The 63820-nt window shown below is 38.7% G+C and overlaps 1 protein-coding gene across 1 annotated transcript; it reads left to right on the forward strand.

Annotated features, from left to right (window-relative positions):
* The first annotated feature begins 12110 nt into the window (after nucleotides 1-12110).
* Nucleotides 12111-49280, forward strand: TIPRL (TOR signaling pathway regulator). The gene is made up of 7 exons (XM_059073548.2): nucleotides 12111-12341; nucleotides 18201-18380; nucleotides 19054-19153; nucleotides 26781-26912; nucleotides 43505-43600; nucleotides 45977-46039; nucleotides 46918-49280. Exons 1-7 carry the CDS (start codon nucleotides 12238-12240, stop codon nucleotides 47059-47061), a joined length of 819 nt encoding a protein of 272 aa, XP_058929531.1. The 5' UTR covers nucleotides 12111-12237; the 3' UTR covers nucleotides 47062-49280.
* The last annotated feature ends 14540 nt before the right edge of the window (nucleotides 49281-63820 follow it).

Raw genomic sequence — 63820 nt, forward strand, 5'->3', positions numbered from 1 at the left:
AAGCTGAGAGAGTTCAGCACCACCAAACCAGCTTTACAACAAATGCTAGAGGAACTTCTCTAGGCAAGAAACACAAGAGAAGGAAAAGACCTACAAGAACAACCCGAAACAATTAAGTAAATGGTAATAGGAACATACATATCGATAATTACCTTAAATGTAAATGGATTAAATGGTCCCACCAAAAGACACAGACTGGCTGAATGGATACAAAAACAAGACCCATATATATGCTGTCTACAAGAGACCCACTTCAGACCTAGGGACACTTACAGACTGAAAGTGAGGGGATGGAAAAAGATATTCCATGCAAATGGAAATCAGAAGAAAGCTGGAGTAGCAATTCTCATATCAGACAAAATAGACTTTAAAATAAAGACTATTACAAGAGAGAAAGAACGACACTACATAATGATCAAGGGATTGATCCATGAAGAAGATATAACCATTGTAAATATTTATGCACCCAACATAGGAGCACCTCAATACATAAGGCAAATACTAACAGCCTTAAAAGGGGAAATCGACAGTAACACAATCATAGTAGGGGACTTTAACACCCCACTTTCACCAATGGACAGATCATCCAAACTGAAAATAAATAAGGAAACACAAGCTTTAAATGATACATTACACAAGATGGACTCACTAGATATTTATAGGACATTCCATTCAAAAACAACAGAATACACATTTTTCTCAAGTGCTCATGGAACATTCTCCAGGATAGATCATATCTTGGGTCACAAATCTAGCCTTGGCAAATTTAAGAAAATTGAAATCGTATCAAGTATCTTTTCCGACCATAACGCTATGAGACTAGGTATCAATTACAGGAAAAGATCTGTAAAAAATACAAACACATGGAGGCTAAACAATACACTACTTAATAACGAAGTGATCACTGAAGAAATCAAACAGGAAATCAAAAAATACTTAGAAACAAATGACAATGGAGACACAACGACCCAAAACCTATGGGATACAGCAAAAGCAGTTCTAAGAGGGAAGTTTATAGCAATACAATCATACCTTAAGAAACAGGAAACATCTCGAATAAACAACCTAACTTTGCACTTAAAGCAATTAGAGAAAGAAGAACAAAAAACCCCAAATTTAGCAGAAGGAAAGAAATCATAAAGATCAGATCAGAAATAAATGAAAAAGAAATGAAGGAAACGATAGCAAAGATCAATAAAACTAAAAGCTGGTTCTTTGAGAAGATAAATAAAATTGATAAACCATTAGCTAGACTCATCAAGAAAAAAAGGGAGAAGACTCAAATCAATAGAATTAGAAATGAAAAAGGAGAAGTAACAACTGACACTGCAGAAATACAAAAGATTATTAGAGATTACTACAAGCAACTGTATGCCAATCAAATGGACAACCTGGAAGAAATGGACAAATTCTTAGAAATGCACAACCTGCCAAGACTGAACCAGGAAGAAATAGAAAATATGAACAGACCAATCACAAGCACTGAAATTGAAACTGTGATTAAAAATCTTCCAACAAACAAAAGCCCAGGACCAGATGGCTTCACAGGCGAATTCTGTCAAACATTTAGAGAAGAGCTAACACCTATCCTTCTCAAACTCTTCCAAAAGATAGCAGAGGGAGGAACACTCCCAAACTCATTCTATGAGGCCACCATTACCCTGATAGCAAAACCAGACAAAGACGTCACAAAGAAAGAAAACTACAGGCCAATATCACTGATGAACATAGATGCAAAAAATCCTCAACAAAATAGTAGCAAACAGAATCCAACAGCACATTAAAAGGATCATACACCATGATCAAGTGGGGTTTATTCCAGGAATGCAAGGATTCTTCAATATACGCAAATCAATCAACGTGATACACCATATCAACAAACTGAAGGAGAAAAACCATATGATCATCTCAATAGATGCAGAGAAAGCTTTTGACAAAATTCAACACTTATTTATGATAAAAATCCTGCAGAAAGTAGGCATACAGGGAACTTTCCTCAACATAATAAAGGCCATATATGACAAACCCATAGCTAGCATCGTTCTCAATGGTGAAAAACTGAAACCATTTCCACTAAGATCAGGAACAAGACAAGGTTGCCCACTCTCACCACTCTTATTCAACCTAGTTTTGGAAGTTCTAGCCACAGCAATCAGAGAAGAAAAAGAAATAAAAGGAATCCAAATCGGAAAAGAAGTAAAGCTGTCACTGTTTGCAGATGACATGATACTATACATAGAGAATCCTAAGGACGCTACCAGAAAACTACTAGAGCTAATCAATGAATTTGGTAAAGTTGCAGGATACAAAATTAATGCACAGAAATCTCTGGCATTCTTATACACTAATGATGAAAAATCTGAGAGTGAAATGAAGAAAACACTCCCATTTACCATTGCAACAAAAAGAATAAAATATCTAGGAATAAACCTACCTAAGGAGACAAAAGACTTGTATGCAGAAAACTATAAGACACTGATGAAAGAAATTAAAGATGATACAAATAGGTGGAGAAATATACCATGTTCTTGGATTGGAAGAATCAACATTGTGAAAATGACTCTACCACCCAAAGCAATCTACAGAGTCAATGCTATCCCTATCAAATGACCACTGGCATTTTTTACAGAACTAGAACAAAAAATTTCACAATTTGTATGGAAACACAAAAGACCCCGAATAGCCAAAGCAATCTTGAGAATGAAAAATGGAGCTGGGGGAATCAGGCTCCCTGACTTCAGACTATACTACAAGGCTACAGTAATCAAGACAGTATGTTCCTGGCACAAAAACAGAAATATAGATCAATGGAATAGGATAGAAAGCCCAGAGATAAACCCACACACATATGGTCACCTTATCTTTGATAAAGGAGGGAAGGAAACACAGTGGAGAAAAGACAGCCTCTTCAATCAGTGGTCCTGGGAAAACTGGACAGCTACCTGTAAAAGTATGAAATTAGAACACTCTCTAACACCACACACAAAAATAAACTCAAAATGGGTTAAAGACCTACATGTAAGGCCAGACACTATCAAACTCTTAGAGGAAAACATAGGCAGAACACTCTATGATATAAATCACAGCAAGATCCTTTTTGACCCATCTCCTAGAGAAATGGAAATAAAAACAAAAATAAACAAATGGGACCTATTGAAACTTAAAAGCTTTTGCACAGCAAAGGATACCATAAACAAGACCAAAAGACAACCCTCAGAATGGGAGAAAATATTTGCAAATGAAACAACTGACAAAGGATTAATATCCAAAATTTATAAGCAACTCATGCTGCTCAATAACAAAAAAACAAACAACCCAATCCAAAAATGGGCAGAAGAACTAAATAGACATTTCTCCAAAGAAGACATACAGATTGCCAACAAACACATGAAAGAATGCTCAACATTATTAATCATTAGAGAAATGCAAATCAAAACTACAATGAGATATCATCTCACACCAGTCAGATTGGCCATCATCGAAAACTCTAGAAACAATAAATGCTGGAGAGGGTGTGGAGAAAAGGGAACCCTCTTGCACTGCTGGTGGGAATGTAAATTGATACAGCCACTATGGAGGTTCCTTAACAGACTACAAATAGAACTACCACATGACCCAGCAATCTCACTACTGGGCATATACCCTGAGAAAACCATAATTCAAAACCAGTCATGTACCAAAATGTTCATTGCAGCGCTATTTACGATAGCCAGGACATGGAAGCAACCTAAGTGTCCATCAACAGATGAATGGATAAAGAAGATGTGGCACATATATACAATGGAATATTACTCAGCCATAAAAAGAAATGAAACTGTGTTATTTATAATGAGGTGGATGGACCTGGAGTCTGTCATACAGAGTGAAGTAAGTCAGAAGGAGAAAAACAAATATCGTATGCTAACACATATATATGGACTCTAAGGGAAAAAAAATGTCATGAAGAGATTAGTGGTAGGATGGGAAGAAAACACAGACTTACTAGAGCATGGACTTGAGGATATGGGGAGGGGGAAGGGTAAGCGGTGACGAAGTGAGAGAGTGGCAGGGACATATATACACTATCAAATGTAAATTAGATAGCTAGTGGGAAGCTGCTGCATAGCACAGGGAGATCACCTCTGTGCTTTGTGAGCACCTAGAGGGGTGGGATAGGGAGGGTGGGAGAGAGGGTGATGCAAGAAGGAAGAGATATGGGAACATATGTGTATGTATAACTGATTCACTTTGTTGTAAAGGAAAAACTAACACACTATTGTAAAACAGTTATACTCCAATAAAGATGTTTAAAAAAAATACATTTGGATGCAATCACCTCTGCTCTTCTCTCATCTCCTCAGATCCCATGGGTCTTCTACATCCTCTCTTGCTACCCCCTTACCCTGCTGAAATATTTATATTCTCATCCCTAGCATGCCCCTTCCCTCCTTTTTGAGCTCCCCAAGTCTGGATGCTCTCATTCTACTCCTTCCTCTCTGCAGAACCTGGCCTCCCTTATATATTTTATGTGAATATTTTGGGATGAAGAGCTGTGGATAGCGGAACTCAAGGGGATGTTAAAAGTAACTTCTTGTTTCCATTGAGCTCTTTAGTTGTAAGGAACAGAGACTCCCCCGACTTTTTTCAGTCTCCAGGGAATATGATGTAATGATACACATGAGACTAAGGAAAGAGCACTCTCAGCTTGGGGGCTAAGTGCTTTCCTTGTTTCTCCATGACTGAGCCTCTGCCTTAAGTGGTGGAGCCCTCTTTTCTTCCTCTATGCCTGATGCTTTGATGCAATTCCCTGTTTGGCACAATACCTTTCTGTGGATGGGGTCCTGCCTTCCTATCTTATTGCTGGGGAACTAGCGTCCTGCTCTTAATCCTTAGATCTGTGGCTGAATCTTCAGCCTGACTTGTCTCTTCCTTCTCTTCAAGGCGTGTGTCCCCGCTGAACAGGAGTATCTCTGCTTGCCTACTGTTGGACTTCTCCTGGGAGGGTCTATCTGTCTTCCTGGGCTTCTTCCCACCAACTCTCTCTGGAACCCATCCCAATTCCTGTCTTGACTCTGTTGGTCCATCCAATCCCGTCTGGCCCTTCTTACCATTGACCAAGGCCTGGATCATCTGTCTATTTCCTGGAGTGGTTTGTTGAATGACAATCCTAGTCAGGCTCTGAGGACATAAACATGAGTAAGACAGAGGTTCCTGCCCTCAAACAGCTCAAAATTGAGGACTTTTAACAATAACTTCAACTTAATGGATAAATAAATGGGGAATTGGGAGTTATTTGGAACTGGGAAAAAGAGGACTAGGAGGGCAACAAATGGACTTAAGGAAGTAGAGAGTTTGTGACATCAAGTTGACAAAAGTTGTATAAAGACAGCCCTATACAGCTATGGTTTGTTTCAGTGTGGTTCATTTGGAAGGTAGAATTATACCACTAAGATATAAAAGCAATTATTTTATTTCTCATCCTTCTGATTGTGAGGAAATCAGACAGAGTAGAGTATTTTCAGCTCTGGGTTATATTATCTGTATTTATGTAGACCCAGCCCAGTTCTCCCATACGTGAGTTACAGGTTCTCTTTATCTGCACATAGGTGATTTACCATGGAGATTCTGGAAGAAAGGTTGAGTTCTGAGTTGGCTTTTTGTGACACTTTGAAGTTTCCTGGGTCCCATTCCTCTTATCAGAGTTTGCTCAGGGAAAATAAAACTAATTTTAAAAGGCCTTCCAAATTATTTTATTTTATTAGAAATATGGTTTCACTGTTGAGATCTTAGAATAATTGGATTGTCAGAAATCTCTCTTTTAACATATGTTATAAAATTATTTATCCTAACGAGATTAAACTTACACTAACTGCTTATCTATAGCATGGCCAAAACAAACAAAAAAAAACCCTAATGGTTTTTGAATAAGAATAAGCTATGTTGATCACTAATTATTAGAGAAATGCAAATCAAAACTACAATGAGGTACCACCTCACACCGGTCAGAATGGCCATCATTAATAAGTCTATAAATAACAGATGCTGGAGAGAGTGTGGAGGAAAGGGAACCCTCCTACACTGTTGGTGGGAATGTAAATTGGCGCAGCCACCATGGAGAACAACATGGAGGTTCCTTGAAAAACTAAAAATAGAGTTGCCACCAAAAAAGATGTTAAAAACAAAATAGAGTTGCCATATGATCCAGCAATTCCACTTCTGGGCATATATCTGGAGAAAACTCTAATTCAAAAAGATATATGTTCCCCAATGTTCATTGCAGCACTGTTTATAATAGCCAGGACATGGAAGCAACCTAAATGTCCATTGACAGATGAATGGTAAAGAAGATGTGGTCCTTATACACAATGGAATATTACTCAGCCATAAAAAGAATGAAATAATGCCATTTGCAGCAACAGGGATGGACCTAGAGATTACCATGCTAAGTGAAGTAAATGAAAAAGAGAAAGACAAATACCATATAATATCACTTCTATGTGAAATCTAAAGTATGACACAAATGAACTTATTTATGAAACAGAAACAGACTCACAGACATAGAAAACAAACTTATGGTTACCAAGGTGGAAAGAGGGGTGGGGGGAGGGATAAATTAGCTTCAGTGATGGTCCTGCAGGTGGTGGCTGACTATAAACACAGATTCAATTTGCCCGTGTGCAGGTTGCCTATGTGACTTTAGGACATTTATTAGACCAGAAGTGGGAAATTTAGAGTTGGACTATTCAGATTATGGACAACTTCAAGTACTCTGACCCTTCAATCCCCAGCCCCTCTTCCTCTCTCAGATGAGATAGTCCTGCCTTGCTTGAAAACTCTAGGATGACCTCATCTGAGGCAGGTAATTTGCAAAAGCGTTCCAGTTCTCTCTGTGCCCCACACCTACCACTTCTCATTCCCTCTAGATCCTTCACTATACTCATTCTCAGCATATCCAGAGAACAAGTTGCAGAGTCAAATCCAGAATTCATAAAGAGCAAGAAAATTGCAATATTTTGCTAATTTATATTGGCAAAATCCCAGGAAACAAGTGTAGGAATAAAATCTGAGGATGCTGATCCAGTGAGGGAGGAATGTAATTTTAGAGTGAGCTGAATGCATTGATATGTCCATTCAGGGCTGGTGTGAACAGCTGGGACTCATTTGCTCAGTAGACTGACTGAAACCTGAACTCAGGCATGACTGATGATGACAGAACTAGAAATACAGATTTTCCTTGGCTTAAAATAGAAGTAAAGCAAAAACATAGGGTGATAAGAATGTTGGAGTGAATTTCTCACATGTTACCTGCTCATCTGCCTCCTAATTATGTTCCCTGGGAGGATTAGAGGACCTTCACCAAGAAATGCAATGGTGAAAGGGGGACCACCGTCCTTGGAAAGTGATTTGATGGCTGACTGACCTCTGTAGTACAGGGATAGAGGTGGGAGATGTTCCACTGGAATAGACTTCTTGATTTCCATAGAGATGTTGGGACGTCCAAGATGGCAAAAGCCTAATAGGAGCATTTAATTGACTAGAGCCAATGTGAATATGGTAAGTACAATAGGCAGCAAGGACAAAGTGATCATCAGAATGAATTGACCCACAGAGATCTTGGGCAGCGGCAATTGTTGATGGCTCCCTAGGTCAGAAATAGATGGGCAGATCATTAAGGTTCTACTTGATCGATATTACAAACACAACCCTGAGTACAGTTAAAAAACAAAACCAAAAAAACCCCCAACTTGGATTGTGTCACCATGGGAGCCAGAGCCCTCCCCTAATTCTCAGATCTGAGTCAGTTCACAGATCCTGAACTCCTTGAAGGAAGGAGAAGCTGGGTAGCCTTAAGGATGGGCAATTTGGCCAAATTATTAGCAATTTCAAGATCAGTCTTTCTGCATGCCATTCTATAGTGCAGAAAGAAATCATTCTGAGATAGAAGAGACAGTTAAATCAATTTATAACTGATGCAGTATACAAATTTGAACAATACTGATTCTCTTTAATAATCATGATCATTCATTCAGAAGTGACCGCACATGCAGGTATTAGCATTCACTGCCAATGTGCATCATATGAACTGTCACCTGCAGGGGAACAAAGGGAGTTCAGACAGATCTGAAACTTCCTTTCCACAGGCTCTTCTTCAGAAAATCCTGTTTTCTTCTCCCTTTTCATATGGCCATGTGTTTTCTCTTGGTGATCCCTGTTCCTCCTTGTCATTACAGAATACACAGACCAGTTGAACAATACTCTGATTATGGCTTTGTGATCTCCAGACCACAAATTGGATATTTCTCCCCTTACATTCAGTCAGTCCCCTACTCCTCTCCCATATATGTCCTCTCTAACCCCTCTACTACTCCCTTCAATTAGACCAATGGTCCACAGTCTTTTGATCACTTGCCATTAATATCTGTACAACACCGAGCATGTATCTCAATATTTGTTTATAAATAAAAGCCATGTGAATATATGATTTATTATGTACATTATGAAGCATACACAGAAATAGAATTTTAAAAAGATGAGATAAATATAAATATTTTCTTCCTCCATTCCAGTGCATTTGGTACATACCCTGGTGTATGTGTGTGTATCTGGCTTTGAAGATACAAGTTTAGGCCATCAAGATTGCTCATCTAGGCAATGACCCCTAATCATCCATTGGAAGAAATCCCAAGTTCTTTAGCACAGCATTAAGTTCCCTCCTGATTTGGCCCACACCTACCTCATCCCCTACATCCTCCTACATACATAAAGGTTTATGTTCCAGTTGTCCTCAACGACTTCTTACTCCTTACTTATTCCGTGCTACTCTATGCTTCCGTGCCTATGAACCTGCTGTTCCTTGTCCATGAAGTGGACTGTCTCCTCCTGGTGAAACCGTTTATCTTCTCTTTAAAATCTTGCTCTGGCATCATCTTCTTTGTGAATCATTCCTAACTTACACAGAGAGAGTTAATTACTCTTTCCTCCTGTAGCATGTCCATGTACACACACCATTTTATTGCCCAGATGTCATATGGTATTGTTTGTATTTACTTTGTTTCTTATACTTGAGTGCAATTGATCTCATACTTGAAATTATAGACAATGTCTTATGTATCCTTAGCATGTGGCACAGATGAACAAAGTTGCTTGAGGCTGGGGAATGTCATGGCTTATTCATAGTTTTCATTGTAATGCTTTTCTCCAAGTACTGTGCTTCAGACCTTAGAAATGTAAATATTCATTGACTAAATAAGCAGACAGGTGAATGGATGGATAGGTAGATATATAAGTACATGAATGAATTAAAAGACAAGGGAGGGCTTCCCTGGTGGTGCAGTGGTTGAGAGTCTGCCTGCCGATGCAGGGGACACGGGCTCGTGCCCCGGTCCGGGAAGATCCCACATGCCGCGGAGCGGCTGGGCCCGTCAGCCATGGCCGCTGAGCCTGCGCGTCCGGAGCCTGTGTTCCGCAACGGGAGAGACCGCAGCAGTGACAGGCCCGTGTAACGAAAAAAAAAACAACAACAACAAAAAGACAAGGGAAAGGTGTAAAAGTCGTTTTAAAATAAGAACAAGAACAGTCATGAAGAAGAGGGAATATGCCTGTTCCATGATGCCCCAGAGGGCAAGACCAAGTTCAAATAATGTAAGTAACAAGGAAGCAGGTTTTACCTCAACCTAAGCACTAATCATTAGAGCTTCATAAAGGGCACAGGCTATTTAGAGATAGTAAGCTTCTATCTTTTTTTTTTAAGAATTATACATTCATTTGATAAGGTTGCCCAGAAAGGATATGGTATGGCTTACAATATACCTACATGATAACGCCTCTTCAGCCTCTCTGAACTCTTCTCAGTTCCTTCCACTGCAGCCACACTGACTTTCTTGCTCTTCCTAAAAAGTGACAAGCTCACTGCCTCCTCTGGGCCTGAATACCTGATGCCTGGAACGTTCTTCCAGATTTTCTTATGGATCTTCCTTTTCATTAGCAGGTCTCTGCTAATTAGCAGGTCTATCCACAGATAGGCTCTTCTGATCACTCCAACTATCTAGTCTGTTCCCCAGCCCCCAAACACACATAAACACACACACACACACACACACACCCCTCCTTCCCCTTAATTTGCTTAATGTTCTGCACAGAATTTATCCATGTCTGAAATTACAAATTTTGTGTTTACTTTCTTATTAACTGTCTTCTCCATTACAGTATAAGCTCCAAGATGAAAGGGATCTTGCCTTTTTTATTCACTGCTGTGTCCTTATACCTAAAAGTTTCTGGCACTATAATAGGTGCCCCCCCCCCCAAAAGTTTGTGGAATGAGTTGTTTCTATAATAACCAGTTGGTTATTCTCAGAACTGAATCTTGACAAACCTAGAGAATAGATGGTTTGATTTGGTGGCTCTAACATCCAATTTGATTGAAAATGAATTCCCCTCATCAAGTCCCAAGTATTACTCTGTCCTAAGAACCAGCTTTATAAAGCAGAGAATTGTTGCATGATGCTTCTTGAATGGGCACTGAAAATACTCTGTCAATGCTTAAATATCTCTCTTCCTAAAGTGTGAGTGCTTGAAATTGTACTTTAAAAGATTCATTTTCTTGTATTGTCAAAGAATTTTAGTCCCCTAATAAACTGTTGAATTGGAGGCCATAGAGATAACTGGTTTAACTGTTAGATTTTAAATTTAAATAAAAGTACCCTTCTAATAGGAAGTTTTCATCATATCTTGTCTTGGAAAAGTTTGGAAGGGGACAAATGTTTTGGGAAGGTAGGTGGGAAAGTACTGACTCAGCTCTGGATAGGGTGGCCTGGCACTTCTTTATCAAGGCCAGCTCATAGAAAATGATATAAAAAATCATTTACACTAAGATGTAAATGACCAACTAAGCCAAACAGTGGCCTACTGCCCTGTATAGAAGCAATTAAAATTTTAGATGCAATTGGACACATGGATAATATATATTTTGAGGGGCAGGGAGTCCTGCTTTGAACGACTGAAATCATATCTTGGAATTCCATTGTCAATCTCTCTTATAAGATAGAGTGTGAGTGCTGTTTTGTAATAAAATGAATGCTTGGCAAATAGCAGGTGTTCAAATTTTGACATTCATTTGGTTTAATGAATAAACAATGAAAACTGGAATGAGTGAAGTTGACTTAAATCAACACGTTGGTTCAGAGGAAGAAGTGATTAAATACAGCTCCAGGGTTCAGGAAAAGCCTTTTGAAGGAGGTGTATCATTCCAAGGAAGATCATTCCAGTCTAGGGAAAGGCATGGGGACTGGAGTATCTATATTTTTAAAAGGTGCCAGGTTGAGTTTGAAATGGGACAGGTTTGAATATGACAGTTTCAAGCACATACAACAGCAAGAGTAAGGGCGTAGAGGTAGGGCTGAGTGCAGGTGGATAGGGCTGAGAGCGAGTTGCTGGAAATGAGGCCAGAAAGAAAGGTCTGGGAGATGCCCTAACATCAAAGTACATCATTTTGAGGCAGCCGAAGCCGAATCATTAGTTAAGTGGTTTGCCAAGGATGCACAAAACAGCGCTGCAAAAGAGTATGTAGCACCAGGTCTCCAGTGTTGTTTCCACTGTAACAGGTGCTTAGGTCATAGCTAGACCAGGAAAGTCTGGAAATGTCTGAAGGATGAAATTTTTTTAAGAGTCTTAGTCCATAGTGGCTAGATGTCCACTTGTCATGCAGCACTTCATGCTGAACCTCCTAAACTCTGATTTTAAAATTTTGTCCTCTACGGAAAAATGTAGGGCATTTCCTCTCTACACCAATTCGCCAACACGAGAGGTAATTCCCTGTTTTGCAAAGTCGTCTAGCATCACGTTGTATTCGCCTTTTCCAACACTGACCTTCCTTGAAATGCCCCAAGACGACGTCATCCAGCGAGTTCAGGGGGCAGTGCGCTCCTGACCACACCCCCTGATGCCGGAGCTTCGCCCCTCAGCAGTTTCTCCCCTCCTTTTTTCAGGTGCGTCGTGACGTAAGACGTAGGTCACACAACCTTGGCAACTGGTCCCGGAAGCAAAAAGCCGAGGGGCGGAGAAGAAGGAGGAAAGGAGGGCCTGCGTCCGGGTAGGCCGGCAGGGGGCGGGGCGAGGCGAGGCGGGGCCGGGCAAGGTAACAGCTCGGAAGCCGAGGGGGCTGGGTCGGGGGGAGGCGGAGGGACCGGTGTCGGCCGCGGCTGCCGCTGCCACCGCTGCTCTAGCCTGTTCCGTGTGGCCCACGCGGGCCCCGCTGCGGCCATGATGATCCACGGCTTCCAGAGCAGCCACCAGGACTTCTCCTTCGGGCCCTGGAAGCTGACGGCGTCCAAGACCCACATCATGAAGTCAGCGGATGTGGAGAAGTGAGGCTCCGGGGCTGGGATTCGGGCGCGAGCCGGGAAGCTGGGCCTGGGCGGGAGGCAGGGCGAGCTCGGCGGAGCCCCAGCCCTTCTCTGGGGGGGGCGGAGGCTCGGGTCCCTCTGGACGGGACCTTTGAATTGACAACACCAGGAAATACTCCTGTCGGCACCTCCTGTCCTTCGGTTCGGGCCGTCAGGCGCTGCCTTCGTGAAATTGTCACTCCGCCTGGGTTTGAGCAGAGCATGATTGATACGGTGGACTTTCCCCTCCCGTAGTTCTCTACCTGCCGCAGCCTGCGCCACCTTTAGACTATTTCTTTCTTGATGGCTATGACCTGTTTTCTTAGGGGTTGATAAGCGGGGGTGATATATATGCTTGGCTTTTAGCATGTCAGGTGTCGTGCCAGGCACGTGAGATACAGAAGATGAAAGACAGCTTCTGCCTCGAGGAATTCACAGTCTTGTGAGAGAGACAGACAATCATAATACAGTGTGAATTGATATAGGTGTATATGCAGGGTTATTTGAGATTGTTTAAGGGAACAAGGCATCCGGGAAATTGGGATGCCTGATCCTGATAAAGCCGGTGGGATGGGGTGAGGCTGGGGGCATGTGTAAAGCCGGAAGGCCAGCGAGAGTGACAGCTGTGATGCGTTTGTGATGCCTGAACTGAATCTTGACAAAGTCGGGGCAGGGGGCGGGGTCCGGGGGCACGTGGCTTGCCGGTGGGTCAGAGAGAGTGGGAGCCATGAAGAACTGTTTCTGTGTGATTGGCGTGTGAGGTATCTGAGGGGGAGTACTGTAGTGAGAAGCCAGAGGCAGGTAGGCCCCTGGGCAGTGGAGATACCACTGAGAGAACTTTTATGCCAAGCTCAGGAGTTTTGAATTTTATCTGAATACCACCGGGTGCCATTTTATACAAAGGATCGACATTATCAGATATACACTCTGAAAGATTTCTCTGGAGGTGATGAGGAGGATGGATTGGTGGGCTGCAGGACTGCGTAAGGAAACCAGTTAGAAGGGGAGAGAGGAGAGATTTTAGAAGATTAAGTGCCTGAATTTGATGGCCACTTGATAGGAGGAGGAAGGAAAAAGGAGGAATCTATACGCTTGGCAAGATTTCATTGCCATTGGACAAGGTGAGAAACTCAGGAGGAGGAGCAGATTGGGGGCAGGTGTTGGATAGAGGATGAGTTTAGTTTTGTTGAAATATAAGTTGTGTGTGGGTTATGAAGTGGAGGTGTCTTAGGCGTTTATTTTGGAGCTTAAAAAAAATGACTTGTCCATGGATTTAGGTTTGGGAATCATCAGCTTATAGATGATACCTGGAGCCTTGGGAGTGAATTAAGATCATCTAGAAGTTATCCAGAAGAAAAGGAAAAGGTCATGAGATGGAACCCTAGGGAGCGCTGACATTTTAAGATACAGGCAGAGGGAAGTGACCAGGGAAGAGAGGAGAGTCATGAAAGGATGTTTAGCTTCCTAATTGAAAAAAAAAAAAAAAAAGTGACACTCTTGCAGAGTCACTAAGAAAAATTGAGAAAATACAGAAAAGAAAGCGAAAAAATTCCCTTCATCCCACCACAGACTGAGTTACTCTCTGAGTTTTCCTCTCCATATAACTTTCTCTGTTAAATATCGCACCATATATATAATTGTGGTATATAAAGCAGTCAGCTTCAAATTGTGGTTACCCATATAATTTTCTTACAGACTCCCTAAGAAGTGCTGGATGCATGGAGAGTTCTAAGGGAATCAAATTCCAGATCTTTAATCTCCTTGTTTATTATTTCTAAAACAGCTCTGCCTGAGTATACTTAGTCCTTTTTCCTTATGACAAAAGAAAGGCTTATCTGCTCCCATCCTAAATTTTTCTGTGATGCCTTGCCCTAGGGTATAGAAACCTCTTGGGTGCTATATAAGTGAATTAGGGGAAATTTTGGATTAACGAAACTTCCTTTAATGAATTAAGGCATCTTAATTCCATAGAGGCTTCCTGTCTTCCTTGTCTGATAAATGGTCCTACCTATTTGTTAATGGTGAAGCTTGCCATTAGAAATGGGATTAAGATACTCTGTTTGGCCTGTGTTTAAGATACTCAGAATTTAGGACATTTGAAGAAGTGTAAGTTAGTGGCAGTGATTCTTTTACATATATGACTGGAATATTTCATAGGACTACTAGATTTTTCCAGATATGTTGGGAAAAATCCAAAGAATCACATCTTATGTTAGTTCATATTTGGTATGCATTATCCAGTAAAGTAGTTAAAACTTTACTACTTGACTGATTTATTTTACTTAGCATAATGTCCTCAGGTTTCATCCATGTTGTCACAAATTGCAGAATTGCCTTCTTTTTAAAGGCTGCATAATATTTCATTGTATGTATAAAACACATTTTCTTTTTTTCTTTTTTTGTTTTTTGTTTCTTTTTTTTAAATCACATTTTCTTTATCCATTCATATGTCTATGGACATTTGCATGGGAGTGTTGATCTCTCTAGTATTTAATATTTTCTACTTCCTAATAACAAAAGAATAAATTTCATTTAAATTTATGATGAAAAATTAATGTTATTAGATATCATACTAAAGATGTGCAACTTAAAAGGTTAGATCACTGATATGTGCACATATACATAAACACAGAGATAAAATAAACATACAGTATGCCTGTTTTTTTAATTTACTATTGTATCATAAGCATTTTTCTCCATTATATTTCCCTTTAAGTATTTTTAATGATTCCATAATGTTTCATCACATGGAATACTATAGTTTATATAACCATTTATTTCTTTATAATTAGAGTAGTTACTATTATAGTAGTAGTACTACTATTATATAGTAGTACTATTTCTTTTTCTATTAAAAATAAGATGATTATGAGTATTAATGGTATAATTATTTTTTCCTGCATTGGGGATTGTTTCTATATTACAGATTTCCCAAAGCTGATATTTTGGGTCAAAGAATATAAATTTGATTAAGTTCTTGGTACTTTTTTCTTAATTTTGCTCCAGGGTGGAATGAAATTGATACAGTTCTTCTGAAAATCAAGTGAGCAAGTGCTTCTTTCCCTCAGTGGGTGCTTTTGCTTTTTTTTAAAGCTTGCACCAAGTTGAGAGTTTTACTGGCGAAGTTGTTTTCCTACAAGAAACAGGATCTTCAATTAATGTCTTTTCTTCATAGCCAAAATTAATATAATTGTTGTGTAAGAACAAAAAGTTCACCAGAGATAGGAAGCTTATGGAAACGTGGGACTGTGGTGCATTAAGTCCTCTCCTGGGCAGTCATGGTGGAATTACAACCCATCTTCATTCTTGAAAATGTTGGGGCTTTGATGATCAAGGAATGAAGTAGATGTTTATAATAAGAATCAATATTTTTTCCATTTAAGGCTTTTAATTTGTTTATGCAGGATTTTTTGCTTGTTTGTTTTTAATATATATGCAAGACTTGATTGGTGTGTCTGATTGGAAATAGATTTAAAGCAATTGGAAAGAGAGTAATTGTGGTCTTGGGATATGCATAGATCCTTTGTTAGTTTTATGTAAGAATATATGAATATATTCTTTTTTTTTTTTTTTTTTTTGCGGTATGCGGGCCTCTCACTGTTGTGGCCTCTCCTGTTGTGGAGCACAGGCTCCGGACGCGCAGGCTCAGCGGCCATGGCTCACGGGCCCAGCCACTCCGGGGCATGTGGGATCCTCCCGGACCGGGGCACAAACCCGCGTCCCCTGCATCGGCAGGCAGACTCCCAAACACTGCGCCACCGAGGAAGCCCAAGAATATATTCTTTAATGTAGCATTATTTTACTTTACCTAACAAGTATAACTATGTAGCTGTTCAAAAATCCAGAAGTCTTAAAAAAGAAAAAAGAAAAGAAAGACTTCTGTTCTGCTAAAGTAGCTATCATAGAACATTTGCACTAAAATTCTGTGCTTTGTTCAGGATCCCTTAGAACTTCATTCAAAGCATGTTTACACTTTTGACTCTATTGCATACTTTATAATTGTAACCATATTGGAAATGTAAGGAAGGAAAAGAGTTCCATATAGTCTCGTTGCCCTAATAAATGGTTAGCATTTTTATGTTCTCTTTTTATTCATTATGCAATTTTAAGGAGTGTGATTGTTTGCTTTTCCATCCTTTGATAGATAAGAAACCAAATAAAAAGGGATGAGGGTGCTTCAGGGGCAGATACCTACATTCTAGAGCAGCTAGAGCTATACACACTCAATTGAACTTGAGGACATTGTCTTACAAGATTGTTAAATATGATGATCTCTGGTCAGCAAGAAAAGGTAAAATAACATTTTATATGCTTCGTTTAAAAACAAAGAGAAGTGTACAATACATTTTGAAAAGTTTCCAAAATCAATAAACAGAAAAAAATTGGTACATAAGATAACCGGAAAATCACTTCCATGGAACCTCTGTGTTAGTGGTGCTTTCAGGTTGCAAGGAATGGAGACTCCCGCCCACCCCCCACCCCCGTGTTGCCTCAAATGATGAGAATTTAATAGTACATGAGGAAATAATTAAACACAGGAATTAGCTCAGAAAATGAACAGCAGTTCTTGTGGCTCCAACTATAGATGTCTCTAATCTTCTTGTCACCCTTATTTCTCAGTCTCTACTTTGCTCTATCTGCTTATCTTGCTATTACTTAAAAATTTCACTCTCCCCTCTTCTCTACCTCATGTTTCTGTGTCATGCTATGTCTCTTGGTCTGTGCTTCATTTAACTGTCATTCAGACTTATAAAAAGAGGGATCAGAGTAAGTTTAATTGGCCGTTATTCAATTCAGCATGAGTGTATCGGGCAGAGTTCTCAGGCTAAAATTCAGGGGTTCCTGCCAGCTCATAGATAATTGCCTTTGTTTAAGAAGCCAAACTTTCATCCCTAAGTTGAAAGTCCTGGTTGTAACTCAGGTGTTGGGGTCATAAGGCATGGTAACCTATACGTTTACCTACTTTTTTCAGAAGTAACAAGTAGCCACTTAAAAGTCTTTATAACAGGGGTCACAGACTCAGCTTTTAAAGGGCCAAGGAGACTGGTGAACCAGAGAGCCTATGCCCCACTTAAAGGGGGCAACCTCCACTCAGCTCCAGCCAGTTGTTGTCATGTGGAAATACAGGTTCAATGTTGCCAAGTCTTTTTTTTTTTTTTAAGAGAAACTAGAAGTCCAGATTTCTCAAAAATCTCTCAATTTTTATTGGCACCTGAGTAATTTTGCCAGTTATTTCAAATATTAAAAAATATATTGTGTAGGCTAATCAAAACACATCTGTGGGTTAATAATTTGTGATCCTGGTCTTATAGTATGTCTAATATAACTTTCTTATGTATTGAGGCTAGCTAGATGAGGTCCAGGTCTTTATAAAGCAGTCTAATATAATGGACATAGGCCTGGTGTTACCACTTAACTGGCTCTGTGATTTGAGTTAGCTACTTAAACTGTCTGAGCCTTTCTTAGCTCACAGGGTAGTTTTGAGGCTCAAATTCAACTGTATCAGATGTGATCTGTGATCATCCTGCCTAAAACAGTGCCTCCCCCATCACCTTGCTTTAATTTTTATATATCACTTGTTACTAGCTGACATTATATTGTGTATTTATTTGTATATTTGTTTATTATCTGTCTAATTTAGCCCACTACCTAATACAGTGCCAAAAAGATATACACAGAATAGATGATGAAACCATTTATAGACTTTACAAATATATCATTTTATTAAATCATGTATTATTTAACTCATTTAGGAGTAGAAGGTATTCTCTGGGGATCAAAAGGAAGCAAAAATGCCAACAGTGATATAAAATAATCCTGCTGACTTTTGGTTATACATAGGTTAGCTGATGAATTGCATATGCCATCTCTCCCTGAAATGATGTTTGGAGACAACGTTTTAAGAATCCAGCATGGCTCTGGCTTTGGGATTGAGTTCAATGCTACAGATGCATTAAGATGTGTGAACAACTACCAAGGAATGCTTAAAGTAGCCTGCGCTGAAGAGTGGCAGGAAAGCAGGTGAGAATCTGGGTAGTTATGGGTTAAACAAAAAAGAGTTGAAAAAATATTCAGTTGTGATATGTGTATTTTATTAGAATGGCTAGTACTATTATTAAATCTGATAGTTGAATCATTCTAGAGTTCATTTTTCTCATCCATAAAATGGAGATTAATTATCCCACTCTTGAATACTTCTTGAATTAAATTGAATTACAATTGAGCTGAGCTATGTAGGGTTTACTTTTTTGAGCTTTCCGTATACTTTAGTGAAGAGGCATTACACTGTGTACTTTAATGTTCCTATTTTTGAAGAACAATGTTTACTTATGATTTGCGTTGAAAATTTGAGGAGCATTGAAATTAAGAAAAATGTATTTTCTTTCATAATCAAATCCGCAGTTATTTACTTTGTGCCTGTTATGTACTAGGTTCTTTGAAAAAAGTATAAGCCTTTAAGCCATGTCCTCAGGCAGTGTACAGATTAATTGGAGAGACTACATTATCAGTACATGACAAGTTAAATAACAATAAATGTGCAGAAAAACTAAGACAGATCTTGTATTAGTGAATTATGACAAGTATATGTATTTAGTAGGATATTTTATATTATCTGTAGAATGTAATTCGGTGTGATAAATGAATACAGATGATCTATGTTCTACATCACTGACTGATCCTTTTGGTATTTGAGGACGGAGGGTGAGCACTCTAAGGAGGTTATTAAACCGTATGATTGGACCTATACAACAGATTATAAGGGAACATTACTTGGAGAATCACTTAAGCTAAAGGTAAATCTTATTTTTTGCTTTTATGAGTCATTGATTGCCTTGGACAGTTTCAGTGTTAGAACTTTCTAGTAATGCGTTATTTTATGCTGCTACTGTACTTTCTATTGCGAGACTTCAGAACCTAATATAAAGGGATTTTGCTTGTTGATTATCAGCACAAAATGAAAGAATGCCATAGTGGAACAATTTTTGCTAAAAATGTGGTTGGTAGCAATGGCAGACTGCCTTAATGTTACCATTATCGCTATCAAGAAGCATTAAAATGTATCTGTTCTTGGTGTAATGTATTAGGTGATTTAGACAGAACCTGCTAGCTAGTAGCTTACAGTTTTACAGATGAACAGATATGTGGGCAGATAGAAATTTTGGTCAGACAGCTTGGATTATTGTTTTGCCTACACTATGTGTGAACCTGGTGTGACTTCAGACAAGTTATTTAATCTGACTGGTTCTATCAGTAAATTGGATAAACAGAAATATCTACCTCACAGCAGATATAAGATAATCCACGGGAAAGTTCTCAATGAATTCTAAATCTCTATATTAATGTTAAGTTGCATCTGTGTAAGCCCTGTTTAAGAAGAGATTCACTTCGTGGTAAATGACACCAGGAAGGTGGAATTGGTAGGCCTCATATTGGGAGCTTAGCTACACAGAGCCGTGGATACTGCAGGGAACAGACAAAAAGATCCTTCCATTATAGTCTAATGGGGGAGGAAGGTTTTTCTAGTCCATTAATACTTCATAGATTAATATTCTGTCTTTTCACTCCTGATTGAAAAACTTTGCAAAATGTGTAGGCCTTTTGATATTTCATTGCAAGGAGTGAGGAAATGAGAGCTTGTTTTAAGCCAATGCAATAATGATGATGACTTACTTTGTGGGCTGACTTACAAAAGCCTCCTGGAGGCTGTGAAGTAGCCTTAGCTGTGATTGAGGAGCAAGATCCATGGCAGTAGAGACAGGGAGTGAGAGAGTAGTAGGAGGTGAAAGACATGTGCTCAGTACCCTTTATCGGCACTTCAGCCTGTCATGTAATTTGTTCTAAGGTGTTGCTGACAATGTGATCCACCACTCACTAGTGGTAAGGAGCTCAGGCTTTGGCAAACCTGAGTTCAAATCCCAGCACCATCACTTAACAGCTTGGAAAAGCAATTTAATCTTTGCTACGCCTTAGTTCTCACTTTTGTAAACTAGGGATAATATCAGTTGTGAGGTAGTAAATAAGATAACATGTATTAAATGTTTATGGCACAGTGTCTGTTAACACAGTAAGATCTTAATAAATGGCAGCTGCTATTATTATGATACTATCATACCTCAAATGTCAAGGCAACTAAGTTAATATTATTGAAAACCCAAGAGTAAAAGTAACTATATTGTCTAAATAGTATTTACCCTTGCTTTATGGTCTAAACAGAGTTGATGAGTGTGTTCCTTTATTGCCTTAAAAAATAGAGTGACTATTTTCCAGGTAAAATTGTTAGGACTTTGTTGCTTAATTCTCAAAATAGTCTTGTAGGATAGGCATTTTTATCCTTATTTTGTAGACGAAGAAATGGGTTCAAGATCTTAAATATGTGTCTCTTAGTAACATAACACCGATGTTAGAGCTTCTTGTTAAGCCCATTTGTTATATGTGGAAGATCACTTTCATAGGAACATTTTTTACTTTAAACTTTGTTTTAATACCTAAGGATTTTTTGACCTGTAATATTATTTGAGATTTTAAATTATTTAATCCTTCAGCTCTTCCTTAAAACACTATTCAGAAGCCCTGGTGTGTATAGGAAATGTTTGCCGGTGTGGGAGAAGGTATTTTATGTGTACAGTAAGAATATCAGAGAATGAGGCGTTAGAATGAAGCCTTTCCTTTGCCCTTAAGTTCTTGGTTTTTAGTTGCTGGGGCCTGTAGCTGTGTATGTGTGTGTGTGTGTGTGTGTGTGTGTGTGTGTGTGTGTGTGTGTGTGTGTGTGTGTGTGTGTGTGTTTAATGTTTTCTCACTCTTTAGGTTGTTAAACCTATTACTCTGAGTTGTAGCCTGGTGTAAGAGGAGAGAGCCAGTCACAGAGTTGTACTGACCTGGCTGGATTCATATCCAGCCTTGTCATTTGTTGTCTGGGCTGCCATAGGCACTTCTCTCAGATTGTGGTGTGAGAATGTTATGAGAAAACAGGTCAAATGCCTAATATGTACCTGGCCTATAATAACCTATCAACGTTTGGCTGTTTTCTTCTTTCTTATTAAATAAATAAATTGAATATGCAGGAAAATATAAGTAGAAGACTGCCTCTTCTATTGATACTGCTTTTTAGGAATAAAACATGCTTAGTGTTCATGCATTTAAAAAAGCTTTTTTTTTTTAAAGCACATTGGAACATTTGCCCAACTTAGTGTGATTCAGTATCTTGAGCTTTCTTTTTTCCATTGTGGTAAAAAAATATGTAACATAAAATATATCTTAGTTATTTCTAAGTGTATTAAATACTGTTAAGTATATTCATGTTGTTGTGCAACTAATTTCCAGAACTTCTTCCTCTTGAAAAACTGAAACTCTATCTATTGAACAGCAACTCCCCATTTCTTCCTTCTCCCAGCACCTGGCAGTCACCTTTCTACTTGCTGTTTCTGTGAATTTGACTATTCTAGATGCCTCATATAAGTGGAATCATACATTATTTGTCTTTTTATGACTGGCTTATATCACTTAGCATAATGTCCTCAGGGTTTATCCATGTTGTGGCATGTGTCAGACTTCCCATCCTTTTTAGGGCTGAGTAATATTCCATTGTATGTATATACCACATTTTGTTTTTCCATTCATTTGTCAGTGAGCATTTGGGTTGCTTCTACCTCTTGGCTATTGTGAATAGTGCTGCTGTGAACATAGGTGTGCAAATATCTCTTCAAAATTCTGCTTTCATTTTTTGGGGGGGGTATATACCCAGAAGTGGAATTGCTGGATCCTATGGTAATTCTATTTTTAATATTTGGAGGATCCCCTGTACTGTTTTCCATAGCGGCTGTACCATTTTACTTTCCCACCAGCAGTGTATGAGAGGTTTTGATTTGCATTTCCCTAATGACTAGTGATGTTGAACATCACTATGCTTGTTGGCCATTTGTATATCATCTTTAATATCTTGAGCTTTTAAAAGTAACTTTAGGGCAGGAATGTGCTGACATAAACATTGGAAATGAATGGAGTTTATAAGACAAAAGGCAAAAAGAACTGCATATGAGTACTGTATGCTTGTTGATAGTTGTTTTCCTCAGAGGTATGGGTTAGCAATTCTGATACTGTTTTAGTTCTGCAAGATGAAAAAGTTTTATGGATCCATCTTACAACAATGTGAATATAATTTACACTACTGAACTGTACACTTAAATATGGTTAAGATGGTAGATTTCTTATTATGCCTTTTTTTTTTTTTTTGCCAGCAATTAGAAAAAAAGTTAAACATGATTGCCATGTAACCCAGCAATTCTACTCCTAGGTATACACTCAAGAGAATTGAAAACTACATACCCACATAAAAACCTGTACATGAATATGCATAGCTGCATTACTCATAATAGCTAAAATGTGAAAACCATCCAAATGTTCATCAGTGGATAAACAGAACTGGTATATCTAGACAGTGGAATATTATTTAGTCCTGAAAAAGGAATGAAACACTGATACATGCTACAACCTTGGAAACATTATGCTAAGTGAAAGAAGCCAGACACAAGGGTACATGTATATGATTCCAGAATGATTTGCTGAACAAACAAATCTATAGAAACAGAAAGTAGAGTATTGGCTTCCAGAGGCTGGGGGACATGGGGAATGGAGAGTGACTGCTAATGGGTATGGCGGTTTCTTTTTGGGGTGATGATATGTTCTGGATTAGATAATAGAGGTGACTGCACAGTCTTGTGAATATACTAAAAACCACTGAATTGTACACTTTAAAAGGGTAAATTGTATAGTATGGGAGTTATATCTTCATTTTTTTAAAAAAGAAAAATCATTGTAAAACATAGCAATGTCACTGTATGTTCCTAATGGGATGTGTACACACACACACACACACACACACACAGACTACTTTCAGCAGTTTTTAAAAAGGGAATTTAACATAGGGTTCTTAGCATTTGCTGTTAATTAACTTTATATAATAAATTTAAAAATATTTATGTCAAGTAATTTCCTTATTATAAGCCTCCATCTGATGTGAGGGAGGTTCCACTTGAAAGATGTGACCAGGACTTATTTTTCTTGTAATGTAGCAAGAATATTTGTAGTGCTCCATATGTTTTTTAAGCTTTTTAAAAACTGTGGAATAACTTAGAAAAGTCCATAAAACATGAAGGTTGAGTTTAATGAATTGTAAAATGTAACCACTCAGGAAAAGAAATAGAACATTGTGAGCACCCCGAAGCAGGACCCTTCCCGATCATAGTTCTTTTAAAAAAATATTTCCTAGTATCTTTTGAAATTTTCAACCTTAGCTTTTACTTCCTTGAAACTAGTGTGCATTGTTGTTTTACAGCTTGGGCCTCATATTTTCAACATCTAGAGTCCCCAGTATCTTTAATTGTCTTGTTATTTCTGTTCCGATTTATGGTGTCTAGACTCCTAATATGCCTTCTTATTTTTCTTTGAATCCCATTTTTTCTCCACAGAGGATTTTTGTTTATTTCTGGTGGGCAGCTGAGGTCATTCATAGTCAAGGGCATAAGTTTGCAAACTGTTTCTGTAAAGGACCAGATAGTAAGTATTGCAGGCTTTGAGGACCATAGAGGTTTTTTTTTTTTTTTGTGGTACGCGGGCCTCTCACTGCTGTGGCCTCTCCCATTGCGGAGCGCAGGCTCAGCGGCCATGGCTCCCAGGCCCAGCCGGTCCGCGGCATGTGGGATCTTCCCGGACCGGGGCACGAACGCGTGTCCCCTGCATCGGCAGCCGGACTCTCAACCACTGCGCCACCAGGGAAGCCCAAAGGACCATAGAGTTTATGTTGCAGTTACTCAGCTGTGCTGCTGTAGTCGAAAGCAGACATAGACAATATGCAAATGAATGGGTATAGCTGTTTCTCAGTAAAATTTTATTTATGGACATGGAAATTTGAATTTCATATAATTTTTATGTGACATGAAATATTCTTAAGAAAAAATTTCCCCCAGTCATTTGAAAAATGTAAAAAGGATTCTCAGCTTGCAGTTCATACAAAAATAGGTGGCAGGCCACATTGGCCTAGAAGTCTTAGTTTGTCAACCTCTGATGTGGGGCCAGAGTTTGAGGTTTACTGGGCTTGTAATGTAAGAAGCTGTGCAACCAGTGTAGCACTTTGAGATGTCATCCCAAAATTGGGAGCAGTGCAAGGAATTCTCCAAGGCCACTTCCCTTAGTGAATACTGAGCAATTATGGTGACAGCAGAGCTAAGCCTCTCCTCTGTCCAGTGATTGCTGATGCCTCAAGGCCAGAGCTGGAAAACTGTAGGCTCACTTTCACTTTTCTGGGCTCCAGTCCTCTTCCAGATATCAGTCCAGTCATTCTTTAGTGCCTTAGCCGTATAATGCTTTTAAGAAGTTTTTCTTTTTTTTTTTTTTTTTTTTTTGTTGGTTTGTTTGTGTTTTTGTTTTGCGGTACGCGGGCCTCTCACTGCTGTGGCCTCTCCCGTTGCGGAGCACAGGCTCCGGACGCGCGGGCTCAGCATCCATGGCTCACGGGCCCAGCCGCTCCGCAGCATGTGGGATCTTCCCAGACCGGGGCACGAACCCGTATCCGCTGCATCAGCAGGTGGACTCTCAACCACTGCGCCACCAGGGAAGCCCTTCATCCAGCTTTTAAAATTGTCTTCAGCAAGAGGGATTGTCCAGGTTACTTATTTTGACAATACCAGAAGCCAAAAATGTTCCATATGTCTTAAGTGTAGCTGTTTTACCTTTTCTTTTCAGATGCTTGAGTTCAGGGAGGAGATAAGTGGAGCTGAGGAAGAGAAAAGGCAGAGAAATACAAAGTTTTAAACATATTTGTCCTTATGAATGAAGAAGATAGTATATAGATAAGTTAAATATATTGAATTTCCCTAATCCATGTGTTATCTAATTATTTTTTGTCTTTCTCTTTCAAACATTTTATAAGAACAAGTAAATGGCAAAAATGATGGATTCATGTTCACCAGTCACTTACTAAAGGCATATATGAAATATATAGTGAAGTAGCCATTTACTAATGAGAAAATTCATGTAATGATTAATTTTTTGGAAGTCAGATGTATCTATAAGGAAGATTTTCAAATGTGTTCCTTTGAACTAAAACTAATTAAAAAGTAAGGAATTTAGAAGTGTTTATTTAATAATAACTAAAGTTTTATGCTCTTAGGGAATCCTAGAGGCACCTACGTTGGTCTTAAATAGATCACAAACATGCAAGTGATGCAAGGGACTGATTAATATGCTGCCCTATCCCTATCCCTCACGTTCCTTACCCACTCCGAATTTCACCTTCACGTGTGGTCTCATGTCTGCTGTAGACACATATTGGAATAAAATTGCAGAGGGCTAAAATGTTATCTGTGGGTAAACATGGAAGAACTATGGACATTTATTTCACCTCTTGGGAATCACATACAAACTGCTAGTTTCTTTCATAGCAACCTTTTCCCCCTCTGCATCACTTAATACTCCCTAAGATCATTTTCCCACAAAATCTATGTAATCTCTTGGACATCCATATCATATTTTTCTAATTCTTGTCCAGTTTTCTGAAACTACTCTTCATTTCTTAATTCTATGCATGAGTCAAAGAAATGACCTAGTCATAACTACCAAGTAAAGTAAAATAATAGCTACCATTTACTGAATTCTTATGGTTTGACAAGCATTGTTGTGTTTGTTTATGATACAACTATGTCAAAGAATTGAAAAGCTGAACATTTTGTAGTGAAATTGAATGTAGTAAAGAATGGTATCACAAATCATACTTTCATGTTACTATTAGGAGACACTTGGATTTAGTGAGCTACTGATGTGACCTGTCTTGAGATTGTTGGTGCTTTTGTTGGGTTATGTATGTTTGTGTCCGGGGGCTGCAAAATAATACTTTGAAAAAATAGTCAGTATCCTTTAAAGCCCTTTGGAGTGCTACGAGTTTCCCTTAGAATTTATCTGAAAGTTCTTATTTACCTCAATATTTAAAACACCTTTGTTTGTAGATTTGGGGATCTAAAATATATAAATCATTCTAATGGGAAAAAATTTTTTTAAGTTCCAAATAAATGTCATAAAAGTAGACTTTTACAGCACAAAACTGCTTTGAACTTCTATGATAGTAGTAGTTGATCACATTGACTAATTTTCAGATGGTTAATTTTCCCATAGTCACAATACAGCACTTGATTTTAATGTGTTCTATTTAATGATTTTCATATGAAAGATGATGAATTTTGACTCTCTGTGTTATGAAGCTATAATATCAGACATCTTAGGTTTTTCAGGCACAAGACATATATTTCATTTTTCGTGTCTCCTGATAACACCCAAATTTAGAACCGGGTGTTCTGGCTATGCAGAAAATACTGGTAGGAAAGCTGTCTAAATTTTTTTTTTATGTGCCCCTTCTTATATTTTTTCTTTTAGGTTGTACCTACAACAGATCATATAGATACAGAGAAATTGAAAGCCAGAGAACAGATTAAGTTTTTTGAAGAAGTTCTCCTGTTTGAGGATGAACTGCATGATCATGGAGTTTCAAGCCTGAGTGTGAAAATTGTGAGTATTGTGAATGTGTTTAAAATTAACTTCTTCCATTTTTACCATTGGTCAGAAATACAAGACTAACTTGAAATCATACCATCTTAACGTGATGTCATGTAAAGTTTCACTTGGGTCTAGAATACATCTTATTAATATCCATCATAAAATTCACAAAATCTTACATATTTTATATATTGTATTCTGTATATTTTGTATATTGTTAAGACTTCAGCAAATCATTTTTTTGTAGACCTGTCTGGCTACTTTGCTGTTTGTTTATTATTTAATTTAAATGAAAACTGTGGCTCAATTTTCACATTTCTGAATTAAAAATGATAATTGAAAGGATCTGCAGACAGCACAGAGGATGTCATTGTATTTTATTTTTATTTATTTATTTTTAAAATTATTTTATTTTATTTTTTTAATCTTTGGCTGCATTGGGTCTTTGTTGCTGAACACAGGCTTTCTGTAGTTGCGGCGAGCAGGGGCTACTCTTCCTTGCAGTGCGTGGGCTTCTCATTGCGGTGGCTTCTCTTGTTGTAGAGAACGGGCTCCAGGCACGCGGGCTTCAGTAGTTGTGGTGCACAGGCTTAGTTGCTCCGTGGCAGGTGGGATCTTATTGGACCAGTGCTCGAACCCGTGTCCCCTGCATTGGCAGGTGCATTCCTAACCACTGCGCCACCAGGGAAGTCCCTGGATGTCATTTTAAAAAGTCACCCATGTGTCAGAATTTCAGTGTGCCATTAAAATACACTTTAGTCTCCAGCATAGAAGTGGAAAACAGAAATGACAAGTGTTAATTCCCTCTTTTTTTAATTTGTATTCTTTTCTACCAGTGGAGGACAGACTACTTCCATTAACAGTGTTATTGGTGGAACATGCTAAAAAAAGAATAATAAATAGACCCTCTATTTGTTTACTATTAGGTTATAATTGGGTTTCTAACACTTTCCAGAGAAACTTCAACTGAAATTTTCTATTAAATGCCTTATCCTTAAGATCCAGCTAAGATGTCACCTCCTCTGTAAGGCCTTCCACACCTCCCCTAGGCAGAGTCAAATATCCCTTTACCATACTCCTATATGGTACTTTTTTTTTAAACTTTTTTTTTTAACCCCTCTATTATAGCACTTATCATAACCACTGCCAAAGACAAGGGCCCCAGCATCAAACATTGTTCTTGGAACCTGATTTTGGGCACTGTGATTTAAATAATAATACAGAATGAAAACAATAAGTCAAAAGCAGCAGTAAGTGTGGTTTAAGCTGAGTTTTTCTGTAGAATCATAGGATTTTGAAATTGTAATGAATTTTCAGAGAATCATTTAGTCTAGCCTCTATAGATGAGGCCCAAAAAGTTAGTTTATCTAAGGTTGTGACACTAATTAAATTAGTGACAAAGTTTTCTTTGTACCATCTAACATATATCATTATTCTAGCATTAGATGATTGTTCCTTGTTCACCTATAACTTTCCCCCAGTTTATCTCTTATCATTTAGATTTGTTCATTCTCCAGCTCATCCAGTCATGTACCTTTCCACTTGTCTACCTACCTACGGAATTGACTGTGTTGAATGTTCATTATGAGTTTGCATATCTGGATGTGCATTTGTATCCAAGTGGGTAGATAGTCTACAGTGTATACAAGTGGGTAGGTATGTAGGGAGCATGTGTTTTTTGCAGCTGAAGGAGTTGGAGAGGATATGGGCATAAATGTATTATATGTGTATCAGAGTAAATAGTAAGTCTCAAACTGAAGCGTAACATCATCTTAAAATGCTTTCTTCTTACCTAGTGTAACTTTTAAAAAGTTATGTGATAGGGTTCCATTTGAAGAATGCCTGGAAGGATTTCATTAGAATAGTGAACTTCCTTTCTAGGTTGGTTTCTTTCTCAGAATGTAACAGATATTGCTGTAAATAAAATAAATGCCATAATTTCTGGCTTAGAGGCAATAAGGTATGGACAAATGAAGTTCTTTCCTATAGAAGCAAAGATTAGGCTGGTAAATATGGATGTAGGTGAGAAACCAGGAATGTGGTGCCTGGGAAGCGAAGGGAGTAGAACTTCTCAAGGCTGGCATGGAGGTCAGTATGCTGAAAAGAGATCTTAATAAGCTTAGAATGGGATGGTGTCTGCTAGACTAAAACATTTGTTTGTTGGTTTTAGCAATTAGGATATTGTTCTTCACTGTGGCAAGATCAAGGTAAGTTACATACTTAAGGGGTAAATGCAAGATGTGGAGGTGGAGACAAAGTGTAGATATAGACCAAACTTTCCTAAAGCTTTACTGGTATAGGAGGGGAAACAGATGTAGCTAAGAGAGAACATGAGGTTGACAGAGGAACGTGTGTGTTTGTGTTTTTAAATATGGGGAAGACTTTAGCATGTTTAGGTACAGGAAGGACTCACTTGTAGACTTGTAGAGAAATGGGTGAAAATGGATGGAGTGAGGTTTCTGAGGATGAGTATGGGAGGAATAGGAAGGCTTTGCGCCTCTGCTGTATGTGAGACTGATTGGAAAAACTCCAGTCTTCTCCTGTGTTTCTCCTTTACTCTCACACTACTATCCCACTCACAACACTTCTGACACCAGATGTGTTAGTTTTTTCCCAGCACCAAGCAATTCTGTGACACCAGTTGGATGTCCTACAATTTAATCCAGTTCTGACATTATCTACTTGGACATAACATCAGGTCCCACAGGTTAAGGACTCAGTCCCATGAGACTGCCCTCCCTCCTTCAGCTGCCAATAGCAGGTAGTAGGTCCCCAGGTTACCCACAACCTCTGTTGGACTTGGCTACAAATTGGAGGTTCCCATGACATTCTCCTTTTGGATTTGATTATTTGCTAGAACAGATCATAGAATTCAGGGAAACACTTAGGTTTACCAGTTTATTAAAGAATATGTTAAAGCAGGGGTCCCCAACTGGGCTGCACAGCAGGAGGTGAGGGGCAGGTGAGTGAGAGAAGCTTCGTCTGTATTTACAGCCGCTCCCCATTGCTTGCATTACCACCTGAGCTCCACCTCCTGTCAGATCAGCGATGGCATTAGATTCTCATAGGAGCACGAACCCTACTGTGAACTGCGCATGCAAGGGATCTAGGTTGCATGCTCCTTAGGAGAATCTAATGCCTGATGATCTGAGGTGGAGCTGAGTCAGTGATGCTAGCGCTGGGGAGCGGCTGCAAATACAGATGATCATTAGCAGAGAGGTTTGACTGCACAGGAACCATAATAAATCAGCTGCTTGCAGGCTCATATCAAAACCCTATCAGTGGGCTTCCCTGGTGGCGCAGTGGTTGAGAGTCCACCTGCTGATGCAGGGGACATGGGTTCGTGCCCCGGTCCGGGAACATCCCACATGCCATGGAGCGGCTGGGCCCGTGAGCCATAGCCGCTGAGCCTGTGCGTCTGGAGCCTGTGCTCCGCAACAGGGAGAGGCCCGCGTACAGCAGAAAAAAAAAAAAATGTAATGCACTTGAATCATCCCCAAACCATCCCCCCAGCACCGGTCCGTGGAAAAATTGCCTTCCACGAAACCGGTCCCTGGTGCCAAAAGGTTGGGGACTGCTTTGTTAAAGAATACAGATGAAGAGATACATAGGGTGAAGTCTGGGAAGGTCCTAAGCCTAGGAGCATCTGTCTCTGTGGAATAGAGGTGCATTGTCCTTCCAGTATGGTGGTATGTTCACCAGCCTGGAAGCTCTTTGAATCACATGCCATTGGGATTTTATGGAGGCTTCTTCACATAGGCATGATCAATTAGTAATTCCATTTTTAGCCCCTCTCCCTTCTCTGGAGAGTAGAGGTGGGCCTGGAAATTCCAAGCTTATAATCATGGCTTGGCCTTTCTGGGTACCAGCTCCCATCCAGGAGCCCACCCAGAGTCACCTCATTGTTTTTGTTTTCGTTTTTTTTTTTTTTTTTTTTTTTTTGCGGTACGCGGGCCTCTCTCTGTCGTGGTCTCTCCCGTTGCGGAGCACAGGCTCTGGATGCGCAGGCTCAGCGGCCATGGCTCACGGGCCTAGCCGCTCCGTGGCATGTGGGATCTTCCCGGACTAGGGCACGAACCCGTGTCCCCTGCATCGGCAGGCGGACTCTCAACCACTGTGCCGCCGGGGAAGCCCGAGTCACCTCATTGGAACAAAAGATGCTTGCTTCTAGTGCTCTTAATGGTTAGGAATTTATAAGGGTTTCAGAAGTCCTATTTCAGAAACCAGGGGTAGAGACCAGTGTATGATTCTCTATTATCTCACAGAAACCATGCTAGATAATTATCTATATTATCTGATTTAATCCTCCTGAAAATTCTATGCAGTGAATACTTATTCTTATTTTCAGAAATATTAAGTAACTTGCCCTACATAGTCATACAATGGATAAGTTTGTCTCTCTGCCTTTGTTCATAATTTTCTAGGATCTAGATCATGAGTAGAAGGACTAGCCTTAAGAGAGACAGATGCTTCTTCCATAGTGATAGGAGGAAGGGAGAACAGGATGCAGTTAAGTCAGCCAGTGGTGATTCCTATACCTGGAGTTTTATCAGAATTCCTAGGCACATTAGAGATTTAGTTGTTTTTTAACACTATAGGACAAAGAAGACATACATTGGTTTTATTTGGTGTTTTAACCTTGGCCGGAAGACGGCTAAAAAGTTATTCTTTTAGAACTGCAAAGTAGTTGATTACGAATGTTTGTTTTTTCAGTTTCCATAATAACTATAAAATACTCTGAAAAGAAATGCTGTTGAAATGTGGAAGATGCTTATATAAACAAAATAACATACTTTAGATTCTTGATATTGTTGGATTGAGCCTTTTAGATTCTCTTAATTTATTTAACTGTTTCAGGTTTTAAAGTGTGTTTTCCACCTTCAAATTTCAACCCAGACAACTTTTATTAAAAAATAATCATAATTTCTTGGTGGTACAGTTCCCTAGTGAGAAAGAGTGGATTTAGAGCTCCTTGCACCATGAGGCTTGGGATGTTTTGGATTTGCTTCATTGAATTTATTATGAGTTTTGATAACTTTGAGTGGCATTACCTATATCTAATTAGGAGTTATTTGTTTCAGAAATTAATTTTCTTTTCTTTTTTTTTTTAAGATGGTGGGGGTAGGAGTTTATTAATTAATTAATTTATTTTTGCTGTGTTGGATCCTCGTTTCTGTGCAAGGGCTTTCTCTAGTTGTGGCAAGCGGGAGCCACTCTTCATCGCGGTGCACGGGCCTCTCACTATCGCGGCCTGTCTTGTTGCAGAGCACAGGCTCCAGACGCGCAGGCTCAGTAGTTGTGGCTCATGGGCCCAGTTGCTCCGCGGCATGTGGGATCCTCCCAGACCAGGGCTCGAACCCGTGTCCCCTGCATTAGCAGGCAGATTCTCAACCACTGCGCCATCAGGGAAGCCCAGAAATTTATTTTCTTTTGTATTTCTAAATTAGCTTCTCTCAGCAATGTTTGTTTTTAGGTTAGGATTTTGTGTCTTAACTTACTTCCTTGTTAGGGCTTACAGCTTGTAGGGCTGTGCTCTAACAGAGATTTAAAGAGAAGCTCTTTTTGTGCTAATGTTAGTTTTTAACTTTCAAAGAAAATTAATTTCCTATCTACCAAATACTGGCAGCACTGTGATGTTCTGTAATGGCTTTAACAGCTAGTGGTTAATTCCTTTCTGAGTAGAGTCAGGAGTGAACATTGTCTGCCTTCTGCTCCCATGTTTTATTTAGAGTCCAAGTATACTGGGCAGGGACATATCTTTCATCTCTGTGTACAGAGAATTCTACAATGCTTGTACAGAGGTAGCTTATATTGGACATGTAGTCCCACAGAATTGTCATATTTGACAGACACAGGGCCCAAGAGATTGTTTCTTTACATCCCCTATCTTTGTAGGTGAAAGAGAAGACTTCGGGTGGTTCAGAAACTTGCTCCAAGTTGGTTGTTCTCAACCTTATCGGACCCATTGCTCCATTTTTTTTTTTAACCAAACACTTTAAGCACCCTCTCCCTTTTACTATCCTGAAAGAAATTCTTAGATAATATAAGCCACCTTCTTTCTAATAAATCAACATAATGTTCTAATTATAAAAGGGAAATTTAAAAATTGATTTAGAATAAAATGATAGGAATTTCAACATGTAAATGCATAGTATGACTGTATAAGTAGTCAGATACTTATATTTGCATACTAAATCACTGTGAATGTGATAGCTACAAGTGTAGGCTGACAGATATGCCAGGTATCAGTCAGTGACTCAGATAACACAATCGGGACTTCATCAGTGATGTAATTTTTCAAAGTGGTGAACAACTCTTAGTGAAGTGTCTAATGAAACAAAGTATAATCTTCTCTTGATTTACAAGGTAATTGCCTTCCTGGAAATTGAGTGAATTTTATATTTATATGTAAAATGGAATTAGGTTCAAACGTCAGATAATTATAAATCAGTTTTTTTTTTCACCCACATAAATGCCAGGTGAGATATTTGACAGTTTTGTGGGATGCAGAATTGGACTTTGTTGTAAAGGATCGTCCTGGGTACTACAGAACATCTAATGTCTCTGGTCTTTAACTGCTAATTGTTAGTATTGGCTGCTCATCTTTGTGACAATGAAAAACACCCTCAAATTTCCAAACGTCTCCTTGGAGAGAACTACTGCCTTAAAATATACAGCTGAATTGTAGAATTGGGACTAGAACTTGGTCCCTTATTCTTAGTCTCCCCATTGTGCCATGCTGAAACGATACTTCAACTTGCTTCACATGTTATGCCCAGTATGACTGTTAATAATTAATTTTGAAATCTGAAGAAATGTTGCAAATAAGTCTTTCCAATAATTACAAACAGCGCTCTGTCAGTGCTAATGATGTGCTTCTCAATTTGTTGTGATACTAAGTTATCATAAGTCAGGTTTTTCCTCTAGCTCTTCATTTCCGTAAGTCTTGCTTTTAAGTCTGTTGTTGTTAACCTGTAGAATACAGTTTGACTCAGAGCCTTTTCTCCATCAAAGAGCTTCTAGCCTCTATTTCATTCATCCAATAGTTAATGAGCACCTGCTGTGTGCTAGCAACTTTTTTAGGCAATAGGGACACAGTGATGAGCAAAGCAGGTATTCCCACTGTTGTGGAGCCTACAGCCAAGTGGAGGAGAGAGGCCTTAAGCAAGTAAACACATAAATGAATATGGTTACAGATATGTTCATTCATTTGTAATGGAGAACTATGAGAGAGAATGACAAGAAATCTCTGTGATTATGAAACAGTAGGAAAGGCCTCCTCGTAGAAGTGACATTTATTCTGAGATCTGATGGACAAGTAAGCGTTAGCCAGGAGAACAACTCCAGGTCAGGTAACAGGGTATTGAAAGGTCCTAGGGCAGAAGAGTTTGGCCTGTGGCTGGTGACTCCAGGCAGTAAAGCTACTTTGGTTACTAGGTTATCCTTGTTATTTCTTCTTTCTTCATTAACATTGCCCTGTGCTTATCTGGAATTATAGGCAGTTCCCTGAATGTATCTTACTATTTCGTGTCTCAGTACTTTTTTTCTTTTTTTGGTACATGCTATTTCCTCTTTCTAGAATTCTTCTTCCCACCTCAGCTTTTCTTTTCATGGTCAGCTCAAAGGTTGCCTTCTCTGATTTTCTTCAGCAGGCTTAGCTACTTATTTCTTTGAGTGCTTATTGAACCTTGTGTGTACCTCGGTTATAGCAGCTACCACATCGTTTTGTCTGTCTGACTGTTTCCCTCTTTGATAAACTTCTTGAGAATTGAGATTGTATTTCATTTGTATAAATCCAAGACCTATAATAAGAACTTGACACTTAGTAGACAATAGTATTTATTTAGTAAATGGTCAAATGTATTCTTTTTTTTTTTTTAACTAATTCTTCATTATAAAACTTTCAAATATATTCAGAAGTAGACACAATTCTCTTTTATTTAAAAAATTTTATTGAAGTATAGTTGATGTACCATATTATATGTTACAGGTATACAATATAGTGATTCACAATTTTTAAAGGTTATACTCCATTTATAGTTATTACAAAATATTGGCTATATTGCCCATGTTGTACAGTATATCCTTGTAGCTTACTTTATACCTAATAGTCTGTACCTCTTAATACTCTACCCCTGTGTTTCCCCTCCCCCATCCCTTCTCCCCACTGGTAACCACTGGTTTGTTCTCTATATCTGTGAGTCAGCTTCCTTTTTGTTACATTCACTAGTTTGTTGTATTTTTTAGATTCCACATGTAAGTGATATCATATAGCAGTTGTCTTTTTCTGTCTGATTTATTTCACTTAGGATAATGCACTCCAAGTCCATCCTTGTTGCTGCAAATGGCAAAATTTCATTCTTTTTTATGACTGAGTAGTACTCCATTGTATATATATTACCATATCTTCTTTATGCAATCATCTGTTAATGGAAACTTCAGTTGCTTCCATATCTTGGCAATTGTAAATAATGCTGCTATGAACGTTGGAGTGCATGTATTTTTTCTTTTTCTTTTTTTTTAAAAGATTTTTTTGATGTGGGCTATATTTAAAGTCTTTATTGACTTTGTTACAGTATTGCTTCTGTTTTGTGTTTTGTTTTTTTGGTCGCAAGGCATGTGGGATCTTAGCTCCCCGACCAGGGATCAAACCTGCACCCCCTGCATTGGAAGGCGAAGTCTTAACCACTGGACCACCAGGGAAGTCCCTGGAGTGCATGTATTTTTTTCAAATTAGTTTTTTTGGTTTTTTTGGGTATAAACCCAGGAGTGGAATTGCTGGGTCATATGGTAGTTCTATTTTTGTTTTTTGAGAAACCTCCATACAGTTTTCCACAGTGGCTACACCAATTTACATTCCCAGCAACAGTGTACGAGGGTTCCCTTTTCTCCTCATTCTTGACAGCATTTGTTATTTGTGTTCTTTTTGATGATAGTCATTCTGACAGGTGTGCGGTGGTATCCCACTGTGGTTTTGATTTGCATTTCCCTGATGATTAGACAGAATTCAGTAATGAATTAATATGTACTTGTCACACACCAATTTATGTCAGTCTTTAAAAAAAATTAATTTTTTTATTGATGTAACAATGATTTATAACATTATATAAACTTTATGTGGACAACATTGTATTTGTACTTCTGCATACTTTACAACATGCTTATCACCAAAAATTTATTTTTCATTTGTCACCATATAGTTGATTCCCCTGTACCCATTTTGCCTTCCCTCCAACCCCTTCCCCTGTGGTAACCACTACTCTGTTATCTGTATCTATGTGTTTGTTTTTGTTTGTTTGGTTTATTCACTTATTTTGTTTTTGTTTGTTTATTAGTTTTTTATATTACACTTATGAGTGAAATCATGCTGTATTTGTCTTTCTCCATCTGACTTATTTTACCTAGCATGATACCCTCATTGTGCATCCATGTTATCGCAGATGGCAAGCTTTCATCTATTGTTATGGCTGAGTAGTATTCCATTCTATATATATACCACATCTTCTTTATCCATTCATCTGTTAATGGGCATTTAAGTTGTTTCCATATCTTGGCTATTGTAAATAATGCTACGATGAACACAAAGGTGTAGATATCTTTTCAGATTAGTGTTTTCATATTCTTTAGATGATACCCAGATGTGGGATAGTTGGTTAATATGGTATTTCTATTCTTAATTTTATTTTATTTTTTTTTTTGCGGTATGTGGGCCTCTCACAGTTGTGGCCTCTCTGGTTGCGGAGCACAGGCTCCGGACGTGCAGGCTTAGTGGCCATGGCTCACGGGCCTAGCCGCTCCATGGCATGTGGGATCTTCCCGGACCGGGGCACAAACCTGTGTCCCCTGCATAGGCAGGCGGACTCTCAACCGCTGCGCCACCAGGGAAGCCCTATTCTTGATTTTTTGAGGAATCTCCATACTGTCTTGCATAGTTACTGCACCAGATTAAATTCCCATAAATAGTGTACGAGTGTTCCCTTTGCTCCATATCCTTGCCAACATTTATTTTTTTATCTTATTTATTTTTGTGTGTGTGTGTGGTATGCAGGCCTCTCACTGTTGTGGCCTCTCCTATTGTGGAGCACAAGCTCCAGACGCGCAGGCTCAGTGGCCATGGCTCACAGGCCCAGCCTCTCTGTGGCATGTGGGATCCTCCCGGACTGGGGCATGAACCCACATCCCCTGCATCGGCAGGCAGACTCTCAACCACTGCGCCACCAGGGAAGCCCTATTTATCTTTTTGATAATACCTCTTCTGACAGGTGTGAGGTGATTTCTCATTGTATTGTGGTTTTGATTTGCTTTTCCCTACTAATTAGTGATGTTGAACATCTTTTTATGTGCCTATTGGCCATCTGTATATCTTCTTGGAAAAATGTCTGTTCATCTCCTCTGCCCATGTTTTAACTGGGTTGTCTGGTTTTTTGGTTGTTGTTGAGTTTTACGAGGTCTTTATATGTTTTGACTATTATACCCTTTATCAGATATATTATTTACAAATATCTTCTTTCATTCGATGTCTTTGTTTTATTGATGGTTTCCTTTGCTATGCAAAAGCTTTTTAGTTTGATGTAATCCCGTTTGTTTATTTTTACTTTTGTTTCCCTTGCTTGAGGAGACATATCTAGAAATATATTACTAAGACCAATGTCAAAGAGCATACTGCGTATGTTTTCTTCTAGCAATTTAATGGTTTCAGGTTTTACATTCAAGTCTTTACTCCATTTTGAGTTAATTTTTGTGATGGTGTGAGATAGATAGTACCTTAGTTTCTTTCTTTTTTTTTTTTTGCATGTGACTGACCAGTTTTCCCAGAACCATTTATTGGTAAGACTGTCCTTTCTCCATTGTTTATTCTTTGCTCCTTAGTCATAACTTGTCCATATATGTGTAGGTTTATTTCTGGGCTCTCAGTTCTGTTTCATTGATTCATATATGTGTCCATATATGTGTAGGTTTATTTCTGCGCTCTCAGTTCTGTTCCATTGATTCATATATCTGTTTTTCTGCCAATGTCATGCTGTTTTGATTATTATAGCTTTGAAATATAGTTTGAAAAGAGAGAGTATGATACCTCCAGCTTTGTTCTTTTTTCTCAGCATTGCTTTGGCTATTCAGGGTCTTTTGTGGATCCATATGAATTTTAGAATTTTTTGTTCTATTTCTATGAAAAATGTCCTTGGGGTTTTGATAGTGCTTGCATTGAATCTGTAGATTGCTTTATGTAATAAGGACATTTTGACAAGTTGTATTTTATTCTTTTTGTTGTGATTGTAAATGGAATTGTTTTCTTAATTTCTCTGCCAGCTCATTATTAGCACATAGAAATGCAACAGATTTTTGTATATTGAACACAGCAACTTTGCTGTGTTCATTTATTATTTCTAATAGTTTGTGTGTGTGTGTGTGTGTGTGTAGTCTTTAGAGTTTTCTATATATAAAATCATGTCAACTGCAAATAGTGACAGTTTTACTTTTGCCTTTCCAATTTGGATGCCTTTTATTTATTTTTCTTGCCTAATTTCTCTGGCTAGGACTTGCAATACTATGTTGAATGAGAATGGTGAGATTGGGTATCCTTGTTTTTTCCTGATCTTAGAGGGATAGCTTTCAATTTTTTACCATTGAGTATGATGTTAACTGTGGGTTTGTCATATATGGCTTTTATTATGTTGGGGTACGTCCCTTTGCTATCCACTTTTTTGAGAGTTTTTTTTTTTTTTTTAACCATAAATGGGTGTTGAATCTTGTTAAATACTTTTTCTGCATCTATTGAGATGATCATATGGTTTTTTTCCTTCATCCTGTTAATATGGTGTATCACATTGATTGACTTGCATATATTGAACCATCCTTGCATCCCTGGAATAAATCCCACTTGATCATGGTGTATGATTCTTTTGTTGTATTGTTGCTTTCATTTTGATAATATTTTGATGAGGATTTTTTCATTTATGTTTATCAGAGATATTGGCCTGTAATTTTCTTTCTTTGTAGTGTCTTTGTCTGGTTTTGGTATCAGCATGATGTTGGCCTTAAAAAATGAGTTAAGAAGTGTTCCCTTTTCAACTTTTTGGAATAGTTTGGGAAGGATAGGTGTTAAATCTTCTTTGAATATTTGATAGAATTTACCTGTGAAGTTGTCTGGTCCTGGACTTTTTGTGTTTTGGGAGCTTTTTGATTACTGTTTCCATCTCTGTACTAGTGATTGGTCTATTCAGATTTTCTGTTTCTTCATGATTCAGTCTTGGAAGTGTGTATGATTCTACAAATTTGTCTATTTCTTTTAGGTGTCCTATTTGTTAGTGTATAGCTGTTCATAATATTCTGTTACAATCCTTTGCATTTCTGTGGTATCCACTGTTATTTCTCCTTTTTCGTTCCTGATTTGATTCATCAGGGCCTCCTCTTTCTTTTTCTTAGTGAGTCTAGCTAACGGTTTGTCAATTTTGTTTGTCCTTTCAAAGAACCAGCTCCTAGTTTCATTGATCTTTTCTATTTTTAGTTTTTATTTCACTTATTTCTGCTCTGCTCTTTATTACTTCCTTCCATCTATGATCATACCACCCTGAATGTGCCCGATCTTGTCTCTATTACTTCCTTCCTTCTACTAACTCTGGGCTTTTTTTTTTTTTCTAGCTCCTTTAGGTGTAAGGTTAGATTTCTGAGATTTTTCTTGTTTCTTGAGGTAGGTCTGTATTGCTATAAATTTCCCTCTTAGTACTACTTTTGCTGTATCCTGTAGATTTTGGTATGTTGTATTTTCATTTTCATTTGTCTTCAGGTAATTTTTGATTTCTCTTTTGATTTCTTCATTGATCTAATAGTAATATTTCAGTAGTATGTTGTTCAGTCTATACATATTTGTGATTTTTCCAGTTTTATTCTTGTGGTTGATTTGTAGTTTCATTCTATTGTGAATGGAAAAGATGCTTGATGTGATTTGTCTTCTTAAATCTATTGAGACTTATTTTGTGTCCCAACATATGTTCTATCCTTGAGAAAATTCCATGTGCACTTGAGAAGAATGTGTGTTCTGCTGCATTTGGATGGAGTGTTCTGTACAATTCTATAAAATCCATCTAGTCTAATGTTTTCTTTAAGGCCACTAATAGTAGGGGTGTTAAACCCCTACTATTATTTAACACCCCTAATAGTAGGGGTGTTAAAGTCCTCTACTATTATAGTGTTGCTGTCAATTTCTCCCTTTAGGTCTGTTAATTGTTTCATATATTTTGGTACTTATGTGTTAGGTACATACATGTTAATCACTGTTATATCTTCTTGATGAATTGTCCACTTTATGATTAGATACTGTCCATTTTTGTCTCCTGTTAACCTTTTTGGCTTGAAGTCTATTTTGTCTGATATGAGCATGGCTACCTCTGCTTTCTTGTGGCTCCGTTTGCATTGACTATCTTCCATTCCTTTACTTTTAGCCTGTGTTTCTCTTTAGAGCTAAGTTGTGTCTCCTGGAGGCAGCATATAGTTGGGTCTTGTTTTTTAACCCATCTAGCAGAGAGTGCTCTGTCTTTCAATTGGTGAATTCAATCCATTTACATTTAGTGTGATTATTGATAGATGAGGATTTAGTCCTGCCACTTTATCTATTGTGTTCTGGTTGCTCTATATTTCTATTGTTTTTCCCTGTGTTTCTGTTTGCCATTTTGTGTTGGTGATTTTCTGTGATACCTTTCTTAATTTCCTCTTCTTTTTGTTCTGTATCTCTGCTCTATGTTTATGTTTTGTGATTGCCCTGAGGTTATTAAGCCTCTCCTAGAGAAAATAGTCCTTTTCCTGCCAATAGCATCTCACCTTTTACCTGTATAAATTCTGTCCTTTTCCTCTTCCCTTTTTATGTTTTTATTGCCTCAAATTATCCTTTTTCATATTGTGAATTTGTTACCAAACTGAGATAGAGATAGTTATTTTTCTGCTTTCTTTAAAACCCATTCTGATAAGCAGTTGCAATTCTCTGGTTCTGTCTATTTATCACCTTGCTCAAAGTTTTGTGTATTTTTGCTGTTTTGTTTCTAGTAAAAGAGCTCCTTTTAATATCTCTTATAAGGCAGGTCTAGTGTTGATGAACTTCCTCATTATTTGTTTGTCAGGGAAAGTATTTCTCCTTTATATCTGAATGACAACTTTGATGGATAGAGTATTCTTGGGTGACAGTTTTTGTCTTTCAATATTTTGAGAATGTCATTTCACTCCCTACTGGCATGTAGGGTTTCTGCTGAGAGATCTGCTGATAGCCTAATGGGAGATCCTTTGTAGTCACTATCCTTTTTTCCATGGCAGTCTTTAAAATTCTTTCTTTGTCATTGACTTTCAACAGTTTTAATATTATGTCTTGGAGAAGGTCTTTTGCATTGAGTTGATTAGGTGTTCTCTGAGCTTCATGGACTTGTATGTCCAGTTCCTTCTCCAGGTTTGGGAAGTTCTCTGCTGTTCTTTCTTTAAATAATCTCTCTGCTCCCTTCTCCCTCTCTTCTTCTTTTAAGATACCCATTATCCTAATGTTGCACTTCCTAAAAGAATCACAGAGCTCTTGTAGAATTTTCTCATTTTTAAAATATCTTATTTATCTTTCCTTTTCTACTTGTATCATCTCTAGATTTCTACCATTGAGCTCACTAATACTCTCTTCCATATGCTGTACTCTATTTCCAGTGTCTTCTAATGCTTTCTTCATATTGTTTATTGAGTTCTTCAGCTCCAGAATTTCTGTTTGGTCCTTTAGAGTTTCTGTCTTCTTGGTAAAGTATTCCTTCTGCTCATTAATTTTATTTCTGAGCTCATTAAACTGCCTTTCTGAGTTTTCTTGTATCTCATTCAGTTTCTTCATGATAGCTACTTTGAATTCTCTATCAGTTAGATTGAAATATTCTGTGACTTTTAAATTTGGTTTCTGGAGATTTGTCATTTTCTTTTTGTTGTATAGTATTACTGTGGTTCTTCATGGTGCTTGAAGCATGTTCCTCTGCTTGTGCATTTGAAGTTAAATGACAGGTTAGAAGTGAGAGTGCTTTCTTTTGTTTTCTGGTAGGTGGTGCTGTAACACAAGTTTCTGGTTTATCTTATCTGTGCTACCCCTGGTTATTTTTGAGAATTGGCACTTTCCAGCCTCCACTGTCTTTGTAAGAGGTGTGGCTCCATGCCTTCTTTGTCACTTCTTGTGCCTCTGGGGTAGTTGCTGCTTTGCTTCTGCTGGAGCTGCTATGTCATGAGGATGGTAGGCTCTTCCCTTGTGTCTGGGATCCCCTGAGACACAGGCTCTGCTGTGGGAAGAGGAGGATAATTGGAGGGGAGCAGGGTTGTGCAGGCTCCTCTACCATGTTGGGTGTCATAACGGTTCTGCTACTGTGGATGGGGGACCAGGGCTGTGGGAGGGACAGGGTCCCAGGCCCCACTGCCACTGCTTCCCAGTTGCCTGTGGCCACGGGCGCTCCCACTGTTGGGAGACCAAGGTCATGTGTGCTGGTTCTCCTGCTGCTACTGGGTTTTCTGAAGCTGTGGGCTCATCCATCTCGGTCATAGGGCTGGGATTGCAGGCACTGACTTCACTCTTCTCTTGGTTCCGCCTCCTCCATGTGTTCCAGTCCATCCACCTTTAGATGTACAGATGTGTGGAATTCTCCAGTGTCCTGTTGAGTTGGGCAGAGGTATACCTTTGTTGAGTTGTGGATGTTTTTGCTGGCTGTAGATTGAAGGGGAGAGAAAAAGGTAGCCATGTTTCTGACAGCACTCCCATGAGGTATATTCTTTTGAAAGACCTGAACACCCCACACCTCATCCATTCCCTCCCTCCCTGCCAACAGGACCCACTCTCCACTAACTCTGACTTTCTTCAGTGGTAATACTTGGAAAACAGAAATACGTGGATGTGACACAGATCAAACTTGTTAAGAACGTGTTACAATGATCTCATAAATCAGACTTTGGCAGCATGAAATAGTTCTTAATTGGTTGCACTGAATTAGAGCATATCATTAAAGCCCTCTTGTCTTTATGTAAAGTTAATAAAAGATGAGTAGCAGCAAAGAACTAGGTTTTTTTTTTTTTTTTTTTTTTTTTGCGGTATGCGGGCCTCTCACTGTTGTGGCCTCTCCCGTTATGGAGCACAGGCTCCGGACGCTCAGGCTCAGCGGCCATGGCTCATGGGCCCAGCTGCTCCACGGCATGTGGGATCTTCCCGGACCTGGGCACAAACTCGTGTCCCCTGCATCAGCAGGCAGACTCTCAACCACTGCACCACCAGGGAAGCCCTGTTCTTTCATTTTGATATTACTGGTATTGACATTTACTATAAGTACAATTATTTTTTTCACATTATTTAGGTGAGTTTTAAATCATTTTAACCTCATTATCTTTTGACCTAGAAAAAATATTTTTCTATTGTAGGAAACTAAAACCAGTATGTTACGTAGTATAAACAAGGTTTTGAGCCTTGGTTGGCGCTAGGGCAAAGAACCTCTAGTTCAGAGAATTTTATATAGGGCTAATTCAGCCTCCCTCCAATGCCTTAAAAATGTTTTTTCTTTCAGCAAAGTAATAAAATATTTAATTTTCATTAAAATACTTTTTACGTTTTTCTTTTCCAGAGAGTAATGCCTTCTAGCTTTTTCTTGCTGTTGCGGTTTTTCTTGAGAATTGATGGGGTGCTTATTAGGATGAATGACACAAGACTTTACCATGAGGTATCTATTCTCATTTAATGAAAGTACTAATTGACATTGGGCTTGTTCATGTTGTTACATTGTCAGTCTGACAGTTTGAAATTCAGTAATGCTTTATATTATATGGCTATTTGTCTAACCTTTAAGATTGGGTGTGTCATATTCACTGTTGACTACACAGTTATCGAAACATAAAATCTTCTTTTCCAAAAGTTCTACGAGTTGAACATGTTTTCCAAAAGACACTCCCTGGTAAAGGGGAGTCTGATGCTTTTTAAAAACCTCTTAAACTTAATCTGTTTAAGAAAACTGTCCCTTAACTCTTATTTTTTTTGTAGTATGTGTTGTTTATGAAATGTACTGATATTAGAAATACCAGTCTCATGGCCTCCAGAGATTTGTATTATACAATTATTTCGATAGTTGTTTTAATATTTGAAAGCTCTGTGCTCCATTCCAAGGAACTGTTAACATTTGAAGTTTTTTAAAAAATAAATGAAGAAAGTAGGGGGGAGGCTTAAATTGAGTCATGAAAATTCTTCTTGTAGCTTTATAGCAGCCTATCCTTTTTGAATGAATTTTTAACGTCATATTTGTGATCATATAGAATGACGAATGAGAGAAGAAACCAGCAGTATCAATCAGGGTAATCATAGTAATAGTTAACTCTCCTAACAACCCTATGAAATAGATGCTATTATTATCTCTGTTTTACAGCTGAGGCAACTAAGGCAAAGAGAGATTAAGTAACTTGCCCAAGTTATACAGTTAATAGGTGGCAGAACTGGAATTTAAACCCAGTAAGATGTGATTGGATTGGTATTTTCCTAAATCCTGCACTTCCTTTTTCTTTTGAAATAACATGGTCACTGTGATGGATCTTTTTCTTTTTAAAAGTGATAGTAAAGTACTAAAAGTAAGCTATACTTTACTCCCTCAGAAAAAATGAAATCTAAAGTTTTAGAAATGCTTATACTTTAACTTAACAATATTGATTTTTTTTCAGAATTTATCCTCAAAAGATTCTTACATACAGTAACCCACAAATATTAATCAGGCAGCTGTATAGAGTTGTATATATATAAATATTCATGGCAATGCTATTGTTTATAATAGCTAAAAGGAAAGAAGGAAGGCGCTATAATACCCATTGAATGAGCATTGATTAAATGGCCATTTATATCCTGTTGGCCTACAACAAATAGTCTGCCAGATATTTCTCCAGCAAAGTTGGAATTATTCGGGATCAGCAGAAAATTGCAATTCAGGTCTGTAACCATGGTGAGCCATGTGCAAGTCCCCACACGGCAAGGGAAGGAGAATGCTTTTATAGAGAGGAAAAGGAAAATGGGAGTGCTACAGTAAACAGAGAATCCATGACTTTCCATTGTTTGAGTCCTTGCCAGGAAATAAGAGGAGTCTTTCTTTTTTCTGTTGGGCTCTGCTATGGTTGCTGGGTATGAGAGCTCCCCATTCTGGTCTCCCAAATCTATTTAATTGAGGTTTCTGTTTATTAATTTTTTACAGTCCATATAGTAGAAAAATATGCAACCATTAAAATTAATGGCAGAAAGCTGTTTAACTGATTTGGAAAGATGTGCATATTAATGTTGACTTTTAAGATACAGGTATGAATCTATATAAGATTTTATGTAGAGATTTCTAAATGTTAAGGATAGTGTTATCTGTAGAGATTGTGATTGCTGATGATTTATACTCTATATATTTATAGTATTTGATTTTTTTAAACAATGAGCATTAATCTGTTTTGTTGATATAAAAGATTGAAACTTTAAGGGAGCATAATCTTGTGATTTTTCTTTTATTAAATAATGTTTTACCAAAAGAACAAATTGTAATAAATTGCTTTCTAGAACCTCACTTTAAAAAGCCTTAAATGGGAAAATTGAAGTACCAAAAAAGTGGCTGTAAATAAACAATTTGATAAGAATTTTTTAGAAATGGGAAAGAATAAAACTTGTTTAAACTTTTTTTGGGGGAACGTAAGAATAGCCACAGTTATGTAGGTAGATGGTAATATAGCTTAAGGAAAAGATGTAGTTCCAAACTTGAAGTAATATTAAAATCTCTTGCATATCTCATTTACAAACATACACATTTTCTTTCAAAGTAAAACCTTTGCTTATGTTTTTCTTACATGATAATTATTAAATCTGTTTATATATGTGTATCAGATATTAATGTGATTTATAGAGATTGGAATTAATAATTCAGAATTCTTGAATTAGTTATCTCACTGTAGAATTAGATGTTCTTATCAGACTTAATGGTACTTTCACAACCTGTTCTAAAATGTGGGCAGTTCTGTTTAATGGAAAGGATTTTGTTAATCAATATAAATAAATTTATTGCAATTTTTTTGATTTTTAAACATAGGCTGACAAGACCTACATGTTACGAGAATATACATCACGAGAGAGCAAAATTGCTAATTTAATGGTACAGTATTTAAATATCAGTTTTTAGAAGTTAAATTTTAATGTTTTATTTTAAGTATGGTATTCCACCATGCCTCACCCATCCACCAAATCTACATCCCTAAATCCATTCATTTACCTAATAGGGCTCTATAGGAGAAATCCTATTGGAGCATATTTTTTCTGGAACTTATCTCAATTACAGTTAGGGTTGTTAGGTACCTTGACCATCATCCAATCCAATTTCCACATTTTATTTTGGAAAAACTGAGACCCAGAGGTGTGACTCCAAGTCGCACAGCTAGTTGGTGGTGGAGCTGCAATAGGATGTTCTTTCCATGACTTACTTTTGGGGGCATAATTTCCCCTGCTTTTTTTTGCTCCCCTAGGACTTGTAAAGGGCTTCTACAAGTCTATAGCATTTGATAGTGGGTTGTTTAAAAAGTGATACCTTCCTGCTAACTTGATATTTTTTATTCACTCTTAGTGCTTATTTCTGACTATATATAGAATATACATAGGTTAGAAAAGTTATATAGGGTCTCTTGTAGACCACATACTGGCATCTAACTGAAGGCTAGTGCTTTCAAGGTCCAAAAATAACAGGAAAAAGGGATTGGATTAAGATGTATTAAATTCTTAGGACATTTATGGGAGCATATAAGTGATATATCCCTATGATCTTTGAGGAAACCATCTAGTAACAGAGCTGAGTCAGTAACAAGAGATACCTGATATTAGGAACACCTGATGATGCTCCTTTTATATATACATACATATATATATATATAGCATCTCATTTTAAAATTGGCATGCTTTACGAATTCTTGAACGAAAGCATTTTCAAAACTATCAGTGCAGTAACTTAATATATGCTAATATGATTTATGTATTTTCTAGCATGTTTCACCTTCCCTCTTCACGGAACCTAATGAAATATCACAGTATTTGCCGATAAAGGAGGCAGTTTGTGAGAAGCTAATATTTCCAGAAAGAATTGATCCTAACCCTGCAGACTCAAAAGAATGTACACCTGTGGAATAGAATTTATTACAACATATACTGACCGTGCAATCTGACTGGAGACCTTGGGGCTATTTGGAGGGGGTATTTTTATTATGAGAATTAATTGCCTTGTCTATGTGCAGATTTTCTGTAGCCTTAAAGGAAAAATAAATAAATAAAAGAGTGTCGCAGGCAGTTTCCACTCAACTGCTGTTGTACTCTCTGTCTTCAAATTCATATTCCAGAAATTTATATCTTCTGGAGTTAAATTCAGATTTCTAAATTGTCACAAAGTGAGGTCTCACCAGTAGGGGGTGATGTGTGTATCTCTCAGAAGCAGTGGCAATAACCTGTATCTATCATGAAACACTATCTTCTACCAGGAGGAAGTTACTTTAAATCAGTGAATCGTAACACCTTGTGACTTTCATACGATTCCTAATTGTTCACGTTGATGTAGTGGCTCTTTACCTTGGTTTTCTGATGTTTATTCACACTTCTGGAGAGTCATGACTTGCCTCCTAGGAAATTGATCTCAAATGATCTGTACCCAGAAATTTAAAAAAAAATTACCCTCCTAAATTTTAATTGGCTTTTGAAGTTTAAAGAAAGTTTCAGACATTGAAACAAATAAACTAGGTTTTTGGAGAACTTAAGGTGTTATGTCCATGGAAACACACAATCGTGGTTTGCCACTGACAGGATGTCAGATCTGTCTCTCCTCCATCTTTAGGTGCTTTTTCTTATGTGTGATTCTGTTTGTACTGACGTTTTTTACTTCCACCTTCCATGCACCCTCAGAGTGAATAAATCTTTTGGATATTGAATTTAATATTGGTCCTAAAAAGTTTGAAGTGTTAATATGGATTGTTTTAAGCAAAAATTACATTAACCTCTAAAGCAACCAGATTAATTTTCTGCTTAAAATATTTGAAGGGTAGCTGTGGAGGAGGAAGGGGCTTATTTTAAAATCTAAAAGCCAGTGTTTCTTTTTTTTAAATTCATGTTTTTGGGAATTCTCTGGCAGTCCAATGGTTAGGACTCCACGCTTTCACTGCCAAGGGCCTGGGGTCAATCCCTGGTCAGGGACCTAAGATCCAGCAAGCCACGCAGCATGGCCAAAAAAAAAAAAGATTCATGTTTTTAACATTACAGTGGATCCAGTTAAGTGTAATTAATTAGTACAAGATCTAGGTAGTACAGAAAGTTTACAAAAGTAAATTTGAAATCCATTTGGTTATTTTGATGGTGACCCTTTGAACATTTTATATTCTTTTCTGTCTTTTATAATGGTCTCCATAAAGTAGAAAGTGGTTATAAAGCACCAAGTAAGAAATTACTTTAAATGCATTTTAAAAAATATTTTATTTAAAGGGCAGGGGAAAAGAATTACCCCCTTTTTTTCTGGTTTGAAACAGCTACTGTACATATTTCCACTTGATACATAAATCATTAAAGAAGAATATTTAATTGTAAGTATTAGCAAAACTCTTCAGGTATTAGCCTGAAGATAAATTTTAGTGAAACAAATACAGTTGGATGTTCATCATTACTCAGACTCTGGTGTGTTGTTGTGTATATTGTTTTTTAGCTAATTTTATTAGCTAAATTTAGTCACAAATGATTTGGGTATTTGTTTGCTTTCTGCTACATCACCTGCAAGGTATAGAAAATCAGGATTTTGTTGGCTTTAAGGAAATACATGGCATGTTCACTGTATGTTAAATATACCGGTACTTAATGTTTTCTCTTAGGACAGAAAAGTGTATATATTGTACTCTGCTTTCTGTTTATTTTATTTGCCGTGCAGATTTGAACAGAACAGACTCTTTAGTCATACAAATTATAAAAAAATGAAAAACTGTAATAATATTTATTAGTTGAATTAGAGGTTTCTGGGCAGCATCATATTACACATATATTTTTAACTTGATTCAGATGTCTTAGTCCCTGAGTCAGACTTAAATTACTTATTTTGAGAATCCATTGTTAAAAATTGTAGAATTGACTGTTTTATAGAAGAAGGTGGGAGGTGGATAGATGAGTGTACTTTTGAAAACTTCATTAGTTTATTCCTGTGGTGAATGCCAAGAAAACTTACATTTGCCCATTGCTAAACAAGACATATACCATTTTATATTTATTTGTTCCAAGTGTCTTTTTGTAAGAGGAGAATAAACAAGTAATTACTGATCTGTGTTTTGCTAATTTCATTTAATTTCGTTTTTCTTGAAGCTTAATTAAAAAATGGTTTGGTATACCTTTCTTGTTTGTGCTTTATGTTTTGAACTTGGTCAACATTATAGCCAGATTCTCCAGACAGATTATAAATGAAAAATCTAACAGATAGTCCAGAATATAATCCTCCAGTTTAGCTATTGGGCTCTTGTTCTTCCTCTCCCTCTGTCCCCTAGTGTGGGTTGGCCAAAAAGTTCGTTTGGGTTTTTCCGTAACATCTTATGGAAAAACCCCAACGAAATTTATGGCCAACCCAATACTTTTTTTTTTTTTGTGGTACGTGGGCCTCTCACTGTTGTGGCCTCTCCCGTTGCGGAGCACAGGCTCCGGACGCGCAGGCTCAGTGGCCATGGCTCACGGGCCCAGCCGCTCCACGGCACGTGGGATCTTCCCAGACCAGGGCACGAACCCGTGTCCCCTGCATGGGCAGGTGGACTCTCAACCACTGCGGCACCAGGGAAGCCCCAGCCCAATACTTTTGTGGATGTTTTAATTAGCCATTGTTTTCTCTATGATAGGTTAGTGCTTTCTGTTTTTGAAAATATAAATACTTGTGGTATGTATCATTCCATTTAGTTTTAAGGACTGTCCAATATGGTGCTAGGTACAGGGGTTACAGTAATGAAGAGATTATTCGGTTGGCCCTCCGTATTCTCAGGTTCTGCATCTGCAGATTCAACCAATCATGGATTGAAGTATTGAAAAAAAGATTCCATGGGACTTCCCTGGTGGTCCAGTGGTTAAGACTCCATGCTCCCAATGCAGGGGGCACAGGTTCAATCCCTAGTCGGGGGAACTAAGATCCTGCATGCCCCGCGGCGTGGCAAAAAAAAAAAAAAAAAAATTTCCGAAAAGCAAAACTTGAATTTGTGGTGTACCTGGCAGCTATTTACATAGCATTTACATTGTATTTACAACTATCTACATAGCCTTTACATTGTATTAGGTATTATAAGTAATTTAGAGATGATTTAAAGTATATGGGAGGATGTGTGTAGGTTATATGCAAATACACTATTTTATGTAAGGGACTTGATTATCCTCAGATTTTGGTGGGGGGAGGGGACTGGAGTCAATCCTCTGTGGATACTGAGGGATGACTTCATGGAGTTAAAGTCTAAATGGAGGAGACAAAGTAAAAATAACTACAAATTTTAGTAATTGCAATGACAGAAATAATACTGACTTTAAAGAGAGTAACAAAATCACCTTTGGTAGAAGTAGTCAGAGTTCTACCTGGAAAAGCATGTAGAAAGCCTCAAGAGAATGTCACTCCTAACTTACCCAGGAGAAAAATCTGGGTAATCTATACAATTATAGTTTTTCTTGAGCATATCAGACAGCTGTGGTTGCAAAGCAAACTAAATCCCAACGAGTGATAAGCCCTCCAACAAGAGGTGGAAACTACCAATCATTTCATCTTTGAGCATAAGAGAAACAGGTGGCCACTATGCAAGCAGGTAAGAAAAAACTAAAATTTTAATAAATTCTGAAAGGCTTAGTATGGGCTAGTTTGTCAGTTTGGAAGAGCTGAGAGTCTCAAATAAGAGGACTTCATAAACTCACACAGGTTCTTTTCCCAGGGGCCTACCCCAGTGCTCACAAGAAACACTGGGGCAGGGTAGGGGACCAGAAAGTCCCTGTCAGTGGTTCAAGCATGCAGGAGGTAATTGGCTGCTGCTGAGGGATAGGTATGAAACCCTGCCCATTTATCCTAGACCCCTCTTTTGAAGGATGCAAAAGACTTAAGCTGCTGGGGGAAGAGCAACAAATCATATCACCCCCCAGGACCCCAGCAAAATCCATTATTTCTGGGGGAGGAATAAAAGCAAAACCCATCTGCTTCTGGGAGGAGGAATAGGAAATGCTCTGCCTTCAGGCCACGAAGAACCATTACTGCTGGAGAAGGAGTATAAGCAAGTAACCTCTGACCTTGGAGGAGGAACAGAAAAACCTGGGCTCAGGATACTACATGGATAGCAAAAAGATAAGTCTACTACTGGGAGATGGGCATGAAATTCACACAACAGTAGAATGCACATTGTTTTCAAGTGCATCTAGAATGTTCACCAAGATAGAGAATATTCTAGGCCATAAAACCTCAACAAGTAAAACACTTGAAATCTTGTGAATTATGTTCTCTGACCATAACAGAATTGAACTAGTAAAAACCAGTAACAGAAAGACATCTGGAAAATACCCGATTAACCTCTGATGAGAGAAAGAAGTAAAGGGAGACAAATACCATGATCATAAAATGAAAGACTCAGGATGTTAATATGCTGGTTCTCCCCAGATTGGCGTACAGAATCAATGTAATCCCATTCAAAATCCTAGGCGGCTTTTTCATTAGATATTTATAAGATGATTCTAATATGTGTGAAAATCCAAAGAATCTAGAACAGCCAAAACAATTTTGAAAAAGAATAAAGGAGGACTCAAATTACCTGATTTCAACACTTAGAGCTACAATAGTCAAGACCACATGACAATTGTTTTAGGATAGACATACAGATGAATGGAACAGAATAGTAAATCAAGAAAGAGACCTAAAGATCTACCTTGAACAAAAATGCCAAGGTAATTCAGTGGAGAAACATTAGTCTTTTTTTTTTTTTAACATTTAAAAGTATTTTTATTGAAGTAGAGTTGATTTACTATGTTGTGTTAGTTCCAGCTGTACAGCAAAGTGATTCAGTTATATATATAAGTATATATATACACATACATACATATATATTTTTTCAGATTTTTTTCCCTTATAGGTTATTACAAAATATTGAGTGTAGTTCCCTGTGGTATACAGTAGGTCCTTTTTTATTTTATATGAAATGATAGTATTTTCAACAAATGTATTGGAACAATTAGACATCCACGTGCAAAAAAAATATTTTTGAACCTTATTTCACACCATGTACAAAAATTAAATCATAGACCTCAGTGTAAAACCTAAAATTATGAAAGTTGTGGAGGTAAACAAACAAAGATCTTAGTGACTTTAGGTAGGCAAAGATTTCTTCAATAAAACACAAAAAGCATTGAACATAAAGAGAAAAAAGATTAAATGGCCTTCATTAAAATGAAAAACTACTCTGAAAGATACTGTTAGGGATATCAATGGATAACGCACATACTGGAAGAAAATATTTGTAAGATATATATCTGATAAAGGACTTATATCCAGAATATATAAAGAACTCAACTCAATAATAAGACAATCCAATTTTTAAAGTTGTGGATGGTAAATAAGCATATGAAAAGATGCTAAAAATTCATCAGGTATTAGGCAAATACCAATGAAAACCTCAATGAGATATCACTACACCTATTATAATAGCTAACATTTTAAAATCTGACAATACCAATTGGCAGTGAAGATGTGAAACAGCTGCAGTCTCACACACACATTGCCAGGGAGAATGTGAAATGGTTCAACCACTTTGGAAAACAGTTTCATAAAAACTTTCACTTACCATTCAACCCAATAATCCTACTCCTAGAGAAATAAAACGTGTCAACACAAAGGCCTATATACAAATGTTTGTAACAACTTTATTCATAATTGCTAAAAACTGGAAACAATCCAAATGTCCAGATAAACAAATTATGGTGCACCTTTACTATTCAGCAATAAAATGGAACTAACTACTAATACATGCAACTACATGGGTGAATCTCAAAACCATTATGCTAAGTGAAAGCAGCCAGGCATGAAAGACTATGCACTGTATAATTTCACCTATATAGCTGTATTAGGGCTCTCCAGAGAAATAGAACCTATAGGAGATATATACATGTATAAAAGATTTATTATATGAAATTGGCTCATGTGATAGTGGAGGCTGAAAACTCCCAAGATCTATAGCCAGCAAGCTAGAGACCAAGGAGACCCAATGGGGTAAATTCCAGTCTGAAAGCCAACCCCAAGAAGAGCCCATGTTTCAGTTCAAGTCCAAAGGTTGGAAAAGAAGTTTGTGCCAGCTCAAGGTAGCCAGGCAGGAGGAGTGCATTTTTATTCAGCCTTTTTTTTCTATTTAGGTCTTCAACTGATTGGATATGGCCCACCAACATTAGGTGGGACCATTGGCTTTACTCAGTCTACATATTCAAATGTTAATCTCTCCCAGAAACATCCTCACAGACACACGCAGGGTAATGTCTGAACAAATGTCTGGGCACCCTTCTGGCCCATACAAGTCGATGTATAGAATTAACCATAAGAATGGCATTCTGGAAAAGGCAAACTTGTTGGGCAGGAATCAGATCAGTGGTTGCAAGAGAAAGGGAGATTATTGAACACAAAGGGATATGAAGGAAGTTTGGGGGAGGTGACGGAATATACCATATTTTTATGTGATGGTAGTTACATGATCATATAGGTCTCTCAGAACTCATTGAATTGTACACATAAAGTGGGTGAATTTCCTTATATATAATTAATTATACCTCAAGAAACATGAATTTAAAAACAAAAAGAATTTGAGGAGCAATCTAAAAAACAAGAAGAGTTGGTCTGGGAACTATTCTGAGGACATGGCATTTAAACTAAAACCTGAAGGGTGAAAATAATTTAGCCATGTGATTTGTTTGGGAGCGGGAAGAGCTTTCTAAGAGAAGAACAGTATAAGAAAAGTCTTCGAGGTAGGAAAGACTGGCAAATTCATGGAAGTGGACAGAGCTGGGTTGCTTGAACACAAAGTGAGGTTAAAGAAACTGGTTAAGGCCAGATCACTTAGGGGTTTATATAGTCCATGTTTAAGGAGGATAGATTTTGATGAAATGAGGAACAATGAGAAGTTAAGTATGGAGGCAAGTGATCTGACATATTTTCCATTCACTTTAGCTGTGATGTGGGGATGGGTTGAAGGTGTGAAGAGGCAAAGCAGAGAATCCATTAAGGAGGCTGTAGCAGTAGGCCAGGTGAGGGGTGATGCCATTTGAACTAGGATTGCAGCAGTGCTTATTAAGAAAACTGGACTCAAAATATACTTTTAAAGTTGAATTCACTGGGTTTTCTGATAAATTCAACATGAGGAATGGAGGAAATGGAGGAATGAAGCGGGACGTTTAAGTTTTTTTTTTTTTGACCAAGTAGGGAGATATTGATGTTATGCAACGTGATGGGGACGGAAAGGAGAGACAAATTTAGAGTAATGAAAACTCTGTTGGAACACGTGAGGTCTGGAATGCCTTTGAGATGTCCAAGTGGAAATGTTTAATGTGTAGTTTAATGGGTAATGAAATCTGTGGCTCGATGGGGACTTGGTGGTGGTCCAGTGGTTAAGAATCCGCCTACCAATGCAGGGGACACGGGTTCAATCCCTGGTCAGGGAACTAAGATCCCACATGCCCTGGGGAATCCCGTGCGCTGCAACAAACATCCCACGTGCTGCAACCAAGACCCAACTCAGCCAAATAAATAAATAAATATTTTTTAAAAAGAGAGAAAAGTCATCACCAATATAGATAACATTTAAAGTCATAGCAATGAATGAGATCGCTTTGAGAACTTTTTAAAGAAATGAAGAAGGCCTTGCAGGGATCCCTGAGCAACCCTTGGACATCAGAGATGGGAGAAAGAACAGCCAGTGAGTAGATAGAAACCAGGGGAGAGCAGAATATTTAAAGTTAGGAGTTGTCATTTGTGGGGAATGCTGTCAAGGCAACTAGTAAGGGGACAGGGCTTTCTAATGGCAGCATGGAGGTATAGCTGGTTTTGATACAGTTTTGGGGGAGTTGTGATGGCAGAAGCCAGACTGGACTGTGAAAAGCAAATGTAGAAATGATACAGCTTTCAGCAAAGCTGCCTTCACAGAAACGGGCTGGTAGCTGTGGTGTTGCTGGGATAGTCACATCTATGGGAATAGTCCAGTAATCAGACTGGTGATTCAGGAGAGGGTATAACCAGTGGAACAATCTGTATTATTGTAAGTGAAGCTGTTGAAAGCCTCATGCTTTATACTCATTAATCAAACATTTCTCACAATAACTTTGTAAAGAATTATTATTAAGTCTATCAAAATAAGGTTCCAGATAACACTGGTTCCAAAAACCAGAAATCATCTAGTTTCTTTCCTTACATGCTTAACCACATGGCCTCCCTCAGGCATTTACAGAACATCAAAGGCTTTCCCTAATCTTTCCTAGGGGCACACACTTAGTTGTCCCTAGGGTGTAATACTGTAATACTCTTGTAAATGTGAGCCCTGTTCTTGCTTTGGGGCTTCACTGAGTTGCACTGTAACTATTAGGTCAGGCGGTGCTTATGGGAAATCTGCCTGCACTGGTATCATCTCCAGGAAACACGTTTAGGTGTGTGGGTTTTCCTACTCAGGATGGATTTAGGGCACTGGCAGAGAAACACCTGTGTGGCTTTGAAGGCTGGACTAGTGTCAGAGTGACAGGCCTCTGTGTGAGCATGAGACCTGATTCTGTCAGAGATAGAAATAAAAGCTCATTACAGCAAATATCACCCCTGTCTGGTTTGGGTTTTCTGCAAAGCATAGCCTAAGACCAGCCCTAAGATGCAGGTAGTTGGGAGGTGATCTCAGGAAGAAGAAACAAGTGAGAACGTGGAGAAAGGGAGATAGGGAGGCAAGGCAAAATGGAGTGTAATGAATGAGCAGGTTACCTCTTTCTGGAGACTTCGGAGATGCTTTGTCCCAAGGAACTTGCCTTGGATTGTCCCAGCAGAGAAGGGGGCCCTGGGGCATTTGTAATCCCACCCCACTGGACCTGACTCCAGGGAATAGCTCCCTGCTTAACTGCCACAGCCCAGCGCGCACACACACACGCAAGAAAGGGCTTGGGAAGAGATGCTATCTGCATTCCAGGATGTCAGTCACAGGTGCAGGTGGATTCAGGTGGGCAAAGGAATATGAAGGGGGGTGTCAACAGCCCTCACTTAAAACCCCAAATTCATGTATTGCAAACTTACTCCCCTGCAGTGATGACGAGAAGAGTCTTGTTTTTATTATCCCCAGTTCTGTGCACTCCTGAACTGAAATGGTTTCTCTGGCCCCTGTTCCTTTATCAGTCAGCTGCGTTGTAATTGATCAAGGGGCTACCAGGTGGTGAAAATCCCTGAGAGTGATGATAGGACGTCAAACAATTTCTCTTCAGTTCTCTTTCCTCCTTTAAATGATCATGCCTCTCCCCAAAGGGACGTTGAAAAAATATATCTAAACTCTCACACCACCATTAAAATCAAGTGAACACGCACAACAATATGGGGCTTGTAGCCAAAGAAAGCTGGTGTCTGTTTCCCTGCTAAACCTGGGTTCTCAACCAGGCACCCATAAGCAATGGCTGAACTTTTGCTCTACGTTAACTCCCCTGGAATTGGAGGCAACCTTTCTTCACATGGGCTAGGGAGACAGGCTCTATACAAGTATATTCTCAAAAAGGTCTATGACACCAAAGGAGAATAAGAACTGCTATCCTCGTTGGCTCACCAAGGCTCCTTTTCTACTTCACTTATTAACTTCATGTGGAGGATTCCGGAAAGGCAAGAATACGCATTGGATGGAGAGAGGAAGTCTGGCTGCCCAGACCAATCCCCATAGGGTGCCATAACCCTGAGGAGGTCTCCCTAGTCAAGCCATTTGGCTTCACATGTTCGAGGTCTGACTTGCGACCACTTGGAGGGCTGATGTCTTCCTGGGAGCGGCAGGTTATAATGGAGAAAGCTGCTTGGTAAGCAAGAAACGAGGGCAAAAGAATAAAGTTCAGGATTTGCACAGTCAGTGGCCCCAGGTTCTCACAAGCGTGATGGGGCTGCACCTGGTTTAGGCAGAATTCATGCACCAGAACCACATCTTACCTGCCCCGTGGTTAAATGGGCTTTGCCAACATTGCCTTAGGCTCTTCTTTAGCCTCTAGGATGAATCAGTCCGAGGAATCGGCTTTCCTTCCCTCTCTCCCCCTTTTTCCTCTCCAGATATATTAAGACATTCAATCTTGATATCGTAACATCTTTTAGGCCTTTTTCTTTAAAATCACCAGGAATGTGGTTTTAAAGAAAATCCATTGGATAAATCCAACGGTTTCTGTCTTAATTTCATGCATTAAGGATCAGAGGTCTGTCTTGTTTTCTCTTCCCTTGGGGCTACCTCTGTAAAGTGCCCTGACTACAGATTTCTTAGAGGCTCTCTAAAAGCTGTTTTCCTTTTAGCTCTTGCTGAGGATGCAATTCGACAAGGCACACATGAAATTTCAACTAAAAGCCGCCTACTTGTCCACCCTGGCAAGACAGATGTACAGAGAGGCTCTGCAGGAGTGCATCACACAGCCTGGAGGAGCTGGTTGCCTCTGCATTGCACAGTGGGGAGTGAGAAGAATGGCCAATGGCAATGAAGCAGTAGGTTACTTAACACCTACTATGGTGCTAAACTTATTCATTCATTGAGCACTTACTACGTGTTCCTGCGCTGTGCTGGTGCTGGAGATGCAAAGGCAAATAAGACAGGGTCCACGCCGTGTAGGGACCTTTATGTGAATGGAAGAAACAGCATATGAACAACTAGAACATTTTGTGCTAAGTGTTAAAATAGAGGTAAGAATCAGGTGACTTGGGAGCCCTGTGTGCTGGGAGAGAGACGGGGACAAGGATGGGAAGAGAGCAGGTGTTTTCCCGGAGGACAAGGTGGGGAACGCAGTGAGTTCAGGAACTACTCTCTCTTATGTTTGGGGCCCAGGCATGTCAGAGAAAGGGGAGAAATGAGTTCACAAAGGGAAGTAGGTGCTGCTGAGTCAGCCACAGTTTATCTGTAGGTAATGGGGACTCCTGTGCATTAGTTTCCTGGGAATGCTGTAACAAATTACTACAAATCTAATGGCTTAAAACACCAGAAATTTGTTCTTTCACACTTCTGGAGGCCAGAAAGGCACCACCAACCAAGGTGTTGGCAGGGCTGCGTCCCTCTGGATGCTCTAGGGGAGAATCCTTTCTTTTCTTCTTCCAGCTTCTGGTGGCCTCTGGCATTCCTTGGCTTGTGGCTGTGTCCCTCCAATCTCTGGTCACACTGCCTTCTCCTCTTCTGCCTGTGTCAAATCTTCTGCCTCCTTCTTCTAGGGACACATATGATTGCATTTAGGGCCCACCTGGATAAACAAGGATAATCTATCTCAAGATTCTTAAAGTAATCACATCTGCATAATCCCCCCATGCCCTGCCACACACACTTTTTTTTGCCATATAAGATAACATCCCCAGATTCCAGTGATTCGGACATGGATAGCTTGTAGGGGACATTTTTCAGTTTACCACGTTGCGGGAGATTTTAAGCAGGGCAACACTTAGATTTACAAAGATCCTACAGGGAGGGGTGTGACCCAGTCAGAAAGAACCCTCCGAAGACATTTACTAAACCTAACATGAAATAGCATGGTGGAACAGTGGATTAAAGGAAGTTACAGCAAATTCACTGTACCTACCCTGGGTAGCAGCCTTGGTTAGAAGAGGGGCTTAGGAGTTAGACTGATTAATGTGGAACTCAGAAACCCAGAGCAAGTTAATTAACCTTTCCAAGACTCACTTTCCTCATCTGTGACAGCTGGATTATGATAATAGTATCTACCTTTTGGGGTTGTTGAGAGGAGTAAACTAAATATCATACATTGATTGGCACATGAGTAAGACTCAACAAAGCACATTCTGGTGACAACAAATGTTATAACCTGGAATCAGGTTCCTGAGCAGAGGTGGCTGGAAAACCATGAGACGGAGCACATTTCACCCAGTGGCCTCTGATCAACTTGTTGAACCAGTCCACTAAGAGATAGATATTGTTTATGCACAGCACTGAAAGAATTCCTGGTTCTTGGTGGGATGGTTTAGCTACATTTAAATGCAGAAGTCACCTGCAAGTAATATTGTTCTCTTAGACTATCAGAGCCTGCTTATGACTTGACACCCTACATTTGATAAATGTTTAGCAGGAATAGTGCATTTAAAATTTTAATGTGTAGGGCTTCCCTGGTGGCGCAGTGGTTGAGAATCCGCCTGCCGATGCAGGGGACATGGGTTTGTGCCCTGGTCCGGGAAGATCCCACATGCCGCGGAGCGGCTAGGCCCGTGATCCATGGCTGCTAAGCCTGCGCGTCCCTGTGCTCCGCAACGGGGAAGGCCACAACAGTGAGAGGCCCGCCTACCACCACAAAAAAAAAAAAAAAAAAAAAAAAAAATTTTAATGTGTAGTGTTTAAAGTCAATCAGTATATACTGTGCAGAGCATGATGCTTAAATCATCATGTTTGGGGAAGATAATGATTTGGGGAACAGACTGGAAAGTCAGTTTGGGGACGTTTAAAGGGGCCTTGAGTGGCAGGTAAGACCTTCAGACATGACGGTGAAGACAGGGGGAAGCAGGTGCAGGCTTTGGAGTCAGAGGCATGACCTGATGAAAACGGTACCTGAAGGCGATAAAACGTGCTTTGGTGGCAGGAGGGATCTGCGGTAGAAGCAAGGAAAAGACAGGGAGGCCACTTAGGAAGCTAGTGCAGTTTCCCACATGTGAGGTGACTGGGCCCCGACTGGGAGGGAAGCAGGGGGAATGGAGGGGAGAAGAAAACTTGAAGGAAATCTTCCTTCCAATAAATTAGAGCTGATAAGGGTAGGTTCAAATGACAGGTGCTAGAGTAGTAACAATACAAGGGTAGGATCAAGAGAGATTGGTAGGCAGGCAGGGTGACAACCGTCCAGTGGGAGCCACTGAGATCTTTTGCTTGCCCTCGTGGTGAGGGGTCGGAGCTGCCTTGCTCACCCTGGGAAGGGTGGATCACCGCTGAGGATGACAAAATGAGGTTTGTGCAGAGGGCAAGTTCTGGGAGGCCCTGGAGAGGATCAGGCTCTACCCCTACTCTCCTGGGAGAATCAGCCGTTTGTGTTAAATTTTAAAAGCAGAAGTTGCCTGGCCATGATGGGGGCCACAGCCAACTAGGCAACCGGATGGGAGTGGCCCGAAGTGCGGAGGGGCCGGAGGAGGGTGGTTCTAAGCCGGGGTGGGAAGGAGAGTGGGCCGCGCTGATTCCAGCTGTTGTGCGGGTAAAGGACACAGCCCGAACACCACAGCGGAGGGCCCAGCAGACAGAAGGAAGCATGCTGTCGCTGTGCCCTGGCTCCGATCACAGTGCCTGGTCCTCTCACCGGTACCTCCCTGGTCGCTGTGTCAATTGTTTCCGCCCTCGTTTCCTTTCTTAGCAACAGGCTAACTCCGTGAGAGGCTGTTTGCTCAAAACCCCTCCAAGCCCTCTGCCTCAGATGGAAATTCTGCATACTCCCCTTCCTCCCTCCTTCCTTTTTTCTCTCTCTTTCTCTCTTTCCCCTCCCTCTCCATTTTTCTTTCTTTTTCTAAACAATTACTGAGGTGAAATTTGCATAACGTAAGATTAACGATTTCGAAGTGGACAATTCAGTTGCATTGAGTACATTCACAGTATTGTGCAACCACTTCCGCTATTGAGTTTCCAAACATTTTCATCACTCTAAAGTAAAGCCCCTTACCCAGGAAACAGCTTCTCTCCATCCCGCCTCCCCCCGCCCCCCCCCCCCCAACCGTTCCTAGCAACCACCAATCTGCTTTCTGTTTCTATGGCTCTGTCTATTCTGGATATTTCATATAAATGGAAACATACAATATGTGACCTTTTGTGTCTATATTTATTATTGAGTAGCAGGCACATTCACAAGTTGCATAATTGAAAAGTCAGTGAAAGATAGTGATACGTTCTCTGCCCCATGGTCACTTAATTCCTTCCCTGGAGGTAAGGAATAACCTCAGTATTTTTTGTTTATTACTGTTCTTGTTTTTCTGCCCTTCCAGATATATTTCATGCATATAAAAGCAAATATACATATATAAATATATGTCTTCTTTAATCTACCATTCTTCATTATGTTATAAATATGATGGAATGCCATCACTTGAGTTAAGATGAATATTTTCACCAGGTCTATATACGAATTCTGTTATTTGACTCTAAACCCACCATCTTTTCTTAACATGAAAATTTATTGTGTTTTGTCAGATTATACATTTATTGTAGAGTCAATTAAAACTAAGACAAAGAAAAAAAGCAAATATACATATATATATATATACACACACATATGTCTGTCATCTATGTATTCATCATCTATCTATCTTCTCCTACACTGTTTGGACCTGATTTTTTTCTCCTAACAGTATATCTTGGAAAGAGTTTCATTATCAGTATATTAAGACTCCCTCATTCTTCTTTTAATAGTCTTTTAATGACTATTTTGTATTCTAGTGATTGAGTAGATAATAATTTATTTATCTATTCCCCCCACTGATGGACTTTTAGGCTGTTTCCAATCTTTTGCTATTATAGACAATGCCAGGATGAATTTCCTTGTACACAGGCCAGTTTGCGCATGTGCACATGTATCTGCAGATAAATTAGGAGCCCAATACTCAGGGTTCAAACTTGGACACATTTAGGGTGAGATAAGGGTGGATACCTGCTACATTGTACAATAAATAACATTCATGGATTGGGAAATGTACTAGGCACTGTACTAAGCATTTTTTAAGCAGCTTTATTGCAATATAATTAATATCCCATAAAATTCACTCACTTAGAGTACACTTCAATAGCTTTTAAATTTTAGTATATTCAGTTTGTGCAACAATCACCACAACATTTTCATCCTCAAAAGACCCCTGTACCTATTAGCCGTCACTCTCTATTCCCTTCTGCCCCAACTCCTGGCAACCACTAATCTACTTTTTGTCTCTTTGGATTTGCCCATTCTGGACATTTCATATGAATGAGATCATATAATATGTGATCTTTTTAAAAAAAATTTTATTTTGTTTATCCATTTTTTATACAGTAAGTTCTTATTAGTTATCTATTTTATACTTATTAGTGTATACATGTCAATCCCAATCTCCCAATTCATTCCATCCCCCTCTCCCTCCCACTTCCCCCCCACTTGGTTTCTATACGTTTATTCTCTACATCTGTGTCTCTATTTCTGCCTTGCAAACCGGTTCATTTGTACCATCTTTCTAGATTCCACATATGTGCTTTAATAGACGATATTTGTTTTTCTCTTTCTGACTTACTTCACTCTGTATGACAGTCTCTAGGTCCATCCCTTTTCTACAAATGATCCAATTTCGTTTCTTTTTATGGCTGAGTAATATGCCATTGTATATATAGACCACATCTTTATCCATTCGTCTGTCGATGGACACTTAGTTTTCTTCCATGACCTGGCTATTGTAAATAGTGCTGCAATGAACTTTGGGGTGCATGTGTCTTTTTGAATTATGGTTTTCTCTGGGTATATGCCCAGTAGTGGGATTGCTGGGTCATATGGTAATTTCATTTTTAGTTTTTTAGGGAACCTGCATACTGTTCTCCATAGTGGCTGTATCAATTTACATTCCCACCAACAGTGCAAGAGGGTTCCCTTTTCTCCACACCTTCTCCAGCATTTGTTGTTTGCAGATTTTCTGATGATGCCCATTCTAACCGGTGTGAGGTGATATCTCATTGTAGTTTTGATTTGCATTTCTCTAACGATTAGTGATGTTGAGCAGTTTTTCATGTGCCTCTTGGCCATCTGTATGTCTTCTTTGGAGAAATGTTTATTTAGGTCTTCTGCCCATTGTTTGATTGGGTTTTTTGCTTTTTTAATATTGAGCTGCCTGAGCTGTTTATATATTTTGGAGATTAATCCTTTGTCTGCTGATTCGTTTGCAAATATTTCTCCCATTCTGAGGATTGTCTTTTTGTAATATGTGATCTTATATGTCTGGCTTCTTTCACTTAACATGTTTTCAAGGTTCATCCATTTTGTATCATGTATCATTTTTTCATTCCTTTTTTATTGCAGAATAATATTCCATTGTATGGATATATCACATTTTAATTATTTATTTATTTGGGTTGTTTACACTTTTTGGTAACTATGAATAATGCTGCTGTGGACATTTGTGTACAAGTTTCTGTGTAAACGTATAGTTTCACTTTTCTTGGGGATATGCCTGGGAGTATAATTGCTAGGTCATGTGGTAACTCTATTTTTAAACTTTTGAGGAATTGCCAAATTGTTTTCCAAGGTGGCTGCCCTATTTTATATTCCTACCAGCTGTGTATGAGGGTTCCAATTCGTCCACATCTTCAACAACACTTGTTATTATTATCTGTATTTCTCATCATACCTATCCTAGTGGGTGTGAAATTTTATCTCACTGTGGTTTTGATTTGCATTTCTCTGATGACTAATGATGTTGAGCCTCTTTTCATGTGCTTATTGGCCATTTGGGTATCTTTTGGGGAGAAATGTCTATACAGAGCCTTTGTCCATTTAAAAAATTGGGTTGTCCTTTTATTATTGAGTTGTAATAGTTCTTTACACCTCTTAGATAAAAGTCCCTTATTAGATAGATGATTTTCAAATCCTTTCTCCCATTCTGTGGCTTCTTTCTTCCCACTTTCTTGGTGTCTGTTGAGCACAAAGGCTATTAATTCTGATCAAGTCCAATTTTTCTATTTTTTTATTTTGTCACTTGTGCTTTGGATGT

The sequence above is a fragment of the Kogia breviceps genome, chromosome 1, assembly GCF_026419965.1.
Source record: "Kogia breviceps isolate mKogBre1 chromosome 1, mKogBre1 haplotype 1, whole genome shotgun sequence".
Taxonomy (NCBI): domain Eukaryota; kingdom Metazoa; phylum Chordata; class Mammalia; order Artiodactyla; family Physeteridae; genus Kogia; species Kogia breviceps.

Bases quoted from the DNA above. Each gene is read 5' to 3' on its own strand.
- TIPRL (XM_059073548.2), top strand. From the start codon at position 12,238: ATGATGATCCACGGCTTCCAGAGCAGCCACCAGGACTTCTCCTTCGGG. The intron at 12,342-18,200 runs GTGAGGCTCCGG...GGTTATACATAG, and splicing joins AAGTCAGCGGATGTGGAGAA to GTTAGCTGATGAATTGCATA. The intron at 43,601-45,976 runs GTATCTATTCTC...TTTTAAACATAG, and splicing joins ACACAAGACTTTACCATGAG to GCTGACAAGACCTACATGTT.